At 44.6% G+C, this 72,089-nt stretch overlaps 1 protein-coding gene and 1 long non-coding RNA gene across 3 annotated transcripts; both read right to left on the reverse strand.

Moving 5' to 3' along the window:
- Window positions 1–7,158: 7,158 nt before the first annotated feature.
- LOC115171682 (heparan sulfate glucosamine 3-O-sulfotransferase 6) lies at window positions 7,159–49,927 on the reverse strand. The gene is made up of 2 exons (XM_029728724.1): window positions 48,920–49,927; window positions 7,159–8,182 (listed from the first exon to the last, which is right to left on the reverse strand). The coding sequence occupies exons 1-2, from the start codon at window positions 49,486–49,488 to the stop codon at window positions 7,564–7,566; spliced, it is 1,188 nt and encodes a 395-aa protein (XP_029584584.1). The 5' UTR covers window positions 49,489–49,927; the 3' UTR covers window positions 7,159–7,563.
- On the reverse strand, window positions 30,515–33,111 carry LOC115171683 (uncharacterized). Of its 2 annotated transcripts, XR_003871233.1 has the most exons (4): window positions 33,015–33,111; window positions 32,760–32,870; window positions 32,431–32,652; window positions 30,515–32,331 (listed from the first exon to the last, which is right to left on the reverse strand). It is a non-coding gene; the product is annotated as an uncharacterized LOC115171683 (long non-coding RNA). The 2 variants fall into 2 exon arrangements; XR_003871232.1 differs by having other exon boundaries at window positions 32,431–32,870.
- Window positions 49,928–72,089: the final 22,162 nt, after the last annotated feature.

The following is a 72,089-nucleotide window of genomic DNA, read 5'->3' on the forward strand; positions in this document are numbered from 1 at the left end:
TACTCACCACCAATTTAAAGTAAAACCATTTTGAGCCAAATTACTCTGGACAATTAAAGCCAGAGTCACTCGTTTAACAAGATACAGTGTACTACCCTAACCACAGAGTGTGTGGAAAATGTGTGGAGTCCTTGTAGTACGGACTGTCTTCATTTATGAGTAATCAAAGGAAACCTCTTTTACGCTGTAATCCTGCTTTTATCTGGTGTGTACAAATCAGCCTTTTTTCTTCAAACTGAGAACCCTCAAAATCATTTAACCCTCCTCCGTGACTGGTTCTGATTAGTCTGCCATATGCCCATATACGTCTCATCCGTCCCTTACGCAAAATATATAGGTCTCCAATAATTACAGGGCTGTAACCGTATCCACGTCAGGTGATTTTCATAAGGGTAAACAAATCCACAATGCTAGGAAGTGATGGCATGCATCAAATTGTGGCCTCAGATTCTTAAGAGCTGCATACCACTAGGGCCACAACAAATTGTCTAGTTGCGGAACGGAAGACGTTAAGGTTTATGAACCTGTAATTTAATTGATGAACTCATTCAGTCATGTACAGGTTTTATAGGTCTACATTGTTAAAACCTCCATCCTCTTCAATATAAACAAATCAGTCAGAACAACTGGATCACAGTTTCCCTCTGGGTTTATCTGTGGAATGATCTGTGTATGGAAACTAAAGTGCAATGATTGGTTATTGTACACTACAGTAATACTACAGTCATAGCATCACAGTTTGTCATTTCTGTTGGATAACTTAGTAGAGTGTTCTAAACTCCAAAATCCCCTTTTTGGCTCACGTGTGAGAAATTATGTCTTGGTACTACTGTTTTCACGATGGGGCGCAATGATGTCAGGGTTGTTTTACGATGGCATGTTCAATGTAACCAGGATGGAGTCTTTGACTGTCTACATGATCTGTCACCTTACCAGACTTATTTAAAGGTTGAATCATATCTAGCAGATACATACATCTACAGTACATAGAGCCGTCAATTCGGATGCCTACAGTGGATATCAATGAGAGTTATGTTATGCATGCACCTCAAGTTGAGACCATGCCGATAGAATGGAATAATTCAAATACATAGCCATCCCTCCGGGTCCCATTGTGCAATGTTTTGGGACAGCTTTTCCCAGAGCATCCACTCATACCATGCTGTGGTTGCAGTCGGATTGCAGTCCCATTAGAGCCACAGTAGTTCAGCCCAGTGTATAATAAACATGTAGCCTATGATTCATGTTCCGCTGATTTCATTAAGTTTACTGTTAGGCTGGTACCGAAGACATTGGTGCTAATGACTTGCCCAGATGGAGGAGGAATATGAAAAAATGGACACATGCGCAGGCACAGGCAAACACACACACACACACACACACACCACACACACTCCTACCACTGGTCTGGCACTCAGAAAAGGCAGCTATCAGCAAGACAGCTAAATAAAATGTGGTACAGATGAAGTGAGCCAGGGACATTAAATGGTACTGAGGGCACTGCTAGCCTGTGGCCAGACGTATTTAAGTGAGGTGGATAGGTGGGAATGTGTGACAGGCATAGCCTACTGGGTGGAGGTACTGTAGACTACTGGGTGGAGGTACTGTAGACTACTGGGTGGAGGTACTGTAGACTACTGGGTGGAGGTACTGTAGACTACTGTGTGGAGGTACTGTAGACTACTGTGTGGAGGTACTGTAGACTTCTGGGTGGAGGTACTGTAGACTACTGGGTGGAGGTACTGTAGACTACTGGGTGGAGGTACTGTAGACTTCTGGGTGGAGGTACTGTAGACTACTGGGTGGAGGTACTGTAGACTACTGGGTGGAGGTACTGTAGACTACTGGGTGGAGGTACTGTAGACTACTGGGTGGAGGTACTGTAGACTACTGGGTGGAGGTACTGTAGACTACTGGGTGGAGGTACTGTAGACTACTGGGTGGAGGTACTGTAGACTACTGTGTGGAGGTACTGTAGACTACTGGGTGGAGGTACTGTAGACTTCTGGGTGGGGGTACTGTAGACTACTGGGTGGGGGTACTGTAGACTACTGGGTGGGGGTACTGTAGACTACTGGGTGGAGGTACTGTAGACTACTGGGTGGAGGTACTGTAGACTACTGGGTGGAGGTACTGTAGACTACTGGGTGGAGGTACTGTAGACTACTGTGTGGAGGTACTGTAGACTACTGGGTGGAGGTACTGTAGACTTCTGGGTGGGGGTACTGTAGACTACTGGGTGGGGGTACTGTAGACTACTGGGTGGAGGTACTGTAGACTTCTGGGTGGGGGTACTGTAGACTACTGGGTGGAGGTACTGTAGACTACTGGGTGGGGGTACTGTAGACTACTGGGTGGAGGTACTGTAGACTTCTGTGTGGAGGTACTGTAGACTACTGGGTGGGGGTACTGTAGACTACTGGGTGGAGGTACTGTAGACTACTGTGTGGAGGTACTGTAGACTACTGTGTGGAGGTACTGTAGACTACTGGGGGGAGGTACTGTAGACTACTGGGTGGGGGTACTGTAGACTACTGTGTGGAGGTAATGTAGACTACTGCGTGGAGGTACTGTAGACTACTGGGTGGGGGTACTGTAGACTACTGGGTGGAGGTACTGTAGACTACTGTGTGGAGGTACTGTAGACTACTGGGTGGAGGTACTGTAGACTACTGGGTGGAGGTACTGTAGACTACTGGGTGGGGGTACTGTAGACTACTGTGTGGAGGTACTGTAGACTACTGTGTGGAGGTACTGTAGACTACTGCGTGGAGGTACTGTAGACTACTGGGTGGGGGTACTGTAGACTACTGGGTGGAGGTACTGTAGACTACTGTGTGGAGGTACTGTAGACTTCTGGGTGGAGGTACTGTAGACTACTGGGTGTGAGTACTGTAGACTACTGTGTGGAGGTACTGTAGACTACTGTGTGGAGGTACTGTAGACTACTGGGTGTGAGTACTGTAGACTACTGTGTGGAGGTACTGTAGACTACTGTGTGGAGGTACTGTAGACTACTGGGTGTGGGTACTGTAGACTACTGGGTGTGGGTACTGTAGACTACTGGGTGTGAGTACTGTAGACTACTGTGTGGAGGTACTGTAGACTACTGTGTGGAGGTACTGTAGACTACTGGGTGGAGGTACTGTAGACTACTGGGTGGAGGTACTGTAGACTACTGGGTGGGGGTACTGTAGACTACTGTGTGGAGGTACTGTAGACTACTGGGTGGAGGTACTGTAGACTACTGTGTGGAGGTACTGTAGACTACTGTGTGGAGGTACTGTAGACTACTGGGTGTGAGTACTGTAGACTACTGTGTGGAGGTACTGTAGACTACTGGGTGTGAGTACTGTAGACTACTGTGTGGAGGTACTGTAGACTACTGTGTGGAGGTACTGTAGACTACTGTGTGGAGGTACTGTAGACTACTGTGTGGAGGTACTGTAGACTACTGGGTGTGAGTACTGTAGACTACTGTGTGGAGGTACTGTAGACTACTGTGTGGAGGTACTGTAGACTACTGGGTGTGGGTACTGTAGACTACTGGGTGTGGGTACTGTAGACTACTGGGTGTGAGTACTGTAGACTACTGTGTGGAGGTACTGTAGACTACTGTGTGGAGGTACTGTAGACTACTGGGTGGAGGTACTGTAGACTACTGGGTGGAGGTACTGTAGACTACTGGGTGGGGGTACTGTAGACTACTGTGTGGAGGTACTGTAGACTACTGGGTGGAGGTACTGTAGACTACTGTGTGGAGGTACTGTAGACTACTGTGTGGAGGTACTGTAGACTACTGGGTGTGAGTACTGTAGACTACTGTGTGGAGGTACTGTAGACTACTGGGTGTGAGTACTGTAGACTACTGTGTGGAGGTACTGTAGACTACTGTGTGGAGGTACTGTAGACTACTGTGTGGAGGTACTGTAGACTACTGGGTGGAGGTACTGTAGACTACTGGGTGGAGGTACTGTAGACTACTGGGTGGGGGTACTGTAGACTACTCTGTGGAGGTACTGTAGACTACTGGGTGGAGGTACTGTAGACTACTGTGTGGAGGTACTGTAGACTACTGTGTGGAGGTACTGTAGACTACTGGGTGTGAGTACTGTAGACTACTGTGTGGAGGTACTGTAGACTACTGTGTGGAGGTACTGTAGACTACTGTGTGGAGGTACTGTAGACTACTGGGTGGAGGTACTGTAGACTTCTGGGTGGGGGTACTGTAGACTACTGGGTGGGGGTACTGTAGACTACTGGGTGGAGGTACTGTAGACTTCTGGGTGGGGGTACTGTAGACTACTGGGTGGAGGTACTGTAGACTACTGGGTGGGGGTACTGTAGACTACTGGGTGGAGGTACTGTAGACTTCTGGGTGGGGGTACTGTAGACTACTGGGTGGGGGTACTGTAGACTACTGGGTGGAGGTACTGTAGACTACTGTGTGGAGGTACTGTAGACTACTGTGTGGAGGTACTGTAGACTACTGGGTGGGGGTACTGTAGACTACTGTGTGGAGGTACTGTAGACTACTGTGTGGAGGTACTGTAGACTACTGCGTGGAGGTACTGTAGACTACTGGGTGGGGGTACTGTAGACTACTGGGTGGAGGTACTGTAGACTACTGTGTGGAGGTACTGTAGACTTCTGGGTGGAGGTACTGTAGACTACTGGGTGTGAGTACTGTAGACTACTGTGTGGAGGTACTGTAGACTACTGTGTGGAGGTACTGTAGACTACTGGGTGTGAGTACTGTAGACTACTGTGTGGAGGTACTGTAGACTACTGTGTGGAGGTACTGTAGACTACTGGGTGTGGGTACTGTAGACTACTGGGTGTGGGTACTGTAGACTACTGGGTGTGAGTACTGTAGACTACTGTGTGGAGGTACTGTAGACTACTGTGTGGAGGTACTGTAGACTACTGGGTGGAGGTACTGTAGACTACTGGGTGGAGGTACTGTAGACTACTGGGTGTGAGTACTGTAGACTACTGTGTGGAGGTACTGTAGACTACTGTGTGGAGGTACTGTAGACTACTGGGTGTGGGTACTGTAGACTACTGGGTGGAGGTACTGTAGACTGCTGGGTGTGAGTACTGTAGACTACTGGGTGGGGGTACTGTAGACTACTGGGTGGAGGTACTCTAGACTACTGGGTGGAGGTACTGTAGACTACTGGGTGGAGGTTCTGTAGACTACTGGTTGGAGGTAGGCAGGAGGCAGAAAGTAGTGCCACTGCCAAGGTAACTGAGTACTAAACATAAACTGAGCCCATTAACTGTTCATCCTGGAGCTGTTCTGCATCCATCACAGTCTACATTTCAGGGGGAAAGCTGCTCATCCTGGAGCTGTTCTGCATCCATCCCAGTCTACATTTCAGGGGGAAAGCTGCTCATCCTGGAGCTGTTCTGCATCCATCCCAGTCTACATTTCAGGGGGAAAGCTGCTCATCCTGGAGCTGTTCTGCATCCATCCCAGTCTACATTTCAGGGGGAAAGCTGTTCATCCTGGAGCTGTTCTGCATCCATCCCAGTCTACATTTCAGGGGGAAAGCTGTTCATCCTGAGCAGATGTGTTTTCTTCCTGTTGGAAGAAAGGAGTGGTGCTAATTCTACCCAGAGCGGGAAGGATTGGGTCTTTTTAAGACAGCTGACATATTTCATAATTTAAGGCCACAGCACACACAGCCCTCAGACTGTACATGTGGTCTCACTATGTGGAGGGAGAGAGAAAGAGGGAGAGCGAAGGGGGGACGAGAGGAAAGGGGCAAAGAGAGGGAGAGAGAAGATGAGAGGGAAGAGAGAGGAGAGGAAAGAGAGGAGAGGGAAAGAGGGAAGCTGAGGTCTGTGCATGTTTTCTACTGAGGAGTCAGACAGAGTTTAGCCTCTTATTCCAGGCTTCTGAGTTCGCCTAGAATAGATAGAACACAATAATACAATGCCTGGCTACGCTACACTAGGTAGAGTTGGGTCTACAGGCCTCCAAGGGTCTCCTGATGGTGGCTCTTAATGAGACCTGTTGTGGCTAGTAAAACACTGACAGGTCACAAGAGCATTACCGCACCACTGTGTGTTTCAGTAAAAAAAAACACTATGTATTCATTTCAAATGAAGCTTTACTAAACATCTCAACATATTCTCATTTCAGTATGTACAATAGTGTTGTAAACTTTAGTATGGTTTAATAGAACATTTTTACAGAATGATACGAAACAGTTTCCTATACATAATTGAAAGGAAATAAACTTTGACAAACATAATCTTTAAGAATGTCATTTACAAATGACCTGGTAACGTCAAGTGAACTGGTAACGTCAAGATAATGATACTCATTGTACATTGCGATTCATCATTGAAGGGTAAACTATATATACAAATCTGTTTCGGTTGCAAAATGGTGTTTCTGTACCCAAAGTGAGGTATCATTGTTGGATGCATCAAAGGTTTGCAAGTAAGAGAATAATTTTAAATGAGGCTTAAATAACTTTGAATTAAAAGGTAAAATAAGTATCACATCATAATTAGCTCTTTACCCAAGTGGAAGAAAAAGGATTATGTGTACAAAGTCTTTGTAATAGAGGTTCATCATCCAATGTAATACTGTCCCAATGGAAATGCTGTAAACAGGGTCTGGTATTAGATTGACTTGACAGATAATGATAGATAGTTACACATTTGGTTTTTAGATCTACAGTACCATTGAAAACACAAGTCAAAAGTCAAAAGAAAAGGATTGTCAACCCTGATAAAGAAATGTTTTGTTGCTTAGTTGGGTGGTCACAAGAATAATTAAAGCTTATTGCAATAAATACACTTTTCTTACGGTATCTTAAACATGCACACACACAAACATGCATACACACACATACACACACAAACATGCATACACACACATACACACACAAACATGCATACACACACATACACACAAACAAACACACACACACACACACACACACACACACACACACACACACACACACACACACACACACACACAAACATACACACACATGCACACATACACACACATACATACACACACATACACACACACACATACATACACACACACAAACATACATACACACACACACACACACACACACACACGCTGGTCAGAAACAGGTTGGTTATAATCCTTTGTATAATTCATTGTAACATGAGTCTCCTCACACAGTGTTATCAAGTCATCAACGTCCTTTGGTCTACTTACTGTGTGACATTTATCATTATCTCCTGGTTCATGTACTTTACACTGGGAAAACAATTAGTTCTTACATTATTCTTACATGTAGCAACATACAAGTATTGTAACTGAAACTATAAATGACAGCTTTATATCACTGTTCCATAAAATACCAAAAAATGCCAACATTTTGTATAATGCATACCATGTCACAAGTCAAAGTGGCAACCTAGAACCCCTGTTCCCTCATTAACAAATGTAATGTCAGTCTTGTGTTTCCTGTCTTGATGAAAGCAGTGACCTCTCCACATGTTTTAAAGTAATCATTTTCATCCTTTGGTTTGATTTTCCATGTAACATTGGTGGACGGCTCAGTCCCATCCAAAGTCTTGTCCAGTCATCCGGTAGAACCTGAGGTTGAATGGCCTGTAGAAGTCCCTGAGCCTCTGCAGTACCTCTGGTGAGATCTGTGGATGAGGCCTTCCTTTGGACTTCCCCAGACACCGGGGCCTGCTGCTTCCCTCTGGCTTCTTCAGACAGGGGAATCCCTTAGTCTGGTTGAAGTAAAAGTGCTTGTCGCTCACCACCCTCTTCAGACCCAGGAAGTCCTGCACCCGGCCCATCTCCCCCGCCGGGTCGGACACCAGCCGCTCGCCGCTGACGAACAGGAAGTGAGATAAGGGGAAGTGCTGGAGCCAGTTCTCCAGGTGCTTGGCGTACAGGCCGATGCGCACGGCGCTCCACGAGGTGTCGACCAATCCCGAAGAGGTATTCTTTAGGGCCAAGCTCTGGAAGGAGGGGAGGCCGGGTTGTTTGGACAGCGTCTGGGTATAGTCGGAGACTGCCCGGGTCACGGGGTTGCGGACGACTACAATGAGCTTGGTGTGGCAGTTCATGGTGCAGAGGCGACGAGGAGCCTCCTTGGTCACAAAGTAGCTGGGTGTCTTCTCCATGGTGATCTGACCTTCCAGGGTTCGAGGCATCAGGTTTCTGACAACAGACATGGAGAAGAATCACGACATGACAAACTTCACACTATGCAGTGTTATAAAGAGCTGGAACATTGTTCATAATATACTGTACAATGGATAGGATTCTTACAGCTGTGTGTTTTTACAGAAATAGAGAAGACATTACAGATATACCATTTTAGATACACATCTTTGTCTGAGCCAGATATACATCCTTCAAGTACAAAACTTTGTCCAATTTCTTTTAAATGGAAATATTTCATTTCCAAAAGTACTATTTTCCTCTACAAACTCAGGTATGAAAAATTGCATTCTTAACTGCCACAAATCCAGCACTGTATATCTAAATTAAACCTTCTCCAAAACAGTCATGATTAAAAGAGTACAGTCTATGTTTATGAACCAGTCCCCAGCCCATCCCAGTCCTGGTATAGGAGCCATGGGAAACTGGGAGGCCGCAGAGCCAATATGGATCTGATGAGCCAAAGCCACAAGAACCACTTAACAGCAATTTCCTTAAGACTTCCTTCGCCAGCCCCCTGTCCTCCCCCTTTCCTGCACCGCAGAGTGATGTGTTCCCCCTGCAGGCAGGCTCTGTGAAGAATCTAGCAATACCAGACGAAACAAATTCAGGACTACTATGAAACACAAGGCTAGCTAAGCTGCTTAGCTCAGTTACACCGCCTTTCTCACAGCTACTTTTAGTCTTAGATCATAGACAACCTCTGGTGAGAGATACTGTATACTGGAAAGAGATACAACACATAGAGTCCCAACTCTGTCCTGTAGGCAAAGATGTAACTGAGGTGTCATTAGAAACTGTTCCATGAGAAACAGTCTAGATTGAGTTCAGACAGGAGAATAAGCCTGTCACCTCTCTCAGCATCTGTTCTCCTATCTGCTCTGTGAATGTTCTGACATGGCTGCTTGCCTCAACAACAACACCAAAATCAAGTTCAGTGAAGTTTACTATAAAGCTAAAGTATAAATCTGTCGATGTTCCCTTGAGCAAGACACTTAACCCTAATTGCTCCAGGGTTGCCGTTGATAATGGCTGATCTCTGGCTCTGACTCCACTCCCCGAGGGTGTCTCAGGGGGAGTGGGATATGCAAAAAACAAACTTGTATACGACAAATGTTTGCACCCACCTAATTATTAATTACCTTACCTACTGTACTGTACTGACCAGGGAAAACTCCTAGCTCTATTGTCTATAATTCTGCTTCATCTAAATTCATCGGAATAAATTCTGTTATATGCCATGTGTGTTTGGTCTGGGGGATTTGTGGGTAATGTATGGAAACGGTCCAATCCTCTACTGACGTCTGAGGCTGCTGTTTTGTGGTGAGAATGAATTCAGGGAACAAATTGTTTTACTTAACAAAGGATGAGAAGAAATGTTAGTTTATAGCAATTACTTTTCCATCCATCCATTCATTCATCCATCCACATCATAAGCCTACAGAAGTAGGATCTTAATTTGAGCCAGTTTGCTACAGCAGGAAAATAATCCTGTAGCAACAGTATGTGAATTATTATGTGGAATATAACTAATGGACATTTTTGCTGGGGTTCATCCATTTTTCGTAAGGTCCTTTTTAAACCTTAAATACACTAGAAGTTTCCTGCAACAAGGTGACCAAATTAAGATCCTACATCTGAATAGTCTGTTATTCTTAAGGAGACCATATTGTGGCTTTACTGAAAATAAACAAATTCAACACATACTCTATGGACAGCCAGCACTTGAAAAAGTTGGTTTGTTTTTTATGAAAAGTCTTGAAGATTCGCCAAAACAATAATGGAGAATGACAGGAGTCCTTTCAAGTGCTTCTATGATTGACAACGGATGAAGCGCCCATCAAATGAAGTTCAAAGAGTTCGTCCAAACAATGTGTGATCCTAGTTTAATTTAGCCAGTTATTCCCCAGCAGGACTCTGGCAGTGGTTGCTGACTGACTTTGACGATGGTTCAGAGACTTTGACGACAGTTCGGAGACGTCGCTGGGTAAATAAAACTGTTCATTAGGCCTTGTGTCTGCTGCCAGAAATGACATGGCGCTAAATCAGAATGGTTTAGCTTAACTGAAGTTGGAATGAAAACCAAACCAAGAAAGGAGGGAAGCGAATGAAACGAACAAGTCATCTCAAACAGATTATAGTCATGATAAGCACAGATAGTGACCTCTGTACATTTCATATTTTATTTTAAATACTTTTCAAAATGCTATTATATTTAAGTAATCATCTTGGTTGGCTTTTGAGGAGAACTAACAGTGATTTAACTCCTCTCTATAATCTCTCTATAACATCTTCTGACTTTAACGTAATTGATTGACTAGGTGGACCAATACCTTCAACCCTGTTGACACTCTAGAGAGCTTCAACAATCTCTAAAGGCTCAAATCATACAGACAACAGAGTGGAGCAACAACATGACCCCCTATTAGCCCTGAGCTAAGCACTGGTTTACAGTAGTTCAAAGAGTCATCTGTAGTCAAAGTTCAGGGGTATTGTAGACTAGGTCTCCTGTAATTACAGGTGGACAGAACTAGAGCAGTGATACTGTAACACCAGTGGAGGCTGCTGAGGGGAGAACGGCTCATAATAATGTCTGGAACGGAGCAAAAACTGCAGCATTATACTCTGCTAATGTCTTTTCTGTTAAAATGTAGCAAATAAACACGTCCCATTTATGATTAACATGCTAAAATGTTATTCACCTGTCCTGTCTGTTTGTCCCCAGTCCTGCTCTGCCAGATCGATGTGTCTGTTTGTCCCCAGTCCTGCTCTGCCAGATCAATGTGTCTGTTTGTCCCCAGTCCTGCTCTGCCAGATCGATGTGTCTGTTTGTCCCCAGTCCTGCTCTGCCAGATCGATGTGTCTGTTTGTCCCCAGTCCTGCTCTGCCAGATCGATGTGTCTGTTTGTCCCCAGTCCTGCTCTGCCAGATCGATGTGTCTGTCTGTCCCCAGTCCTGCTCTGCCAGATCGATGTGTCTGTCTGTCCCCAGTCCTGCTCTGCCAGATCGATGTGTCTGTCTGTCCCCAGTCCTGCTCTGCCAGATCGATGTGTCTGTCTGTCCCCAGTCCTGCTCTGCCAGATCGATGTGTCTGTTTGTCCCCAGTCCTGCTCTGCCAGATCGATGTGTCTGTCTGTCCCCAGTCCTGCTCTGCCAGATCGATGTGTCTGTCTGTCCCCAGTCCTGCTCTGCCAGATCGATGTGTCTGTTTGTCCCCAGTCCTGCTCTGCCAGATCGATGTGTCTGTCTGTCCCCAGTCCTGCTCTGCCAGATCGATGTGTCTGTCTCTGTATATCTGTGATGACAACAGATACGGCAGGACAGCGACAACAGATATGGAGGTGATGATGTTGGTTGGGTCGCTCTTCTGTCTGTCTCCTGTCTGGCCTTGGGTGTCTCCCCTCGTAAGTGATGTTTGTCATTGCTGTAATTGGCCATAAGAACATCTCCTTCCATAGTTATAAATAGTTAATGTGATCCCCCTCTCGCCACCCTCCCCAGGTCCCTATCTATCCCCCCTCACAATCTGCCTCATCATTACACAATCAATAAGAGCCACTCTCTCCCTATTATCAATGTCTTTGTGTGCCTTAAGTGTCAAGCACAATCAATATGAATCTGTAGAATATTGGGACATGTGCTTCATAGAACATTCTTCTAAATTAAAAACAAGGAACAGCAAGCGTCCAGCTAACTATAACATAGTGTAGTTTAAGAGCTAGCTAAAACATAGCGTAGCCCGAGAGCTAGCTAAAAGTGTAGCCCAAGAGTTAGCTAAAACATCCATGTCTGACTGTTACAGCACTTGGAAAGGGAGCAACAGGGCAAGGTAGAGTTCTCTATTTGGGGCTTCCTTGGAGAGCTTTGCTGAGCTAGCCACATTAGCTAGTAGGTCCCCGCTGTTAGAGGATGTGGGTATTTTACCCTGAAGTGATATGCTTCTGATTATACGACTGATATGTAGCAACCAATCTGTAGCGGAGCGTATGAGCTACCCCCGCGGCTAGGATGTGGCTGACACATTTCCTGCCTTCACGATCATAACCCTGTAAAGTACTGGTACCACTACTACTACACAACATACTGTGCCTTCCTGTAAGAAAAACATGGGAAGTTTTGTGTCTATGGAAACGTGAATTGCTAAGACTTCAATGAATTAAGAATCATGACTGTACCAAAATGTTTATAATATCAACAGTCAAGAAACACTATTTATTTGTATAAACGTCACACCATTCTGCTTTAGAACTGTAAAGTAATCATAATGCCTCCACTTTACTCAGAGGCAGAAGAGAAGCTGATTGAAATGGACGTTGGAGGATCTGCTCACTAGGCTTATTGAGCACAGAGCTTGTTGGAAGTAGTCTCTAAGTATTCAGGGCCCATACTCACAGAATCTCAGAGTAGGAGTGCTGATCTAGGATCAGATCCCCCCCTGCTCATAAAATCTTATTCATTAAGATCTGAAAGCCAAAACTTATCCTCGATCAGCATTCCTTCTCTGAGACTCTTTTTGAATACGGACCCAGAACTCTGCCTGTGAGATCCAATTAGACTGAAAATCAGCCCCATAAAAGAGGCAGGAGAGCAAACAGCAAGCTGAAGAAAACAACAACTCCCAGCAGCCCTGCTGTGCACAGAGGGTGTCGGACAGAGACAGACAGACGGCCTGGGCGACAGGCAGGGCAGGGCTGTCTGGCTGACTGTGGAAACTTTTCCCACCATGCAGTGCTTTCCGCTTCTCGGGATAGCTTGATAGCATGTTGTTTACTGTATTCTCCTTGAATGTCGTGGCACAATATCAGGCTTAAACCTGGAACCTTTTAGGTTTAATGACTGTTATGTGATGTTATGTAAATGACATTGACATTCTAAATGCACAGTGGATGTTTTGACTCTACTCTGTATAGATACTATCCAAACATTCTTCCAGTTTAACTGCATTTCACCTACAGAATGTAAACATGTCAAAAGAGCATGAGTAGGCTTCCATTTCCCCAAAGAGAAAACACTAACTGGTCTCTGATGATGTGATTGGATATACAGATGAAACACTACAACAGGAAACGGGACACACTGTACAAGAAGAGAGCCACAGAAGCCTTTGACGTGTGTATTTGTGACAATGATTTATTTTTTTATATTTTTTTTATATTTAACCTTTATTTAACTAGGCCTAGCCATAACACCCTACTGGCGCCATGGCCGGGCCAACACTATGACACTATGAAGGGTCATGGCAGGCCGACATGCTGGCGAACTGTCACTGATGTCAGGTCTTTGTGACAGCTTCTTAAGGGACAGCTGATGACTATGACCAGTCATAGTGTTGGCCTGGCCGTGGTGCCAGTAGGGTGTCATGACTCGGGCTGTGGCGGTCATAACATTTTGTCAGCCGGTGATTGTCATGCAAATAACTGCCGGTCTCACGGTAAATGACCATTAATTAACATAAACACTTTTATCATTTTCTGGCTTCCACACATAGCCTACAAGCCACTGATGCAGACCTTTGGAAGATCTACATTTTAAAAAGTCTAATAAATTCATGTAATATAGCCTACACCATCACAATAAATCCATTAAATATTTTAGACAGGTCAAAAGAAACAGGATGTGATGAAAATATAGTCTATTTCAGAAGAACAGAATGGCATACTCTAAGTTGTCTTTATGTTAGGCCCTGATCTGGTTATGCCATATGGCTCTGGGCTACACTAGTTCATTTAGCAGACAAGACTCTGCTAAATGTTGCATGAAAGGCATGAGCTCTGCTGTACACACTTCATCAAAGCTGTAAACCCTTCATCAGTCTCTCATTCACAATTTGACAAGCACTTGATAATGCCTCGAATTTCCCGGCTGCATCCACTTTGTGTGGCCGTAATGCCCCCTACAAAATCCATGCCTTTTGCGGCCAGTGGCCATTGTGCTGAATATAATCATTGTAATTCCCTTCTCCCTGCTGCATCCCGAAGCACCTCTCACAGTAAGTAAGGTGATCGGGTCTTTCTCACAGGCTACAAGTGAAGACCGACACATCGGGGACAGAACTGCATGGGTCCTTATCCAATTCTGAGGCGCATATTGGTGATATCTGAAGAACTGTCCACATTTACTTTTCATCAGCCAACAAGATGAGTAGGCCTAACGAACAGCAAAAGAACTAGCTTATGTCAATCTACTATCCCCCATAGTGCAAAAGTTGACTTATTCTATTCGGTGCGAGAAATAAATATTCCAAACAAAGTCTGGGACAGTTGTCAGATGCGATAGATTCCAAATTAATAGAACCACTACCATCAAAAAAACGTTTTTAAGCAATGAGAACGTTTAGCTTAAAATGTTGATAAACTATTAGGCTATTTCTTCACATTATAAGCGCAGCAATGCGTACACAGCAGTAGGCAAAAAGTGTATGTTCCATTAGCAGGAAAATACCACCAAGTGACCACAAATGCAGTTATGCATGTAATACTATTATTATAAAGGTGTGTTTTTATGATGAAAATGATCTTCCCCAAACTTGAAACTCAGTTATTTCTACACCCGTTGTAAAGCAGATGAACATGCTTCATTTTAAGGCGTTATTTGGCCACTTTAGTTGTGATATAAACCTTATCAAAACATATAGGCCTATGGGCTAGGCTACATGAGGTGTGCGACTATGATTTGAAAAAGTCGCACAAAAAAAGCATGCGCTGTTTGATTTAAGCTGGTGATAATATATCATTCCATATATCAAGTGATAGGCTAATACTGTCACCCATCACACTATTCTTGATTTAATCTTGTCTTTACATATACCAAATAATATGTGTGTGAAATTTGTCATGACTCATGACCGCCGGTGTGGCGGTAATACGGTCACCGTAACAACGCTAGTCATGGCCGCCAGACGCCTACAGTGTTGGGGCAACACATGGTGCAACACACCATGGCCTAAGGAATGGCAGGGCTGCTGAGATTGAGCACCAACACTAGCCAAGCAATAAACAACATTCTGGACCAGTCTCAGTGAAGAACAGAACCTACAGAGCTGTAGCAATGGACCCAGAGTTGGTGGTACCCCCATGATTGCATGACTGAGAATGAACCATGAACCCACCCACACATCCGTACCATACCACTCTACCCTCTCTGTCCCTCTCACTCCAACCACTCTATCAAATGACTCTATCAAATGCTATGGAGCCAGAGACCAGGGGTGCCAATGTTTGATATCCCCATACCACACACATCCACATCACTGCCCCCCCCCCCCCCCCCCATTACATTATATGAGGCGGGGTGTGCCATGTCTGAGTAATCTGAATCACAGCAACATCACCTCCCCCCCACAATCACACACACATCCTCACCACTGGAGCCTTGAATCCCCTGCCCCCTCACCCCCCATGACACTCTATCAAACACTATGGAGCCAGAGACAGTCTGAAAGATACGGTTACACTACCCACACACCCGACACAGCCTCACATCCACACACACACACACACGCACACACGCACACACACACACACACACATCCACACACGCACGCACACACACACACACACACACACACACAAACACACACACACACACACACACACACACACACACTATGAAGCACCAGGATCTGGTGTGTCTCAGAGACGTAGTGTGTGTCAGACTGGAGGTGAATGCCTATGGATTCACAGTGTCTCCCACCAGGCTCCACTGCCCACATCCACCCATTCATACTCAGACAGGAAGAGGAAAAGAATGGTTATACATAATATATAGTAGAGTAGGGGGAAGTATCTACACCAGAGCTTGGGACTAAAAAGTTATATTTTGAAAAATATGATTCTGAGATAATTGGCTTTAAAGTTCAGAACCCTCATTTGATTTGAATGGTGTAAGCATTTTTTAAAATATATATCTTAATTGTTTTACAACATTAATTGGGGGTATTTAGAGCATTATATAGGTAGAGAACATTGAACAGAACATTGAACAGAACATTTTGACAAAAATGCATATTGAACCGTATAGTCCCAAGCTCTTGTAACAGGCTCCTTAAACAAGAGTAGGATACCATTATTATAGGTGTGATAGAGAGGAGATGGAAGAAATGTGTTTGTGTGTGTGCGTATGCGTAGGCTTCTCTTTTTAGAGATGAAGTGCAGCGGAGACCATTACTAATTAGTGACTAGAAAAGAAGAGCCCAATCATAATAAAGTATCATCACAGGGTCTGAGGTCAATGATGCGTCGCCGGAGAGTTTTCTGGGGAACAGCTAATGGCTTCAACATTTACACACATTAAAGTACATAGGCCAAGCAGTCAAAAACCATGTAGCCGCTGTCAGACCTGGGCTCAAGTACTATTTGAAATGTTTCAAATACTTTAAGCATTTGTTTTAGCCTGCCCACGATTGCCAGGCGGGCGGGGCTTGGACTTTTGGGACCTTTCTATTGTAGAACGCCAACGGTCAAGTCCATGACATGCTGCTGCCATTCTATATTCAACTGTACATACATATGAAAGTTATCTTTAGAAACATATACTTACAAGATTTGTACGTTACTGCATTTAGCTCTCGTATGATTGAGAACTTGAAACAGTTTGATTACGTGTGACAAAGCCATTGGCCCGTGAGCCCTCAGGGTCATTTCAGCTTATTTCCATTAAACGTTATTCATCGTTTTTAACCTAACACTATTCTTTGTGGGGATGGCAGAGAAACCATGCATGACAACCCAAGGCATCTGAAACATTTCATTTTGGCCTGTCGAAGCGAGCTATTATTTCTCCTCACAAACACGTTTCTCCTTCCTACTCCTGACTGACTGACTGACTGACTGACTTATTAATGCTGGGAGTGCAGCTAAAATGGCAAAACGTTCTGATGTCTCCTCAGTACTTTCTGGGATCGCTAAAAATGGACCACAATGCACCTCAAATGATTATAATTCCCACCATATGGGGTGTGAGTATAGGGCCTAGTAGCCTACCGTATCCCAATGGCACCACCCCACCCCCACCTCCACCTTAACTCCAACCTACCCAGGCCCAACACTATTAAAACACTATGCAACTGAACGCTACAGCCACTTCCTGTTCTGTTTGCAAATGAACGCCACAGCCACTCCTGGTCTGTTAGACAACTCAACACGGCATTCAGCCTCTACTTATCATTAATGGCCCAAGGGCAGGACAGTGAGGGAATGAGGTGTGGGGAAAATCCCCTTTACTCTGATGGAAAATCAGGCTTGCGTACTGTACTGTAATAATGGGTTACTTTTATAGTCCGTTTTATACATTGTCTGGACTGAGAGTGATGCTGTGAGATTTTGGGTTCTACCTTAAAATACAGTAATAGTATGTTTTTATAAGTTTAGCAGAGTTAAATCATCGTTGTGTAAGATTTAACCTGTTTAATCTAGGGGGCAGTATTGAGAATTTTGGAAAAAAATATGTGCCCATTTTTAACTGCCTCCTACACCAACTCAGAAGCTAGAATATGCATATTATTGTTCAGGTTTGGATAGAAAACACTCTGAATTTTCTAAAACAGTTTGAATGGTGTCTGTAAGTATAACAAAACTCATATTGCAGGCAAAAACCTGTGAAAAATAGATTTAAAAAAAAATTGAATTTTGTGACTGTACTATTTAGTGTCATTGTTTTATAGATACCATAGTGAGAAAGGATTCAGTTCGCAACTCCTAAGGCTTCCACTAGATGTCAACGATCTTTAGAAAGTTGTTTGAAGCATCTGTGATTAATACAGACCGAATTAGAATGCTTACAAGTTGACACGTCATCACTTCATTTTTTGCGCCTGCGCATAAATCTGAGAAGAGTGTCTTTGTCATAATCGTTTATTCTAGACACTTGATAGGTTGTGTGAAAATATTACTGATGTTTACTGATGTTTCACTTTAAAAATGGACCAAAAGATTAATGCTAAACAACGTTTGACATGTTTGAACAAACGTAAATAGATTATTTACTAGGTTTTCTTTAGCTTTTCGGCGTGACTTTACACTGCCCACCTCATTTTGTGGGAGCCTACTGAACGCTAACTATTTGGACATAAATTATGAACTTTGTCAAAAGAAACCACATTTGTTCTGGACCTGGGATCGCTGGCAGCGCCTTCTGATGGAGATAATCAAAGGTAAGGGGATATTTAGAATGTTATTATCGATATTAGATGATGCTAATGCTAACTGTATAGCTTAGCTTAGCTTATAGCTTAGCTTGCTGTTGTTAGCATAGTACCCAGTTTATTGCAAAATGTGATTTCTCAGTAAAGTTATTTTGAGATCTGGCCATTCGGTAGCAATTACGAGATGATAATATATTATTCTTTGAATGACAATATTATAATTTACCAATGTTTTCGAATAGTAATTCCGTGATTTGTAATGCTGGATTCACTGGGAGCATTCGAGCCGAAAAAAATTCTGAATTTCACCGCGACTGTAAATGCTGTTTTTGGATATAAATATGAACTTGATGGAACTAAAAATGCATGTATTGTATAACATAATGTCCTATGAGTGTCATCTGATGCAGATTGTCAAAGGTAAGTGCATAATTCTAGCTAGTTTTCTGTCTGTTGATGCCCTTCTTTGAAATGGCTAAACATTACACACAGCTATTGTCAATGTACTCTCCTAACATAACCTAACTTTATGCATTCTCCGTAAAGCCTCTGAAAATCGGACAGCGTGGTTAGATTTAGGAGATATATCTTTCAAATGGAGGAAAATAGTTGATTATTTGAAATGATTACTCTTGCAGTTTTGAATTCCCCGCCATGGTCACATGACAATGAATCCCAATACCGGGATAAGATCGGGATAAGATCCTCAACAGAAAAAACCCTTAATTGATTTGGAATTTGCATTTAATTAAAATGTTTTCAGATTTTATAAACAATACAAAACATACACTCGACAACATCATACAAACATCAACTACATCACATCTGCCCAGACCCACTAGAGAGAGAATAAAGGAGACGGCATCGGTCAAAATCGTGATTTATGACCCTATGCGTCTGATTTATGACCCTATGTCCGGCTGGTTCGTACATGCCCAAATAAGGGCATCCGGTCTGGACATCCTGGCGGGAAGGTGTCACGTGGTTAGGGTCATATAGTTTTATCCTGTTCTGTCACGTGTTAGAGTGTGTGTTATATCTATATTGCATCTCTTCGAAGTTGTCATGATGATTGATGTGTAGGGCCCTCATTGAACTGGGGGGGTTGTGTTTGAACATTTCAAAGAGGATGACCCCACACCCCCCTATTTTATTGCTCTTAGGGTTGTTGTCTATGAATTAGGAATGTCCGGGGGGTTATGTGTTGGAGGCAGACGTCTTATAAATACGCCCCAGACACACATGCGGCCCCAGAACACTAAACAAGATTTTAAAAATAAACATGGATTTTGGTAAAGCAGTGATGACCGTAACAACGGAAGCAGGACCTCGGTTGAAACATAGAGAAAAGACCCAGTATAAAGCAACAATATACGACGCGCCAAAAAAGCAGTTTATATGTGTGTGTAGAACCCAAATACCGCCCGCAACTGCACTGAAAGATCAAGTGATGATGTCTAATGGACAGCACTGGGGGTATCAGTTTGATTACCCGGCCCGTAGAGTGAAACTCTATACTGTAGCCGAAGGTGGAGAATATACAGACCAGACTTTAGGAGGGGACTATGGGGTTGAAGACTGGGCGGTTTTTCGCAAGGTTTTGTGTCCCGAACTGAGAGTTATCACCAAGGGGTATAGCTTGTTCACGGGCTACGAGACCCGTTGGGAAGGTACCCCAGACTCCTCAGGAAGAGTATTTCACAGGGTGAAAATACAGAGAAAGAATGGACTTCCATGTGGCTGCGTGGAGTTCTATATCAGCACCGAGGAAACCCGCAACCAAAACATTCGTGATGGTGGCCTGACTGGGGATTTCAGGTTGCGCATGCTTATTCCTTTTAAAAGTTGGGAGCTAATGGAATTGAGCATGTTAGAGTTGTTGGACGTTCTTTTTGTACAGAGCCAACAGTGGCAGAGCATTGTTCAGCTAAGGAAGTGCATAATATATACGAATCCTGAGGATTATGATTCAAAGCAATCCCAAGAAGGCTCATCCTCAGAAGGGTCAGCCCCTGAAGAAAACTAAGTACGCGGCTGCGTTAACCACGCCCTGACCCCACCCAAAGGCCTGGTTCTACAATAAAAGGAGGTCCCTTAAAGCCTCCACTTCTTCATTTCAGCATATACCATGGATATTCCTACAACATACCTGGACTCTGATACGTCATGGGGGCCAGACCCTAAGGACTGTATGCCTCGCAGCCAACCATTCTACTCCCCCCAGGCAAGACCCTCGACACCCCCTACATGTCCACAGCCTGAGGATGTGTTTGATGGGGTGGTCAGTACTATTTTTGTGGACACCATCAAGGCCTCTGTAGCCACACTTTTAAACGTGGTGATTGGAGAGTATATACGTGAAAAATGCATCGGTTGTGAGATCAATCACCCCAGCCAGCGCCGGCATCCGTGTTTATACGAGCCCCCAAAATACTACTTCTTCAACCATTTTGAGGAGCTGGTGAAAAGACTGTGGTCCTGCAGGTTTATACCTGCGCTGGTCAGAGCCCTGGAGTCTATGGGTCTTGTGCCTTCTATTCCCAGAGTTTACGGGGTAACCGAGGCTTTCCTACATGAACTGGAGGAGGTGATCTACATCCACGAGAAACTCAAAGAAATCCGACAAACCCTGGTGGACGACAACAAATACCGGAAAGCTGTGGTGGAGGACGTGATGACTTTCTGGCTCAACAAAACCCCAGAGACCGAGTGACAATACCTATTTGTTATTTAGATGTAAAGCAATGGGGAACTATATACATACGTTGTTAGAGAGAATAAATACGTTTTTTCTTTTGAGAGAACTTACAAATGTTATGCATCAAATTATTGAAAATAAAGTGAACCATGTATCATTCTACACAACCCATAATACCTGGGCTAATGTAGAGCGTGTGCTAAAAATGGAGCAAATCATGAATCATGTACGACATACGGGCGAGAGTATGCAATGGACACAACTGGTCTCACGTCTTGTGGATGATTCAGAAGAACTAGAAACAAACTTGTCTAAGATTTTACTTTATTTGTTTGAAACACCGTTTAATTGTAACATGTATCACATTTGTTGTTTATATACTTATATATCTGATGTGTGTGTTTTAAAAATTCAGTGACAAAAGCCTGTAAATCTAAACCAAATATACAGGGTGTTGCATGCTGGGATCATTGAGAAAATGGGGACAAGTATCCTGCAACGAATCCTAAATTGGCTGTATATGTAATACATGATGTTTGCGGAAAAAAAAAAAATGAAACTGAAATGTTGTCGTTATTTGAAAGTGGCTCATTAACGTTATTGTACCTCAGAGAGGCAGGAAGGATGGCGGAGCAGATGTTGAAAAAGGTGTATTACACCCCCTCTAACCCTGGGTCTTATGGGGGTAAGGAGCGTTTACAGAGAGCTTTGGCCGAGGGAACAGGTAGCCGGTTAGGCGTTGCTCAAGTGGATGATTGGTTAGCCGCGCAGGATGCTTATACTCTGCATAAACCTGTACGAAAACAATTTCCAAGAAATAGAGTTTTTGCAACTCATGCCCTGTCCCAGTTTCAGGCGGATCTATGTGACATGCAGGCCCATGCAGATAAAAATGATGGAAATCGATACATGCTAACGGTTATAGATATTTTCTCTAAAATGGCCTTTGTAAGGGTCTTAAGAAATAAGAGTGGGGCAGAGGTGACCAGGGCCTTTGAATCTATCTTGAAGGAAGGAGGAGTCCCCAAGAAAGTGCAGACTGATGGCGGAAAATAATTTTTTAATAATACTTTTCAGAAACTCATGAAGAAGCATAATATAGTACATTTTGCTACAGGCTCGGATTTGAAAGCTTCAGTTGTCGAACGCTTTAACCGCACTCTGAAGGAGCGGATGTGGAGATATTTTACAGCTCACAACACGCATAGATATATCGATATAGTTCAAGATTTAGTAAAGAGTTACAACTACAGCTACCATAAGAGTATAAGGATGAAGCCCGCAGAGGTCTCTTCTGAAAACTCTTTTCAAGTCTTTAAAAATCTGTATGGTTTTAAATTCATAGTGGGGGACATGGTACGTATATCAAAGTTGAGGGGTGTTTTCGACAAGAAATATGAGCAAGGTTATAGTGACGAAGTGTTCACCGTTACCGAATGTCTACCTCGCATACCCCCTGTCTACAAATTAAAAGATTATGACGGGGAGCTTATAGAGGGATCGTTTTACGAGAAGGAGCTACAGAAGGTACAGGTGGTTAAAGACAAAGTCTTTCACGTGGAGGAAATTCTAGATCATAAGAGAGAAAGGGGCAAAAAATGGGTCAAAAACTGGCCCCAAAAGTTTAACAGTTGGGTTTTAGAGCAAGATGTGGTGGAGGCAACGGGGGTTAACTTAAACCCTCAGGCATGATAAATACATCGTCATTCGAGTGTACACGGGAGTGCATCATGGAACATAGCGGCTTCTACCTGACCCTCCCCAGTAATGCGTCTGCACACATATATAGTAAGAACCAAAGTTCTAATTATACAACCAACTTTCCAAAGCCTATAGAGTTATCCAAGGCCTGGGAAGTAGGTCTCAGCGAGATTACATACCCCCACAGCTGGTATAATATCAAAGAGAAGGACCGGGATTTTTATTGCAAAAGGATATCGGAACCTGCGAAACTTATAAAGATTAAAAAAGGGTTCAATAGAAACGTCGACAGGATCGTCTCAGAGTTGAACGAACTCCTAACCCAGAACAATACGGAAATACTCTTGAGCTACAACCCTATTCATAAACGTGTACAAATCTCAGGGAATGCGGATAGGGGTATAAAGACCACCGGTAATTTAGCCTACATGTTGGGGATGGTTCCCAATAAATGGACGTATGTGAAAGATAAAATAACCCCATTCCCTGCGGATATACATGCAGGGTTTTACAACATATTTGTGTATACCGACGTCATATCATATCAGAGGGTAGGAGACAGTTGTGTGCCCCTCCTGAGAACAGTTCATATAGAGGGAAAGGATGGAGGGATAGTCACAGTCATCTACGACAAGCCACACTACGTACCTGTAAGCAAGAAATATATTGAGAACATTCTGGTTGAGCTTAAAACGGATCAGAACGAAAACATCGAATTTACTTATGGTAAAACGATTGTAAAACTCCACTTTAGGCCCTCCAAAGCCTCTCTACATATATAATATCTTATTAGTATTATATATTATTATTTTATATAGTTTTTTTTATAAACATAATACAAAATAAATAAATAAATGGTTATGGAACAAAACCACCATCTCGACCCTAACCGCTACGTCTCATACTATGTTGATCAAGTGGGTAATGGGTTACCCGGCTATCATGGATCCCCGACCATGTACGGTTCGGGGATAGGCGGTATATTTCGTAACCTCTTTAGGATGGTTTTACCGTTTATGAAGAGAGGCCTCAGCATAGCCAAACCGCATTTAAAATCAGCGGCTAAAAATATAGTAAGTGAGGTTGTAGCCAATGCTATGACCCGAGGGGCGTCACCAGATGCCGAGCATCAAGAAGGCTCGGGGCTTATGATGTTGTCTCGAAGACCAAAAAAGAGACCTCCAGGTATAAGGCTCAGGTCTGCCCCTAAAAAGCAGAGGTTAACCGTTAAAAGAAACTCAGTAAGTCAAAGACGTGGTAAAGTGAGGAGGTCTGGACCTAAAACGACAAAAAGAATACTCGGAAGTATTTTCTAAAAGAACCAAGAAACATGGCTCTTTTACACCGCATGTCCTCTGAAGCTATAAAGACAGAGCTCGATCTTTTCACGGCCCCCTTAACCCAACATTCAATAGACAGGTCCTGTTATGTGGAGATAGCGCCACTCTCGGCCATTACCGACAACGGTCCTATAGAATTTTTCATACCAGGCCACGGTGACAACTATCTGGACCTCAACAACACCTTGGTGCATTTACGTCTAAAAGTGACCAAAAGAGATGGTACTAATATTGCAAACGATGCCAAAGTGAGTCTCATTAATTACCCCTTGGCCACCATCTTCTCCCAAGTGGATGTGACTTTGGGTGAACGTCTAATCAGTCAAAGCAGTGCCACATACCCCTATAGGGCCATCATGGAGTGTTTACTCAACTACTCCGAAGACACTCTCAAGACACAATTCAGCGCCGGGCTGTTTAGCAAGGATACTGCAGGAGTCTCTATGGAATCGATAGACCCTTCCACCGGTGCAAACAAAGGACTGGAGGCACGCGCTCGCTACTGTGTCGAATCTCGAGAGTTTCATCTGCTAGGGCCTATACACTCTGACATTTTCTTTCAAGAACGTTTACTCTTAAATTCGGTTGATTTAAGACTCAAATTAACCAGGGCCAAGGATGAGTTTTGTCTGATGTCTGCCCAAGACGGTGACTTTAGTTTAAAAGTGTTGGGGGCAACGCTTTTTATAAAAAAAGTGTCTGTATCTCCGACAGTTCGTCTGGGTCACACACAGGCTTTGATGAAAGGAAATGCCCTTTACCCTCTCCAAAGAATTACCATGAAAACCTTTAGCATACCTGTGGGCAGTAGAATCTGCAGTCAGGAAAACCTTTTTCTAGGCCCTTTAACCCGCTATGTGGTTATAGGTTTGGTTGATCACGCCTCTAATACGGGCAGCTTACATAAAAACCCATTTAATTTTCAACACTTCAATGCAGAGTATGTAGCTCTCTGTCAGGATGGACGTCAGGTCCCTGCTAAGGCTTTCCAACCGCAATTTAATAACAACATATCTGTGCGAGAATTTTACAATCTATTCCTGGCTACCGGGAGGCATCTAAAAGATCTCTCTTTACCTATTGACAGAAATGATTTTGCAGAGGGTTACACATTGTATGCTTTCAATTTATCCCCCGATGATGACACCTCAGGAAATCTGTCTGTGGTGTCCCAAGGCAACCTCAGGCTGGAAATGCGTTTCCGTACACCTTTAGCCTGTACAGTTAACATGATTGTTTATGCGTGCTCTGATTCAATCTTGGAAGTGAATGCCCGAAGACAGGTCTTAGTGGATTATTATTAAGGACTGTTGAGCAAAGACATGAATACCCAAGAGTTGGAAGGGCTCATGACCCGCTTGATTGGAAAACAATTTTATGGAGTGTGGGCTTGTGATGAATTACCTATTGAGAAATGGCCTGAGCGGCCGGCCATGTTTATTGTCAATACCCATCCTAAACACATGCCAGGTGAACACTGTCTAGCTGTGACACTAGAAGATGAAGGAGGAAGAAAAATCTCAACTTTTTTTGATTCCTACGGCTTTCCCCCTGGTTTTTCACATTTTCCCAAATCTATTAAAGATTTTTTGACCAAAAACGGATCAAAGATCTACTACAGCATCAAACAAGTGCAAGATAACCTTTCCACTAAATGTGGTCAACACTGTGTATTCTACCTGTGCCAAAGAGCCCGTGGAGTTTCTTTTGAAGATGTGATGTCTCTTTATAATGATGATTTAAGAAGTAATGATAGCGTGGTAGATTGTTTTGTTAGAAAATATCAAAAGTGTTCAAATATGTGTCCTTTAAGACCGTGTAATCAAGGCGTATGCTCACGTCAAATGTTTCAAGAATGCCACAAATGTTAAATTGCTTAATTTTTCTAATAAACTTTATTGAATTTAATCATAGTCGTTCAAAAGTCGTTCAAAATTCATTCAAAAGTCATTCAAAATTCATTCAAAAGTCTAACCACCCCGAGAGATCGGGATTAGGAAAAGGTCCGGAGGCATTCATGGGGCTAAATGAGTCATCATCATCCCCTTCATAGGGGGGAGGGTTTGTTGGGACATCTTTAGGGGTGCTGTAGCTCGGTGAAGGGTTTTGTTTTAAAGCTTGAATCTGTTGGCGAAGCTTATGGTTAGGTACCCCCGAGAGGGGAATGTTGAGGATTGCCAGGGCCTTAAGAAACTGAGGCCACCCTGGTGGTCTTCGGTCATCAGCAACCTTGTGGGCTGCCGTGGTACTTTTAAGCAAGTCAAACATATGTGAACCCTTGACAACAACGCCCTGAAGGATAAACTCTCCTTTGTCATTCCAAGTAGCGGTCCCCTTTGAGTCTTTTAGCTTGTTCATAATGTATCTAGCATTTTTCCTGTTACGTGCCGGAACATGTGTCAACATGTCATGCATAACATTATCTTCAACAGGCATATGATCTTCAGTCGGTAAGATCGCAGGTACAGGCATTACCCGGGGATGGCTCTCTCTAAGCGCGTCATCTTTTAAAGGTTCAGGTAGGGAAAGCGTTAAATGGTTGGTATCTCTCTCACCTTGTTTTACCAAGGTCAAATACCTTTGCAAGAGGTTTGTGTATTTTTTAACCTTATCATAGGGGTTCAATTCTTTTCGGTTCAAAACATCCTTCATGGCCGTATCCAAATCATTTTCCGCTGTTTGTCTGATATTTTCAGGACCCTGCATTTGTTTTTTAAGTCTGTCCAACTCTTGTTGAGGCACCAAGTACATTTTATTTGCCATCACACTCTGTGTTCAACCCCCACGCCTGGCAGCAATAAGGCTGGTGATGAAGGGTACTGCTATAGTTAGCAACGGCAGAAGAAAACCCCCAGACTGTTGTAGGCTATGTCTTTTCTTTCGAAGACTGGCTCTTTTATTGGCAAAGAGTTTGGTCGCGTTTTTTTGTCTCTTTAATTTTTTTAATTGGGTCAGAGTGAGTGGAATGCGCCCTTTGAGAAGATTCAAAGCAATCTCACATAGGGATAATATGAGATCTGAAGAACAGTGATCCAAGATGGCCTTCCGTTCTTTGGCTGTAGCCCCAACTAGGCTTCTCAAGAGGGGCAGGTTTCTTTTTAAACGCAGAGACATAGCGGTTACTTTTTAGGAATGTACACCGCCGGCCACTCCCACGGGAACAGGCCTGTTCGGAGCCTCAGGTGTTCTGGAGTATTTGCTTTTAAATCCACGATTAAATAAGAAAATGGCTCTTTGGTAGCGTCCTCATAGCTATCCATAAAGTAGGATTTCCTTCCCGGGTACATCTGCTGAGCTAGAGTGTTAATTTGTAGTTTGTCTCTAGGGTTTTTGAACAAAACCATGTAATTGGCGTTCAAACTGATGGTACGGCTGTTTTTACCTTGGTGAAACACATTTTGCACCAAGTAAAGCACAGACAGTTTCTATGATGAGTATATTGGGTAAATGCTCGTGCAATTTCAGGATGTTCGCTACCTGCAAATAGCATATCGTCCAAAACCAGCAGATTGTTTTTATGTGGAGGTAAAAGTTCATCATCAGACAGGGATTCAGGTATTCCTTCAACAAACTTGATTTTTATTTTCTTCAACAATTTATCATACATAGGTTGATAACATGAATAACACCACACAATATTGTCAGGCTTCTGAGATAACACATGTTCAGAATTCTCTAAAATACTTTTTACAAAACAAGTTTTACCACTGTTGGAGGGGCCTGCGATTAAGGCCGAAAATGGTAGTTGCAACCGGGGGTCAAAACCTTCTACAGCAGCCATTATATTTTAAGCTTTAAGACACACTGGGGCTTGTAGCATAAGTCAGTAGCCAAAGGGCAGTGTGGTCCCGTTAGGTAAAAGCATTCTCTTGTCATAGACTACCCTGAATCTTTTAGTAAGTGGGGCATTCCTGAGATGGAAGCCCTTTTTATCCCTAACAATTTTTTTGTAGGAGCTCAAAATCTCCAAGTCACTATTCCGATCGTTTATGAACCCCTCGACCAAGCGTGGGATTGATTCCAAGTTTACACGCGGGGCATTTTCGTAGTTTTGAGTCACGCCTTTGGCTTTCAACACCACGTGATTGTCTTTAGTCCTAAAAGCATAGCTTTTGGGCCCACAGGAGGACCATTCTGTGATATGGTCGCCATCTTTGAGTTCACTTGTTAAACCACCCAGATAGTTGCTAAGCGGGGGGCTCCAGTCACCCTGTTTGCTTACATAGACCACAGAGTCTGTGTCGTGGTAAAGAACCCTCCTCTGAAGCTGCTCCGTGAGGGCGTACAATTCAAGTCGGCCATAGGCCGTGGTAAATGCTGCAAGAAACACATTTACATTACCTGGGGGTAGAACCCACTTTGTGTTACGTCTCCATTGCACCAGGGCAATGTCTTGACTCAAGAATGAAAAGTGTGAAATTTCGTATTGGTCCGAAAAAACAAATTCCAAAAATTCTTCGGGGTCTTTAATGATCGTCGTTGTTAGCATATTGCATCTCTGCGAAAGCTTCCCCCAAAGCGAGTTTAAGTACAATTTCGACACATTTCGTTTGGTCTTGTTGACCTCTATTCTGTCAGGGTCAAGAAGAATGCCTTCTCTGTCATGATAGTCTCGAATGTACTTGTCTTTGCTCTCTTGATCTGTGACCGATGAAGGATAGCCTGAAGCCATCTGCTTGCATCTCAAGAAGGTCTTGATGTACTCTTTAAAAAGAGTGTCTGATTTCTTGGAAAAGTTCCACACTTCAAAGATTTTGGCCACACGATACCCCTTCTCTAGAGCCTTTGTGAATTCAGGTGTAACCCAGACAGCTGTAAGGGCTCTTTCCTGATCTGAGTGATCACAAGGCTTTTCCTGGTTGTTGTTTTCACTGCAGGTGCGACATAGGGGAAAGAAAAGTTTTCCTTGAGGTCCCTTGTAAGGCAGCACTGGTATAAACAAACCCCTAGGAGGGTAGACCGTTGCTTTGATCAGACCAAAATAGTTTTGGGGTAAGTCAAAGTCGCGGTGAATAATTTCAGGATGCCCCATAGGATAGCATGAGGAATTCATTACATGAGGATAAAGAGATGTAAAATCTACATAACCTATTGTCTCGTCTGGTTGCGCTACATACCGCAAGGTCAAAGCATTGGTACGGCCTCCATACAGGGCCTGTTGTGGCTCCAAGGGTTCTGGTGGGTCAAAGCTGGAAAGGAAAGCTCGAAAATGAGGATCAGACTTTTTGAGTGCGGTCCACTCATGCTCCCACATAACATTCACTTTCAAACCATAAGTAGCCTGTAAAGATTCACATTTGTCTTGAAACTCTAGGTACATTTCACCAAAAGTCTTTTGGGTTAGGACACACAGGGCCTGTGGCTCAAAGCAAGATTTACACCCGTGGAAGAAACAACCGTTGTACTCAAACACGGCCTCAACACCGTCAATCTGTGTGTATCCATCTACATGATAAGGCCCAAACGCCTTCTCACCCCTATTCAAAGCATGTTGAATAAAAATGTCTTTATCCTGGGCCAAGTACTCCAACCACTGAATGGAGCCACTAGAGTATGACTTAAATTGGCGTCGGTAGTTGTCAGGCGAGGGGATAGCTATAGATGCTAGAGGTAGAAAGTGTGTACGATAGGTTTTCATGCATGCCGATGCAATAGTTGTACAACTCCAGGGGTCAATGCCTGCATCTTTGATGACCTCTGCTCTGAATCTGAGGCACCCCTCGCGAAGGATAACCACGTCGTTGTCACAGTATGACTCCATCTCTTTGTGGAAATCAAAAGTGCGGTGACATACTGTCTCGTACCATGTCATGAATCTCTCTCGCTCTTTGGGAGACATTTAATCACAACCGTACATTTCAGGTCTCAGATAAGATCCTATATAGTGTAAATTCTCCTCAGATGTAAAAAAATGGGGAAACCAACCTTTCACCGAGTTCTCAAAACCCAAGGCCTCGGGCATTTGAGACAATCTCATGGGTAAGAAGCTTAAACTGTCAATGTATCTCTGGTTGAAAGCGGGGTCTACAAAACACAAGATTTTACTACCTTGAGCTATGACACTGGGTGCAACGCCTTGCTGTATCAGAGGGTTCAAAAGAAGGTACGAATCATATGCTCTAGAATTGTGCGCTATAAACGTAAAGTTTCTGTACTGGGGTTTTCTGAAGTGTTTTAGAAAGAGGAGTGCACAATTGGGTCCCTCAGCTGACCACTTATCCCCCTTGAAAGTCATGGTAGATACAAAAATAGGCAAATGAACCCCTGATTGTTGATTAGTCTCAAAATCATAAAAAACGTATTTCTCTGAATGTTCATCTTCAGCCAAGGGCTGAATATAACACTCGTGGGGCACTTCTTGAACACTCGTGGGGCACTTCTTGAACAACTTCAGAGTCTCTATTTTCAAAGGCCCTTTACAGATTGGGCAATGAATGATTCCACACACATGAGGTTTAGGGTTGTCTATTTTAAGGTTGTAATTGCATTGACATTTTGGACATTTCCTGTTAATATCACAACTGCTTACAGATTTACAGGCCTTGGGGTGCCATGTTTCAATTTTGTGTTTTTCGTAACAGTAGGCCGAACGGCATGTCCTGTGACAATCGGCACAGGGTGTCAGGTTTAAGGGCTGCATCGGACATTTTTCATCCAGACATACGGAACAGTTATAACGGCACGAGTGGCCACCCTTTCGGGTGTAGCCAGTATGACAGGCTGGACACACATATGGTGCGCCTAAAAACGCTCCGATGTTGGTAATGGCATAGTAATGGTCGTTTTGCACATAAAAGTACAGGATCTGAGGATGAGGTTGGGGGTTGTTTTGGAATTTCAAGAGAAGCATTAGCTCTACTGTGGTACAAAACCACAATCTTGATGTTCAGAAAGTTTTCAAATTTGACTATGTCAGAGAATGCGACAGCATCCTGTATAACCAGACCGACAGCATTTTGAAGCTCTCTAGCCTTTTGCAACGCCTCTAGATCCGTACATCCTGGGTTTAGTAAATGTGCTAGGCCTATTGCAAAGCATAGCTTATTACCGTGATTGTGAACGTTTGAGGCATGCCCTTTTATTGTTTATGATTTCTGATTGCATTAGGCTATCTAGCTTCCTTCTCTGCCCCCCACCACCCAGGGGATGCCTTATTATTTGCACAACAAGCTCCAGCGACCTATCGGCTATGATGGATAAATTTGATTGAACAAGTCGTTCCAGCAGGGCTATAAATTGTTCAAGATCTGCTTCACCATTGGGTAAAATAAGAGAGACACTGTTTTGCATGCTATCTCCACAAATTTCCAACTGTAAGACATCACGAGGTTCGCCATAATCTCTTGCCCTCTCTAACAGTTCGTTCAGAGTATCCAAAATCATCACGTAAAAAACAGCATAATCGAGATTTTGATTCACCCATGTGAAATTGAAAAACTGTCTAATCTCTGTATTGCTGAATTTATTTCTGTACACAACCCTGACACTTCTATCAAGACCATCTCCCTCCTGATTTATTAGACAATTTTCCAATTCCTCAAAAACATCATATTCCGTTTCAGACTCTTCTGAAAGGGGCATTAATAGCGGGCTGCTTGGGGGGGTAGATGTAGAAGTTCTCAGGCTCTCGTTCATCTGGTTTATTAAAAAAACTAGGGCTGGCGGGATTTGAGATAATTGGTTTTCATATGTTGTTCCTGACTCGTTCATATGTTTAATTATTTCAATTAGGTCGGCGGGAATTTGGGAAAATAGATTTTCGTCTATCGGAATTATGTCTGATACCCCACCCTCGTTCATCCGTTCAATTAAAGCTAGTAGATCGGCGGGTATTTTCGCCAAAAGGCTTTCAACTGTCTCAATTATAGGCACGTCCATTTCGGTAACTGGTTTTAGCGCCGGTATTTGCGTTTTAACAACCGGGGCATTGTTCTATGCCAGAAGGATAGATCCTGACTGTATTGCCGCTCGAGTAAATCAACCATTCGTTGGTGTAGCAAGACATTTCTGGATTTTAGAGCCTTTGAAAAGGCCTTGATAAACTCCGCTTGGTCTATTTCAGGTTTGGGTGTTTCTACATAAGAATTGGAGGAATCAAGAAGATTGGCTGCGTTACAGAATAGCCAGTCGTCTACCTGTGAAATGTCATTTAAAACGTTGAAATCATCAGTTTTCCTTGTTTTATTGTGAATGTCAGGCGCTCCGAAATCCTCCGCGGGTTCTCGGTGTGTATGGTCTTCTGTGCCGTTATACGCCGGGGAGGAGTCTGTAAAAACATTATTTGTCATTGTTTTAGCATTTTCAATCATAAAAATGTATAAATTATAATAAACTCTGTATTACTAATAACATAAGGGCTTCATACCATGTTCGTGTAGGGCCGTTTCTTGAAGAAGTAACTTTTTGGGCCTGGGAGATTCTTCGCAATGCACTTGCGCCGATGTTGTGCCCTGTTTGGGGGGGAAATATGTCGCTTGGTTCCTGGGTGGTGTTAGGGTAAACCCGTTCGAACAGAAAGGCAGAATAGCATCGATGTCCTCGTTCAGAGTACACGAAGCACCCGTGATCCTTCTTTTGGGTCTGTCCGCTGTAAACACAAAAAATAGCTTTTTAATATAGGGTTCACACTTTTTGTTTTTAATGTATACATTTTCTTAGGGATTTTTTTATTTATTTATTTACTATTGAACTTACGTCTACAATAGTGTGACAGAGACTGGCTGCTTTCGCCGCTGCACGCACTCTCTGACAAATTCGGTTCCAAATCATCTAGCCCACGGAGCATCTGCGTAAAGGATTGCGAGCCTACAGACGTTAGATAATATTAACATATATACGAAATATACACATTTTTAAAATATGAGAATACGGGCATTTGACATATTACCTTAAAATCATTGTCCCTGAAAATACCTCTCCAAATCTAATATATTATTTTCACTAACTCACCTTCAGAAAGCTCCATTAGGACCGATTCCGAGATTATCTGTTGGCCTGATAACTCTTCTGTCTGCTGGCTCGGAGTCTTTTGAGGTGCTCTACGGGATGTCTTACGGTCTGGATAGTTTCACTATCCTGCCATGAGTTTCCAGAGCGGGGGGTGCCGTTTTTTTTCGGGCGTCATCCTGTATGCAAAAAAAGGGCCATATAAAGTACTCGAATGTCTAGAGACCCAAAACCACAGGCGGGTGTCTCGACATATTCGGTCTGCCGATATTGCACTTATGCTTCATAGCACAGCGTTGGGGTGTCCGTTGTAAATTTATATCCCGGGGTGGGGGACCGTTAGTATATGCGCTGATTAGAAAATAACATATGTTTCAAACAGTAGGAGTTCGTCTAGACCTGATGTCTTATGCCTGGGCTTTTTCACTTTTTTAGCCCCCACACGTTTGAAGGTGAGATAAATACGTATTTGAAAGGGCTTGGGGGTTAATAAAATGGAAAGTGCCTAGACCAATTGAAGAGAAGCCGGCAATCCTAAACAAACTTACACACACCTTTTCTGGTTTCAAAAGCACCCCCATGCAGAGTCACACCCACACACACACACACAATTACCCACCCTCACACGCACACACCCCCCTGCGCACGTGCCAGTCCTAAACAAACGTACACACACACACTTTTTCTGGTTTCAAAAGCCCCCCATGCAGAGACACACACCCCATTTTTTGTTTTGAAACACACACACACAATTACCCACCCTCACACGCACACCCCCCTGCGCACGCACACGTCTTTCCGGAATTCCTTTTTTCTCAAGCGCTGCCTGGGGATGGCTCGAAAATGCATAGCCCCTAACTTTAAAGGTGAGATACAGCTTTAAAACCATTTTATTTAATTCATTATATTTAGTACATACCTTTTTAAAAACAGCTTGTGCAATATTGTAACACGCATTAATGTTTTTTTTATGTATAAACAACGTTTGAAGAAATGACAGATTCCCGTTCGTTAAGGGGTAGCTTTAAAACCATTTTATTTAATTCATAATATTTAGTACAGACCTTTGCATAATTAATACATTTTTACTGTTCCTTTCTTACGGATAACGGGCCCGGCTATAGGGTTGTCACTGAACCCCAACCGCCGTCTGTGTCCAACTCCCCAGCGTCAAGACTCGGTAAGTTTTCACCCCAGGGATATATCCTACGTCTGGCCTGTAGACTATCGCCCGTGTGTCTTAAGGATAGAAGCGGCCATCGACGTAATTGTTCACGATTTTTGAAAAGATTGTCCAGCTTATTCATCAGGGTTATGAATATAGGGTAATCCCTCCATTTAAAGCTAAACACAGGCATAAAAAAATTCACATCCTTGCAGGCTTTCGATAATACATATGAATTTACAGACTTGGTAGCATTTGTACTAGCAAATTGTTCACATGCTAAAATTGTCACTTTGGAGTCGGGGCTATAAGCCATTGAAGAGATCCTGATGGCTTGTAAATCATAGCGACCCTCCACTCTCTCTTCCATAGCATAACCTGGCACGGCTGTACCACTCAGGGCCTGTTCAATTTGACAGAGCGCTAGCCGTATCTTAAGCCATTCTCTCATACGCAGTGCAGGAGAAAAACTCCCGGCTTTTGCATGATAAAGGGGTCTGGGGCCGCTGTCTGTGAAAATCTTCACCGTTGAATCCTCAGGTTTGAACATATAAGTCATATGGCCATCACTAGTATCCAAAAACTCTTTAAAACATTCTGGGGCCTCACCCCAAAGATCCTCGATGCTTTTATCATTGGGTTCGCGACAAGAGACGCATAGTACCCCGAGAATTGGCCTAGGAGTCATAATTTTCTGTTTAATGTTCAGTGTTTTTATTTTAAAAATCTTGTTTAGTGTTCTGGGGCCGCATGTGTGTCTGGGGCGTATTTATAAGACGTCTGCCTCCAACACATAACCCCCCGGACATTCCTAATTCATAGACAACAACCCTAAGAGCAATAAAATAGGGGGGTGTGGGGTCATCCTCTTTGAAATGTTCAAACACAACCCCCCCAGTTCAATGAGGGCCCTACACATCAATCATCATGACAACTTCAAAGAGATGCAATATAGATATAACACACACTCTAACACGTGACAGAACAGGATAAAACTATATGACCCTAACCACGTGACACCTTCCCGCCAGGATGTCCAGACCGGATGCCCTTATTTTGGCATGTACGAACCAGCCGGACATAGGGTCATAAATCAGACGCATAGGGTCATAAATCACGATTTTGACCGATGCGTCTCCTTTATTCTTTCTCACTAGCATACACCCCCATCTCTAGCACCCACATCACTTTCCGCCACATGGCCTCAAGCTGCACCATTTTGTTTCTCTCCGTAGCTCACACACTTTCAACATTTAAATAATAAATCATTACATTTTTACATTGTTTTAATGATGGCGGATTGATTGACTTCTAAGTTTTTAGTATACGTTTTTTCAAGATGAGTGATGAGAAGAGAGTCGTCCAGCCCATTGGGTATCTCACTACACCCCCATATGCATATGTCATGAGAGATGCAGACAGATGGATTAAAAGTAAGTTTACATTGTAATACTTCTGACAGACAACTTTCTAGCTCTGCTCCCAACTTTCGGATTTTATAGCATTCCCAGAAAACATGGATTACTGAGTCATTATTAGTTTTACACACAGAATTTCTTATTCGGTACTAATGCTATGACCAAGCCTCATGGATTGATGCAGTGTCACGGTTGTCGACGGTGAAGGAGGACCAAAACGCAGCAGGTATGTGCAGGCTCATCTTGACTTTTATTAACTATCAAAATGAACACCCAAAATAACAAACAGAATTACGATCGACAAAAAAACAGTCTGGTAAGGCCCAAGGCTACACACAGAACAATCTCCCACAAATGACAAACACACCCCAATATATGGGACTCTCAATCAAAGGCAAAGAGAAAACACCTGCCTTTAATTGAGAGTCCCAACTCCAATTAATCCACCATAGACATACACTCACTAGACTCCACATAGAAATACCTAAACATAAACCAAAACCCGGAAATACTAAATCAAACACCCTTTTAACAAACACACCACCCTGAACCACATAAAACAAATACCCTCTGCCACGTCCTGACCAAACTACAATACCAATTAACTTTTATACTGGCCAGGACGTGACAGTACCCCCCCCCCCTTAAAAGGTGCTAACCCCGGAAGCACCTTACAAAAACAAAAAAAACAAAAAACAAACCACAACCCCAAACAAGAAAACAAAATTTCCCCTCTACTAAAAGGGAGGGAAGGGAGGGTGGCTGCCGTCAACGACGGAACTGTGCTACACCCCCCCTCCCCAACCCACCTATATCAGGCGGTGGCTCCAGTTCTGGCCGTTCCAGGCAGTCGGGCCACTCTGGCAGTTCCGGGCAGTCTGGCCAGTCTGGCAGCTCGGGGCAGTCTGGCCGCTCGGGGCAGTCTGGCCGCTCGGGGCAGTCTTGCCGCTCGGGGCAGTCTGGCCGCTCGGGGCAGTCTGGGCAGTCTGGCCGCTCGGGACAGTCTGGGCAGTCTGGCCGCTCGGGACAGTCTGGGCAGTCTGGCCGCTCGGGACAGTCTGGGCAGTCTGGCAGCTCGGGACAGTCTGGGCAGTCTGGCAGCTCGGGACAGTCTGGGCAGTTTGGCAGCTCGGGACAGTCTGGGCAGTTTGGCAGCTCGGGACAGTCTGGGCAGTTTGGCAGTCTGGCAGCTCGGGGCAGTCTGGCAGCTCGGGGCAGTCTGGCAGCTCGGGGCAGTCTGGCAGCTCGGGGCAGTCTGGCAGCTCGGGGCAGTCTGGCAGCTCGGGACAGTCTGGGCAGTCTGGCAGCTCGGGACAGTCTGGCAGCTCGGGACAGTCTGGGCAGTCTGGCAGCTCGGGACAGTCTGGGCAGTCTGGCAGCTCGGGACAGTCTGGGCAGTCTGGGCAGTCTGGCAGCTCGGGACAGTCTGGGCAGTCAGGCAGCTCGGGACAGTCTGGGCAGTCAGGCAGCTCGGGACAGTCTGGGCAGTCAGGCAGCTCGGGACAGTCTGGGCAGTCTGGCCAGTCTGGCAGCTCGGGACAGTCTGGGCAGTCTGGCCACTCCGGCAGTTCAGGGCAGTCTGGCCACTCCGACAGTTCAGGGCAGTCTGGCCACTCCGGCAGTTCAGGGCAGTCTGGCCACTCCGGCAGTTCAGGGCAGTCTGGCCACTCCGGCAGTTCAGGGCAGTCTGGCCACTCCGGCAGTTCAGCGCAGTCTGGCCACTCCGGCAGTTCAGCGCAGTCTGGCCACTCCGGCAGTTCAGCGCAGTCTGGCCACTCCGGCGACTGTTGACTGGCGGGCAGCTCCGACGACTGTTGACTGGCGGGCAGTTCAGCGCAGTCTGACCACTCCGGCGACTGTTGACTGGCGGGCAGCTCCGACGACTGTTGACTGGCGGGCAGCTCCGACGACTGTTGACTGGCGGGCAGCTCCGACGACTGCTCCGACGACTGTTGACTGGCGGGCAGCTCCGACGACTGTTGACTGGCGGGCAGCTCCGACGACTGTTAACTGGCGGGCAGCTCCGACAACTGTTGACTGGCGGGCAGCTCCGACGACTGTTGACTGGCGGGCAGCTCCGACGACTGTTGACTGGCGGGCAGCTCCGACGACTGTTGACTGGCGGGCAGCTCCGACTACTGTTGACTGGCGGGCAGCTCCGGTGATGGTTGACTGGCGGGCAGCTCTGACGACTGTTGACTGGTGGGCTGAAGCACTATAATCCTGGTGCGTGGTGCTGGTACCGGATATGCCAGCTTGAGAACACGCACCTCGTGCGTGGAGCGGGAACAGGATATATAGGACCATGGAGGCTTACTGGCGGTCTCGAGCTTAAACCTGGCATCGCCCTTTCTGGCTGAATGCCTACTACCCCCTGGTAACTGCGGGGCGCTGGTATAGCGCGTACTGGCCTAAAAACACTTGGCCTCGCCATAACACCCATTACCCCGAAGCATAAGACCTGTCCATTAACTGGCCTCCGAGAAACAGTCCGGGGATTTGGCCTGGGGCTCCAAACTTGCCCCGCCAAACTACCCATATGCCCCCCCAAAAAAAAGTATTGTGGTTGCCTCTCGGGTTTAATCGCCAGTCGTGTTCCTCGGTAGCATTCCCGGTCTTTGCTCCATTTCCTCCATGTATCCAATCCAAATTCCCTCTGCTCCTTCCTCTGCTGCTTGGTCCTTTGGTGGTGGGAGATTCTGTCACGGTTGTCGACGGTGAAGGAGGACCAAAACGCAGCAGGTATGTGCAGGCTCATCTTGACTTTTATTAACTATCAAAATGAACACCCAAAATAACAAACAGAATTACGATCGACAAACAACAGTCTGGTAAGGCCCAAGGCTACACACAGAACAATCTCCCACAAATGACAAACACACCCCAATATATGGGACTCTCAATCAAAGGCAAAGAGAAAACACCTGCCTTTAATTGAGAGTCCCAACCCCAATTAATCCACCATAGACATACACTCACTAGACTCCACATAGAAATACCTAAACATAAACCAAAACCCGGAAATACTAAATCAAACACCCTTTTAACAAACACACCACCCTGAACCACATAAAACAAATACCCTCTGCCACGTCCTGACCAAACTACAATACCAATTAGCCTTTATACTGGCCAGGACGTGACATGCAGTGTCAATTCTGCTTATATAGTTTACAAAATCAGATCCATAATCAGAAAAAAAATATAATTGTTTTATTTTGACTGAAACCAGAAGGACTCGTCCATAAATCTAAAGTTTATGTCAGATGGATAGGCGATACATTTATCTTGTCTAATCAGTATTGTGTCATGTGTTTCAAATTCTATTATTATTATTGAAACAGATGGGAGGGGAGTGAGAAGGAAAGGATAATCGTCTTCCATATTGATATCATTGAGCATTACACTATTGTTACAGAACGTACACATGGAATTCTGAAGTGGGCTATAACAACAACAACAAGGTTAGAAGTATGCATTGACTACAGTGAAAATCCACCTGTTGTAATCATCACGTCCATATTGTTGTGAATTGTTAGATACTGCTGCACTGTTGGAGCTAGGAACACAAGCATTTCACTACATCCGCAATAACATCTGTTAAATATGTGTATGTGACCAATACAATTTGATTTGATTTGATTACTACATGACTTAATCGACGGCACTTTGTGAGCCTATGGGATTTCCAGTAGTATTGACGTTTCCCCGTGCCCTCATGCCGTTGCCCTGAAAGGATTTATACTATATTTTAATTGCAATCCGATTGGCTGAGGCCTTCGGTGTCAGGGGTAAAGGTCAGCCAATTGACAAGCTGTCAAAATATTGATGACATCACTTGCGTATTGGAGTTTTTCATCAAATTGAAATGCAGTAATGATCTTTTCATGAATCACGCTGTATCATCATTGCACACTTTCACTGACTGGCTGAGTACTGTATGCTTGATTGTAGTCATACTGTCACGTCCTGGCCAGTATAAGGGTTAATTGGTATTGTAGTTTGGTCAGGACGTGGCAGAGGGTATTTGTTTTATGTGGTTAGGGGTGGTGTTTTTCTAAAAAGGGCATTTGATTTAAGTGTTCCGGGGTTTTTGGGCACTGTTCCTTGTTTACGTATTTCTATGTTGATCTAGTTAGTTGTATGTCTATGTTTGGTTAATTGGGGTGGACTTCCAATTGAAGGCAGCTGTGTGGTGTTGCCTTTGATTGGAAGTCCTATATTAGTTGGGTGTGTTTGTCTGTTTAATTGTGGGAGATTGTTTCGTGTTTAGCGTGTGTAAGCATAACAGGACTGTCAGTATATCGTGAGTTTGTTTTTGTTATTTTGTATATTCATTTTGAGTTTATTAAATGTTCAAAATGAACTATATCAACTCTGCTGCATATTGGTCATCTTTTTCCGACAATGATTTCGCTATATCGTCAAACGACACAGTACAAATCATGATAAGAGGACATACACATTCAACAGCTTGCCTACTGTATGTTTTTAGAATTGCAATATGTAGCTAGTTTATCTTTCTGTATGAAAGTGAGGAGTGGAACAAGTGAACAGCATCTTATTCATAATCATTTCATCTTTATGAAAGCAATATGAAAAACAAGTGGAGACCCATTTTGTCCAGTCCAGATACTATGGCTGAGTTTATACAGGCAGCCAAATTCTGATCTTTTGTCCAATTATTGGTCTTTTGACTCTTTTATGGTCCAGATGTCTGTCTGGACTGTAGCTCTTCTGATGTGATGTCTGACTGGGTTTGATCCCAACCCAAATAAATCTCCTCTCTGCCTCAGAGGCATACATGAAGAAGCTACTCTCATATAATTCACTGTCTGGGTGAAACATGTCAGAAGGCACTGACTTACGGATGGACTTTGTCAACGACGTCACACATCTTGAGGCCAGCTTGCAGGTTTTGAAACATGGCACTAATTTACACTGTATGAAATTTCACTGCATATTCAGTGGTCCTATTTACAAGAGGGTTCTCTTTTGGAGGAATATGTGTGACATTCTTGCTGGGACTTGAGAAGTTAGGAGGTGTGTTGGGGAGGGGAGGGGGGTTAGCAGGAGAAAACACAAAAGTAGAAAAGCATGTTTCATACAATTTGGTTTATTGATACAGTATAACCCAATAGGACTGGATAGAATGATCTCTCTTGATCCATCTGTCTTAAATCAAGTCTTTAAGGCTGTAACGCTCGTCGTTGTTAGAAGGAGAAGTGGACCAAGGCGCAGCGTGGTAAGTGTTCATGATAATTTATTACAAGAAACACTCAAACAAGAATAACCAAAAGTAACAAAACGAAAGTGAACAGTTCCGTCAGGCACAGACAGTAAACAGAAAATAACATCCCTCAAACACAGCTGGAAAACAGGCTGCCTAAGTATGATTCCTAATCAGAGACAACGATAGCCAGCTGCCTCTGATTGGGAACCACACTGGCCCAAAAACAAAGAAACAGAAAACATAGACTTCCCCACCCGAGTCACACCCTGACCTAACCAAACATAGAGAATAATAAGGATCTCTACGGTCAGGGCGTGACAAAGGCGGTGTCACACTGGTATACACAATGATTTAGTGGCTTGTAATATTTCTTAGTCATCAATCCATTAATCAAATTGAAAAGTGAATAGGAGTATTTTCTACCATCAGCCTTCCCAAGAAGTCTGTTTTCTCCCAGTCCCTCCCTGCTTTTCCTGTAGAGGTGTTTACCTGCCATCTAAATGACAAATGTTTTCCCCCCAGAATGAGCCAACAAGGCATTTTGTCATTTCCATACAATAAAGATCCAAAACGTTCATAAGAAAGCAGAAAAACAAATGAGTTCATTATAAATTCTTCAACAACAGGAGGCCGATCTATAAAAACAGTGACAACTCATGTACTTCATTGTGCCCATGTCGCGGTGACATAAGCATAACATTCCATGCCATTGTGCCGCGGAAAGTTGAGGTTTGCCGGTTTTCCTGTTTCAACTGTGTCTGGTGTGGCTCTCACAGGGCCCATATGAAAAACATTGGCCCTAAGTCTATTTAAACCCATGAAACAACACAGAAAGTCATTAAATCCCCTTTTGATTCTGATGGGACTGTTCTGTGGCTTTTGTAGTTCAGTAATGTCCGTAGGCACACATGCAAACTACACAGACACACACGCGCATGCACTCACACACTCACAAGCATATAAGCACGCGTGGACGTACCGTTCTCACACACTCACACACACACACACACACACCCACCCACTCTCTCTCTCTCACGCACCCACCCACCCACCCACTCTCTCTATCTCTCTCTCTCTCTCACACACACACACACCCACCCACTCTCTCTCTCTCACGCACCCACCCACCCACTCTCTTTCTCTCTCTCACACACACACACACACACTAAAGCTCCGGAAAGCTGAGGAAAAGAGCTGGCAAGAATCACAGAGCGAAGTCAGTAGAAAACACTTAAAAGAGGTCTGAGCAGTTTTGTCTTATAGCAGACAATGATTTTTGGAAGACAATGCGTGGGATGGGATTGTGTGTGTGTGTATTAAGTCTCTCCAGTATGCATATTGCCCCTGTATGTCCCTGTGGTTGACAGTCATAAATGATAAGGTTTTTTTTCTGACAGTGCACGAGCAGTCCCTCTCCAACTCTATTAGAATCAGATGCAGTCATCATATTTCACTGTCCAGGACACATGGCTCCAGACATAATATCACAATGCACTGTTGTCAGTCTTTCTCTGTCCGTAATCATGTGTCTCTCTGTCAATGACAACGCATTTGGTTCCAAAACTGCATGAGGCAAAGGGTCACACAATGTAGACAAAAATTTACCGTTATAAAATGTTTATAATGTTGTTCTCGTTTTAAAGCATTTCAAAGCTATATTTTTAGTTGATTATATTAAAATACAAAAAGCGAGATTCACAGGCCATTTGGCGGGTAGCTAAAGCTCTGTTGACAGAATGCAGCTGTCGTTCTGAGAGGAGGACAGAAGTTCACACACACTGACATGTCAAAGCAATGGGCTTCAAGAGGAGGCTGTCACAGCGTGTGTGTGTGTGTGTGTGTGTGTGTGTGTGTGTGTGTGTGTGTGTGTGTGTGCACCCAGACGTGACAGTGTGTTGAGTTTCTGCTAACTGAGCACGGCGGGCACAGAGGGGTCAGGTGTGTTACCCTCACGGGGACCCTCAGTCAGTGACACCCAGGTGAGAGGGTTACAATTGTTCCACATGGATGAGTTCCCACCACCAAACCGTCACTGTCCTCTCTCTGTGATCTAATGTGAATGCAAACAGATTCACACTCTTCAAGATTCAGTGACAATAATTTCATAGCCTGGTCACAGATCTGTTTGTACTGTCTTGCCAACTCCTATGGTCGCTGGGAGTTGGCAAGACAGCACAAACAGATCTGGGTGCAGGCTTTTTGTTTCTCTATATCTGCCATGGTACTGTATATGATAACAATAACTGTTCTGCAACAGGAAAACAATGCACCATGAAGAAGAAAGGAATACCTCTCGTTTCATCCATTCTTATTTTCCTCCTCTGCTCGTCCTATCACCTCGTTTTCACCCTTCCATCTTACTTTCACTTGCCCCAAAGTTTTTCCCCGTTAGGCTATTCAGCAGCATCTTCTGACAAAACACTGAATAGCAAGCAATGATTATGATGTTATTACATCCCACATAACTGATGTAGCTGAGCACTACAGAATGGTTCTGGTAACATACATACTGTAGCTGAGCACTACAGAATGGTTCTGGTAACATACCTACCGTAGCTGAGCACTACAGAATGGTTCTGGTAACATACATACTGTAGCTGAGCACTACAGAATGGTTCTGGTCACATACCTACCGTAGCTGAGCGCTACAGAATGGTTCTGGTAACATATGTACCGTAGCTGAGCACTACAGAATGGTTCTGGTAACATACGTACCGTAGCTGAGCACTCCAGAATGGTTCTGGTAACATACGTACCGTAGCTGAACACTACAGAATGGTTCTGGTAACATACGTACCGTAGCTGAGCACTACAGAATGGTTCTGGTAACATACCTACCGTAGCTGAGCACTACAGAATGGTTCTGGTAACATACGTACCGTTGCTGAGCACTACAGAATGGTTCTGGTAACATACCTACCGTAGCTGAGCACTACAGAATGGTTCTGGTAACATACGTACTGTAGCTGAGCACTACAGAATGGTTCTGGTAACATACGTACTGTAGCTGAGCACTACAGAATGGTTCTGGTAACATACCTACCGTAGCTGAGCACTACAGAATGGCTCTGGTAACATACCTACCGTAGCTGAGCACTACAGAATGGTTCTGGTAACATACGTACTGTAGCTGAGCACTACAGAATGGTTCTGGTCACATACCTACCGTAGCTGAGCACTACAGAATGGTTCTGGTAACATACCTACCATAGCTGAGCACTACAGAATGGTTCTGGTAACATACCTACCGTAGCTCAGCTCTACAGAATGGTTCTGGTCACATACCTACCGTAGCTCAGCTCTACAGAATGGTTCTGGTCACATACCTACCGTAGCTCAGCTCTACAGAATGGTTCTGGTAACATACGTACCGTAGCTGAGCACTCCAGAATGGTTCTGGTAACATACGTACCGTAGCTGAACACTACAGAATGGTTCTGGTAACATACGTACCGTAGCTGAGCACTACAGAATGGTTCTGGTAACATACGTACCGTAGCTGAGTACTACAGAATGGTTCTGGTAACATACGTACTGTAGCTTTTGTATAAATCCATCAACTGTACGTTCAAACAATGTGTTGCTCATGACATGACTTATGTGACTGAACACTGTTTCTAGTTGCCGTGGCCACATCTGCATGTGATTGTGATGGTGTTGGGCCTGCTACAGCCCCGGCAATTAAAACACACATAGTAACACACTATCCTGCCCTGCCTCCTGGAAACCAGTGCTGCAGCAGATATTATACAGAAACACTTCATCTCCTTCATCTGCCACTCTTAATGAACAGAGGGAGGGAGGGAGGGAGAGAGGGAGAGAGGGAGAGAGGGAGAGAGGGAGAGACCAGCAGCATGCTAAAATGGTCAGTGGCAAAAGTGTTTCCATGTGTTCGTATGTTTTAAGTTTAAATGCTGCTAAAAAGGTTAAGAAAAAAGAATAAATATATTAAATTACAGATGAGAATTTCACGCTCACTCTCTCTCTCTGCTGTCTCTCACTTTCTTTTTCAAACTCAAACTATCTGTTATCAAATTCTCTCCCACTTCATCTTCCTCCATGTTGTTTCTATATGAGATAAAGGCTTATCTACAATAGCCTGATCCTATATCAGTATGTGCTGTAGCTACAATAGCCTGATCCTATATCAGTATGTGCTGTAGCTACAATAGCCTGATCCTATATCAGTATGTGCTGTAGCTACAATAGCCTGATTCCTATACTACAATAGCCTGATCCTATATCAGTATGTGCTGTAGCTACAATAGCCTGATCCTATATCAGTATGTGCTGTAGCTACAATAGCCCGATCCTATATCAGTATGTGCTGTAGCTACAATAGCCTGATCCTATATCAGTATGTGCTGTAGCTACAATAGCCTGATCCTATATCAGTATGTGCTGTAGCTACAATAGCCTGATCCTATATCAGTATGTGCTGTAGCTACAATAGCCTGATCCTATATCAGTATGTGCTGTAGCTACAATAGCCCGATCCTATATCAGTATGTGCTGTAGCTACAATAGCCTGATCCTATCAGTATGTGCTGTAGCTACAATAGCCTGATCCTATCAGCATGTACTGTAGCTATATAGTAAAGTAAAGTTCCAGATATATTTTTAAAAACGTAGTCGTAGTACTTTAAAGCATTTTTACTTAAAACCTGTTGAGGATCTTATCCCGATCTTATCCCGGTATTGGGATTCATTGTCATGTGACCATGGCGGGGAATTCAAAACTGCAAGAGTAATCATTTCAAAAAATCAAATAATCAACTATTTTCCTCCATTTGAAAGATATATCTCCTAAATCTAACCACGCTGTCCGATTTTCAGAGGCATTACGGAGAATGCATAAAGTTAGGTTATGTGAGGAGAGTACATTGACAATAGCTGCGTGTAATGTTTAGCCAATTCAAAGAAGGGCATCAACAGACAGAAAACTAGCTAGAATTATGCACTTACCTTTGACAATCTGCATCAGATGACACTCATAGGACATTATGTTATACAATACATGCATTTTTAGTTCCATCAAGTTCATATTTATATCCAAAAACAGCATTTACAGTCGCGGTGAAATTCAGAATTTTTTTCGGCTCGAATGCACCCAGTGAATCCAGCATTACAAATCACGGAATTACTATTCGAAAACATTGGTAAATTATAATATTGTCATTCAAAGAATAATATATTATCATCTCGTAATTGCTACCGAATGGCCAGATCTCAAAATAACTTTACTGGGAAATCACATTTTGCATAAACTGGGTACTATGCTAACAACAATAAGCTATATGCTAAGCTAAGCTATACCGTTAGCATTAGCATCATCTAATATCGATAATAACATTCTAAATATCCCCTTACCTTTGATTATCACCATCAGAAGGCGCTGCCACAGATCCCAGGTCCAGAACAAATGTGGTTTCTTTTGACAAAGTTCATAATTTATGTCCAAATAGTTAGCGTTCAGTAGGCTCCCACAAAATGAGGTGGGCAGTGTAAAGTCACGTCAAAAAGCTAAAGAAAACCTAGTAAATAATCTATTTACGTTTGTTTAAACATGTCAAACGTTGTTCATCATTAATCTTTTGGTCCATTTTTAACGTGAAACATCAGTAAACATCAGTAATATTTTCACACAACCTATCAAGTGTCTAGAATAAACGATAATGACAAAGGCACTCTTCTCAGATTCATGCGCAGGCGCAAAAAATGAAGTGATGACGTGTCAACTTGTAAGCTTTCTTATTCGGTCTGTATTCATCACAGATGCTTCCAACAACTTTCTAAAGATCGTTGACATCTAGTGGAAGCAGTAGGAGTTGCGAACTGAATCCTTTCTCACTGTGGTATCTTTAAAACAATGACACTAAATAGTACAGTCACAAAATTCTCATTTTTTTAAATCTATTTTTCACAGGTTTTTGCCTGCAATATGAGTTTTGTTATACTTACAGACACCATTCAAACTGTTTTAGAAAATTCAGAGTGTTTTCTATCCGAATGTGTTAATAATATGCATATCCTAGCTTCTGAGTTGGTGTAGGAGGCAGTTAAAAATTGCCACATATTTTTTTCAAAATTCTCAATACTGCCCCCGTGGCCCGTAGAGGTTAAGTACTTCTACAACACTGCGTACTTGCTACATTTCGAGCGCATGACACTCTCCCAACAGTTGTCCCCCTTGAAGCAGGGCAGTGTGAACAGAATTGTGTTGTTGAGCCAACACTTCTACAGTATAATTCTTACAGTAAGCATTTCACTGTAAGGTCTACACCTGTTGGATTCCAAGCATGTGACAGATAAAAATGGATTTGATTTAAATGGTAATAGCAGAGCAATGTTTTGAAACAGCTGAAATGTGTACACATTTTCCTAATATTTGAAACTTGTTTTATTGAGTTTTTACCTGAAATTGCCGTAACAGCCTGAAATAGTTTTCCTGGGGCCCAGAGTTTTTCCTGATCTGGTAGTAGGCTAGCCTAGCCAACTCCAGGCCCTAGTTGTAGTAATAAATCAGCTGTAAAAAAATATTTATATGGGTTATGATGGGACCAGATCACTTTTCTAATCAGGTCATATGGTTTATAAAAGAAAACTTCTGGACAAACTCCTGACCCTGGGGAGGATGAAAACATCAAAACCCTATTCATGAAATGTCTCAGAGTAGGAGTGCTGATCTATGATCAGTTTAGCTTTTAGATCATAATGAATAACATTACATGGACAGAGGGAACCTGGTCCTAGATCAGTGCTTCTAGGCACTGTCAAACAGTCTCTCTCCTCAGCCATGACATTCTCCAGCAGGATCCTCCAGTCCAGACATCTGAAGGTAATCACAACCTCCAGCCTTCTCTAGCTCCATAGGCCTGCAGTAAGGCAGGTAAAGGGCCATCAACATCCATATCCCTGCAATAGGGTTGCTAGGGCCATAATTACACCCCAATTACAGCTATGGTCAGCTGCGTCATCTATTACCAGCAGATCCTATCACCTCCAAAGTAGCTACAGTGCCTGGGTGGAGATTTTACTGTATATACCAAGACATTATATGTTTCAGCCTGTATCACACTATGGCTGTATTCACTCTTGGCCAAATCCAAAATCAAACTACTGCAAAGAAATATATATCTTCTATTGAGACCATTTCCTGCTGTATATGAAGTATAGACTATGAGTTAGGCCTGCTTATTGATTCAACCCTCTTTACCTACAAAGATAAGACTAACATTTAATATTTTAGTCATTTAGCAGATGCTCTTATCCATAGCGACTTACAATACTGTAGCTAGGTGGGACAACCACATATCTCAGTCATAGTAAGTACATTTTTCCTCAATAAATCAGCAAGGTCAGCGCTAGTAAGGAGGAAAAAGTCAGGTTAAAGACTATGATCATTCAAGAGGACATGGGCTTTTAATGGGAGTGCACCATTCCATTCCAATAGAATAGACATGGATTGTATGTTAATATGGGATGTCATGTTGAACTGAAGAAACACTGTCATGATGATTAACAACACCCCAGGGACTTATAGCCTCTTCATCTACATCAAGTCAGGCAGGGTTGTATTGACACACACACACACACACACACACACACACACACACACACACACACACACACACACACACACACACACACACACACACACACACACACACACACACACACACACACACACACACACACACTACTGGATATCTGACTGTCAATGTGCAAATATCTATGTATGTTATTGACAAGAACCTTCAGCAGAGTTCTTCACAGGTGAATATCTTCCCCAGGGGAGAACACTGCTCCTCATCTACCTGTCATCCTATCTCCATTCATCATCCTACAGTGGCTGAGGTGTCATCTTTCTCCAAGACTCAACATGTTGTGAACAATACAAATACAACTAAATCATATGTTAGGTGTTTGTATTGCAACAGATTTGATATGTATGAAAAGCAGCCCCAGCCCCCAATTCACAGATTCGATTCAAGATATCGCAATATCAGAGTAGGCTAGAAGCCGCGCATGGTTTTACTGGCGCTGATGAACACTCCATGGACATCGTACAGTAGCAGAATATGTGCCTTACCTGTACCACTCAAGTCCTTTCTCGTAGAACCTGTCGAAAAAGTGAGGTTCTGCCCCGACAGCTCTCACGTCCGGATGAATCCGTAGGAACTCCAGCAGAGCGCGCGTTCCGCCTTTCTTCACACCGATTATGATGGCTTGTGGGAACTTCTTACTCTCAAATGTGTTGGACATGGGGATGCCGTTAACAGCTAGATTTTCCTTAGTGCTCTCCGGTATCTCTTGTGGGAGCAGTCCGCCTTCAACCCACTGTAGCGTGGCGACCTGTTCGTCTGCACGGCGGAGCGCGGCGCCCGTTGAAGTGTCTGTCCTGTTCCAGGGAGTCGGTGCGCCCGGGTGGTGAGGATAGAGTCGCGCTGGCGGTCGCAGGTTGTCGTGCGTACGGTCCGATACATCATAGTCTCTGTTTACAGTGTGATGGTCGAACATCTGTCTCGGCGCCGAGTCACATAATCCGGTAAGACAGTAGAAGAAATAGGTGAAAATCACGACCATGGTAAAACACACGGATACTTTGGACAGCGCCTTTCCAAAGTTGAGCCTTGTTCTACAGCCCACACTACATCCCATGAGTCGCTGTCCTGTTCGGTGAGCAAGGAACAAAATGTTGTCAGCATACTGCTTTTCCTTACGTTGAGTTGCCTAACTGTTCTCTATATAACTATTTCCTGAATGCTGAAAAGTGTAGCAGTTTCATAATCATAACACCCCAAAATTGGAGCATTGTCATCGAACTTATCAAGATGATCCTCATACCGTTGTCACGCATCATTACACAAGACAGAAAACGGGTCTTTAACCTCTTTAAACAAGCATTTGTCATTCTGCATGGCTCAATACTTCAATTTCCATTGAGTAATGATTCCACTGCCTTGCTGTGCGCTCAAGTCAGCTCTGGTGATCTCTCATGCACGGTTTCCGCTCTCCTTCAAAGATTGCTGACACACCCAACCATCTCTACCCTTCCCTTCTCCAGCAATGGACAACATGCCCCATGAGACGTTTAGCAGCATTCAATGGTGTAATCTATGGTCAGCTACTGGTTCTTTATTCTACTGTACTTGTTATACACCTCTCTTCATCCTTCCAGACCTGGGTGTGTAACAAGAATACATTTGAAGCAATTTACAGCCCACAGAAAATAATACCATCACAATTTAACACGGTGTATCAACTTTTAAAATCAAAAGGGCAATGTATTTTTTATGGTGCATGCTGACTCAGGAAAAGGACAAAAAACGAATAACAACATTTACATTTACATTTACATTTACATTTAAGTCATTTAGCAGACGCTCTTATCCAGAGCGACTTACAAATTGGTGCATTCACCTATAATATCCAGTAGAACAACCACTTTACAATAGTGCATCTAAATCTTTTAAAGGGGGGGGGGTTAGAAGGATTACTTTATCCTATCCCAGGTATTCCTTAAAGAGGTGGGGTTTCAGGTGTCTCCGGAACAACCTTTCCCCCTTTGAACCTCATGATAGATGAAACGTTCCTCTTATGAATGAGAAAGGCCCTCAGGACATCCATCCAAACCCTTGTACTTTATCTGCACCTTGAGACTCCTTGTCATAAGAACAAGTGGTGCGGCAGTCCTTTCATATCTACTGACACAGGTCTCACAACAAAGACTTGAAAAGCAGAGCCCTGCCCCAAACTCATTCCCAAGCATACCTGTCGTAGATACAGTGCTATGGTTTGGTGTAACCTAGCAGGACAGAAGGCATTGCTGAGAGAGAGATCATCACATCACACTGTAGGTCTATAATGTATATTTTATCAGGGCTGACAAAGGTGTATGTGTGTGTGTGCACATGCATTTGTGTGTGTGTGTCAGGTCCTTTGAACCTGACCAATACCAGCGTCTCCAGTTTGAATCAACTGGAGGAGAGATCATCTGTCTGGGAACCACATGCACACAGAACCCCCCTGGGGAAGCTTTGGTACAACCCGAGAGAACTGACAGAGAGAATGAGTGAGAGAAGGAGAGAGGGGGAGACAAGGGGGTAGAGAGGGAGAGGTGGCAAAGAGAATGGAGGGTGAGAGAGTAGTAAGAGAGAATGGAGATAAGAGAGAGGGAAAGAGAGAGAGATAGAGGGAGTGGTGGCAAGGTAATAAAGGGAGAGGGAGCATAGCACTAGAGAGGAGGAGAAAAGGTGTGAGGTGTATAAAGGCATCAGCATGCTTCAGTTCAGCTTCAGCTAGGTGAAGTCAGCTAGCCGAAGTCAGCTAAGTGAAGTCAGCTAGCCCAAGTCAGCTAGCCCAAGTCAGCTAGCCCAAGTCAGCTAGGTAAAGTCAGCTAGGTAAAGTCAGCTAGGTAAAGTGAGATAGGTGAAGTCAACTAGCCCAAGTCAGTAAGGTGAAGTCAGCTAGGTAAAGTGAGATAGGTGAAGTCAGCTAGCCCAAGTCAGCTAGGTGAAGTCAGCTAGGTAAAGTCAGCTAGGTAAAGTGAGATAGGTGAAGTCAACTAGCCCAAGTCAGTAAGGTGAAGTCAGCTAGGTAAAGTGAGATAGGTGAAGTCAGCTAGCCCAAGTCAGCTAGCCAAAGTCAGCTAGGTGAAGTCAGCTATCCAAAGTCAGCTAGCGCAAGTCAGCTACAGTGTAGGTGAAGTCAGCTAGGCGATGTCAGCTAGCCAGAGTCAGCTAGGTGAAGTCAGCTAGGTGAAGTCAGCTGGCCGAAGTCAGCTAGGTGAAGTCAGCTAGGTGAAGTCAGCTAGGCGAAGTCAGCTGGCCGAAGTCAGCTGGCTGAAGTCAGCTAGGTGAAGTCAGCTGGCCGAAGTCAACTGGCCGAAGTCAGCTAGGTGAAGTCAGCTAGGTGAAGTCAGCTAGCCAGAGTCAGCTAGGTGAAGTCAGCTAGGTGAAGTCAGCTAGGTGAAGTCAGCTGGCCGAAGTCAGCTAGGTGAAGTCAGCTAGGTGAAGTCAGCTAGGCGAAGCGAATGAGTGCTCCCATACTCCCTTAAAAGACATTCAAGAAAAAAGCAGCAATAGTACTGTTTGTCAATTTATAGATGCTGTAGCCAGTAGACACTTCCTCAAAATAGTCAGAATTAATCTATGATAACTCAAGAAATCTGTCATTGATTTTGACGTTTTTGGAGAGGAGATCTTAGTCGGGCATTACATCTAATGAAAATGTTTGGTGCAGTATTTCTAAATGAAAAAATGTGCATGAAAACAAGTTGTCTCTCATTGAATGACAACAAAGACTTTACTGAAGAATCCCTGCTGTTGACCAATCACTGACGAAGGGGCGTAGACTTTGGCTACCGTTTTCAGCTTGCCTCAAGGTTGTGTGCCCGAACAACCGAAGTCCAAAACGAACAAAAACGTCACAACATGTTGGCATAATATAATCAAATAAAATAAAATTGTATTTGTCAGACGCCGAATACACAGCTGTAGACCTTACAGTGAAATGCTTAGTTACAAGCCCTTAACCAACAATGCAGTTTTAAGAAAAAAAGTGTTACAAATGTATTTACTGAAATAAACTGAAGTAAAAAAATAAATAAAATAAAAATAAATAAAAATAGAATAATATATGCACAAACTCTTCCTAATTGTTTCGGCTGGGAGGCATGCGGACGCTTTAAGAGAGAGATGAAGGCGGAGAACGTCGACAGATAGTTTTGAAACAGTCAATATGAATCATGAACAAACATTTGGCACATATCTCTCAGCTTGTCTTTCCTATTTGTTACACGTTACTAACATTCCCCTATTCATTTTCAATAAAGAATAGTTTTGCTGCAAGCTCCATGCATAGTCTATTCAGAGTCCAATTAACAGTAAAACAAAGTCAAAGTTGACGTGACATACATGACTCAAACGTCCGCCTGTCGAAAAAGACGTGTTTGAAACGGTGCTTAAACAATGGTCTCTATGGATACTGGCATATGCAGAGCAAATATAGAATAATGATAGGTTTTTAAGCATAAACAGCCATTGTAAATCCATGTAAGGAGAGGGCAGACTGGCACTGTGGAATTCACAGCTATGAAAATGACTTCCTGACTGCGTTCAAAATGACACCCTATTCCCTATGTAGTGCACTACATTCGACCAGGGCCGTAGGGCATATATAGGGTGCCATTTCAGATGCAACCTTCTGTGATTTAGGAATAGGAAAGACGGACATAGAGTCACAATGAGGTCAACATGCAGCCTTTCTTTCATCAGACGTTTTTTGGCTTTTCTCCCGTACTAATTGCTCTATTTGGTATGCTGACAGTTCTGGATCCAGAAATGTAAACGTAAAAAGTGTAGAAACAAACAGTCTTTTCTGTTGGTGATGTTGAAAACACATGTATGAAGAGAGAATGTGTGTGTCTGGGGGTGGGGAGGAACGGTGTATACGTGTGTGTGTGCGTGCTGGTGTTCATGTGTGTGTGTCTATATGTCTACGTGTGTGTGCTACTGATACATTTCCATAGCTAGCGGCCGGCAGATGGTGTGTACATGTGTCAGCCATTACGGCAAATTACAAGTCCTCCCCACCGAAAAGGAGAACGTTCCGCTCTCATTTTGTCATTTCCAGGACTGGAGAAGAGGAGCTCTGGGCTATAGTTGTGAGAGCCACAAGATTCCCAGCAGAGATGGTTGAAAACCATTATGACAGATCCCTCATCCACCACCCATGAGAGGGTAGTTAGCGTCTACATGGATATCTGGAGTCCTTTACAAAACCTTACCCGATGCCTATATTGCGGCTGCCTCCCAAATGACAACCTGTTCCCAATAGAGTGCACTACTTCTGACTGGGTCAAAGGTAGTGACCATATAGAGAATAGTGTGCAATTTGGGACAGACACATTTTGTCTGAATGTTACCATGTCCTCTTCATCAAGATATTTAGGAGTAATGGATTCCACATTGAGGACTGTTTAGCCTCCTTTTCTCATCATCACTGTACTGGATCAGTTTCACATGACATTTTTTTATATAACTAGGCAAGTCAGTTAAGAACAAATTATTATTTACAATGACGGCCTACCCCAGCCAAACCCAGACGATGCCGGGCCAATTGTGCACCGCCCTATGGGACTCCCAATCACGGCCACATGTGATACAGCCTGGATTCGAACCAGGTACTGTATTGACACCTCTTACACTGAGATGCAGAGCCTAAGACCGCTGCGCCACTCGGGAGCACGTGTTCCTTTGATTTGATTCTCATCTGATATCAGTTCATATAGGGATCCACTTTAGTTTAGTGACATTAACATTTCACAGTAATTTGTTTATGTCGATTCCATTATATTGTGTCCCAAATGGCACCCCATGTGCAGTATTTTATGACCAAGGCCCATAGGGCTTTGGTAAAAAAGTAGTGCACTATATACGGAAAAGGGTGCCATTTTGGACACAACCATAGTCGGTATATAGAACTTCTATTGTGATGTGTATAGCTTCTGTTGTAGTGATCTAAAGATCCTTCACTCCAATCACCAGAGATCTAGTGTAGTACAAGGCAGTGTCTGAAGTTTGTCTTGTGTGAAAAGAGAATAGAAATCTCCCTTACCCCCAGGGGCGCTAAGTCCATCTCTCCATTCCCACACACTCACACAGACATACACACACACGCACACGCACACACGCACGCACGCACACACACACACACACACACACACACACACACACACACACACACACACACACACACACACACACCTCTGATTGTAAAAGGCTATTCCCCTGGGTCTACAGTCAGACAGGATCACAGAATTCAAAGAGATACAACAAAGTCGATGGTGACACAGTTCTATACAGTGAAAGCACCACCCCTCTCTTCTTCCCTCCTCCCTTTTTTTCATCCCCTCTTTTATCTGAATGCCACAGGTGAATGATAGATGGATGGAGAGATGGAGGGTTGGGTGAGGTGACTGATCTCTCCATTTAACCCATCCTCCAGGGTCCCTACACCAGTGTATATCCTACCCCCAGGCCTCCCCTCCCCTCTTCCATCCCCCCAGCCTAAAGCACTACCCACACCCATACAGGTGCATCCATGCAGCTGGCCTCCAGGTTGGCTTTCATAGCATAGCAGACCCTAAGGCTTGTAGGGACACCACTAATAAGGTGGTCTTTTGGAATAGAAAGTTATTGCAACTTACTCTAAAAACCTCAAAGGCTGTTTGGATCAACAGACTGTTGCACACATGATGCTGCTGGGCTTAGATATGGTGTATGATGTGTGATTGGAAACATTGGTTTACACACCTGTTGTTGATTTATGGTTGAAGTCTGGTTAAAATATGCATATATTTTGCGAATTCGACAGAAAACAATCTCTATATATTGATCAGTATGTTTAATTTTTTTTTTTAAATTGGTGTAATGTATTTTTGCCTGGTGGGAGGTTTGTTCATTATGAAAGATCAATATAACAATGTGTTCCTATTTAATACATGTATAGTTACAGTATCCACTGTGATAGGACTGTGAACAATATCTATGCAGGTCTTTGTCACACATCCAGAAGCCAGCTGAGGAGAAACCGTTTGTTTTCTGTTTTTATCACATTGGCTATAAAGAGCTTTTCAAAGTCTTTGAAAGGGACAAGTCCACACAGGAGTCTTTCATCTAGTTTTATTTACCTTCACAGGAGTCTCTATTGTACCGAGGGAGGGATTCAGGTATAGAGCACTCTGACAGTAAGGCTGGGAATTACTCTGTATGACAGTTATGTCATCACATCAGCCACACAGCGCTTGGGAAACGCCTGCTTTACTAATCCAAACACTGTGGTGAAAGGGCTTCAGAATGTCAACGTGTGTGTGTGTACATGTGTATAGAGTGTGTGTACATGTGTAGTGTGTGTGAGAGAGAGAGTGAGTGAGTGAGAGAGAAAGAGTGTGAGAGAGAGAGAGAAATTAGTGAGAAGGAGAAAGAGGTAGAAAGAGGGAGAGAGAGCTCTGATTAGTTCAGTATAGAGTTTCCTGCCTTGGAGCTCGCTGGAGGGATTAACCAAGACTTGTGGCTGCAAAGCTGACAGCCCCGTAAAGGTGTGTGTGTGAGTGCATGTCCGCGCGTGCCTGTGGAGTGTGAGTGCATGTCCGCGCGTGCCTGTGGAGTGTGAGTGCATGTCCGCGCGTGCCTGTGGAGTGTGAGTGCATGTCCGCGCGTGCCTGTGGAGTGTGAGTGCATGTCCGCGCGTGCCTGTGGAGTGTGAGTGCATGTCCGCGCGTGCCTGTGGAGTGTGAGTGCATATGTGCACACGCAAGAGGAAATGTGTGTGGGAGGGGAAAGATGCCCTTTAATCTTTGTCTGTATTCCATATTCACATGCACAACTGTCTCTGCAGTATCATACACACACACACACACACACACACACACACACTGAGGTGTTGTCTAAATGCTTTTGGGAGAGTCCCTGTGGCTTTCTTTCATTCAAGCCTCGTAGTCTTAACCTCTACTGCCATGACGTCAACATGAAACCACAACCCCTTGTTTTATGTGTTACTGTCACCATGCATTTCCACCCAGCTCTCTCTTCCATTGTTTTATGTGTTACTGTCACCATGCATTTCCACCCAGCTCTCTCTTCCATTGTTTTATGTGTTACTGTCACCATGCATTTCCACCCAGCTCTCTCTTCCATTGTTTTATGTGTTACTGTCACCATGCATTTCCACCCAGCTCTCTCTTCCATTGTTTTATGTGTTACTGTCACCATGCATTTCCACCCAGCTCTCTCTTCCATTGTTTTATGTGTTACTGTCACCATGCATTTCCACCCAGCTCTCTCTTCCATTGTTTTATGTGTTACTGTCACCATGCATTTCCACCCAGCTCTCTCTTCCATTGAACGATTCACTTACCGGAAAGGGAAGACTGGATCCTGGGCTGGGTGGCTTGACCACACCAGAATCTCTCTCCAGCTGGATTTTCTCCTTAACACTTACAGCCTTTCCACAACACTATATCAATCCACAATACCACGGGGCTGTGGAAACAGAAATATAGAGAGCATGAGAGAGAGGAGAACAAAAAAAGCAGCCGTTAGTTGGGTTTCCGGAGTCAGTAATTATTGATTTTGTCAAGGATGCGCCTTTTGAAATTCCCCTGTCTCGAAAGGAATGTGGCACGCCACCCTGACATCACCTGAGATCTCACAGAGGCACAATAGGTGAGACACTGTCCTCTTGATTGATTGATTGATTGACTGATTTTATTTGTCAGTTATTCATATATATATATATATATATAAATAACTGACAAATAAAATCAGTCAATCAATCAATCAATCAAGAGGACAGTGTCTCACCTATTGTGCCTCTGTGAGATCTCAGGTGATGTCAGGGTGGCGTGCCACATTCCTTTCGAGATATATATACGTAGTACATAGCTGTCCTCTTAGACCATGGTGTCCTCTTAGACCATGGTGTCCTCTTAAATAATGGTGTCCTCTTAAACCATGATGCACATCATGTCCACTGCCTCACTGTCGAGTCACGTCCAGTAGAACACATATCACATGGCTTGTGAGAACACGCACACCCCAGACAGAGCATTGGCTGGTGATGATATCTTCAATCGGAGGGGACAGGAGTGTACCTAGATATGTGCATGTCTGATGTCTTCGTTCAGTGAGTGAGGGGGACAGCCATGGTGGATGGCCTATGCTCCTGAGGGGACACTGAGGATTAGGTTAAGAATGTCTTTCCTCTGTAACAAGACACAGTTATGAGAGTGGAACTTCAAGGGGGGTGAGGGGGTTTCCTTCAAAAGTCACTCTCTTAGGGAAGTATGGATACCTCTACCTCAGTCTTGGTATTTTCGGTCTTAGGGAACTCTGGGTACCTCTACCTCAGTCTTGTGTAGAGGAGAGGGTTGGAGTTGGGCGTCTGTGTTCCCAGTGGGTGGAGAGGGTTTGCTCTCTCTCTCTCTCTCTCTGGATTATGGGGGTTAAAGGGTGTCTGACGGGGGGCTGTCATCTTCAGTTCCTCAGTTCTGTGGGAATCTGCTCTGATGCTGTGACCTCATCATTAAACGAACCCCTTTTCCCCTTTCCCCTCTTCCCCTCTCCACTCTCTCTCCTCTCCCCTCTCTCCTCTCTCCTCTCCCCTCTTCCCTCTCTCCTCTCTTCCTTCTCCCCTCTCCTCACTCCCCGCTCCCCGCTCCCCATCCCCTCCCCATCTAGAGGTAATTTGGCTTTGGTCTGTGTTCTGGGGTCTGGGGACACACACCAGACAGGGACTTTTATGCCACAATAAAAGTATATTAATGCTGTGGGACATTTCCCCACATACTTAGGTAATTGCTTAATTTGCAAAGAGTTATGTTGTTTGCATCAACCTCATTCGCATAATCCGTTTCTACAGTTGATAGGTTGCTTGTCACAGATTGCTGTAACATATTGATTTACAACTGAGTCAAGTTTAAAACCCCCCAGTCTGAAAGCAAAGTAAAGATGCAGTAACAAAATGATTTACAACTGAGTCAAGTTTAAAACCCCCCAGCCTGAAAGCAAAGTAAAGATGCTGTAACAAAATGATTTACAACTGAGTCAAGTTTAAAACCCCCCAGCCTGAAAGCAAAGTAAAGATGCTGTAACAAAATGATTTACAACTGAGTCAAGTTTAAAACCCCCCAGCCTGAAAGCAAAGTAAAGATGCTGTAACAAAATGATTTACAACTGAGTCAAGTTTAAAACCCCCCAGCCTGAAAGCAAAGTAAAGATGCTGTAACAAAATGATTTACAACTGAGTCAAGTTTAAAACCCTCCAGCCTGAAAGCAAAGTAAAGATGCTTTAACAGTTCCAACATCCAGTACATTTGAAAGAGCTGCTGCACTGTGGCTGAACTAAAATGTGTGTGTTTGTTCTGTATGGGGGTGGAGAGAGGAGCAGAAGACCAGTTTCTCATTGACGTAACAGTTGGATTAATAAAAAGTTGTATTGTTGAATTGAAGTAACGTTTATTCATAGAGCAGTGGTTCCCCAACTTCATTAAACCACAAGCATAAAGCATAGAATATGAGGATTTTTGTCACGGATATGTAGGGCAGGAGGAAGGAGCAGAGTCAAATGCAGGATATGATAGTTCGGTAGGCCGAAGTTTAATGACACCCAACACGCTAGGTGTATCAAAAACACAGGGATCGCAGAAAACCCCAAAAGGGAAACAGGTAATCCAGATGAAGAGGCGAAAATACGCACGGGGCGCAGCCCGGCTCGAATCAATACTCCAAATAATAAAACGCTGAAGCAAAACTACAATGTACAACCACACTGCCCGCTGACAATCAAAATAATCCCGCACAACACACAACCCCACAGGAACAAACTAAATACCCCCCCCCCCCCCCCCCCCACTAATGATAGAAACGAAAACAGGTGCGGACCTAGACAGACAAAACACAACGAACACAGAAACATAGATCGGTGGCAGCTAGTAGACCGGCGACGACGACCGTCGAGCGCCGCCCGGCCGAGGAGGGCACCATTTTCAGTACTCCTCCCCTGACGCGCGGCTCCCGCAGCGCGCCGACGCCGGCCTCGGGGTCGACCCGGAGGGCGAGGCGCCGGCCGGTCCGGACGGAGACGATGGAACTCCTGGAGCATGGTGGGATCCAAAATGTCCACCACCGGAACCCAGCACCTCTCCTCCGGGCCGTACCCCTCCCAGTCCACGAGGTACTGCAGGCCCCCTACCCGACGTCGGGAGTCCAGGATGGCCCGGACTGTGTACGCCGGGGCCCCCCCGATGTCCAGGGGGGGCGGAGGGACCTCCCGCACCTCAGCGTCCTGCAGTGGACCAGCTACCACCGGCCTGAGGAGAGACACATGAAATGAGGGGTTAATACGGTAATATGAAGGGAGTTGTAACCTATAACACACCTCGTTTATTCTCCTCAGGACTTTGAACGGCCCCACAAATCGCGGACCCAGCTTCCGGCAGGGCAGGTGGAGGTGCAGGTTCCGGGTCGAGAGCCAGACTCTATCCCCCGGATTATACACGGGGGCCTCACTGCGGCGGCGGTCAGCGCTCTCCTTCTGTCGCCTGATAGCCCGCTTCAGGCACTCCTGGACAGCACTCCAGGTCTCCTGAGAGCGCTGTACCCATTCCTCCACCGCAGGAGCCTCCGTCTGGCTCTGCTGCCAGGGCACCAGGACCGGCTGATAACCTAATACAATTTGAAAAGGTGACAGGTTAGTCGAGGAGTGGCGCTGAGAGTTCTGGGCCATTTCGGCCCATGGCACGAACCTCGCCCACTCCCCTGGCCGGTCCTGGCAGTATGACCGCAGAAACCTGCCCACATCCTGGTTGATGTGTTCTACCTGCCCATTACTTTCGGGGTGGAAACCCGAGGTCAGGCTGACCGAGACCCCCAGCCTCTCCATAAACGACTTCCACACTCTGGAAGTGAACTGGGGACCCCGATCAGATACGATGTCCTCGGGCACCCCGTAGTGCCGGAAGACATGGGTGAATAGGGCCTCCGCGGTCTGTAGGGCCGTAGGAAGACCGGGCAATGGGAGCAGACGGCAGGACTTCGAGAACCGATCCACAACAACCAGGATCGTCGTGTTCCCCTGAGATGGCGGGAGATCCGTTAGGAAGGTCGCTGTGGAATGGGGAGGGGCTGTAGTTTCCCTCGAGGAAGAGACATAGTGTCTTACATCCTTAGCCAAGGTGGGCCACCAATACTTCCCTTTCAGGCCTCGCACTGTCCGTTCCACCCCAGGATGACCCGAGGAGGGTAAAGTGTGGGCCCATCGGATCAGGCGATCGCGAACACCAAGCGGAACGAACTTCAGACCCGCGGGACATTGAGGCGGAGTGGGTTCTGACTGAACCGCCCGCTCGATGTCCGCATCCACCTCCCATACTACCGGCGCCACTAGACAGGACGCAGGGAGTATGGGAGCGGGATCGATGGTCCTCTCCTCGGTGTTATAGAGACGCGACAGTGCGTCGGCCTTCCGGTTCCGAGAACCCGGAATGTATGAAAGGGTAAACTGGAACCTAGTAAAGAACATAGCCCACCTGGCTTGACGAGGATTCAGTCTCCTCGCTGCCCGGATGTACTCCAGGTTACGGTGGTCGGTCCAGATGAGAAAAGGGTGACGTGCCCCCTCAAGCGAATGTCTCCACACTGTCAAAGCCTTGACCACGGCTAACAACTCCCTGTCCCCCACATCGTAGTTGCGCTCCGCCGGACTTAGCTTCCTAGAAAAGAAAGCGCAGGGGCGGAGCTTCAGAGGAGCACCCGAACGCTGCGACAGAACTGCTCCTACCCCAGCCTCGGACGCGTCCACCTCCACTACGAATGGCAAAGAGGGATCCGGATGCGCCAGCACCGGAGCGTCAGTAAACAGAACCTTCAGATGACGGAAGGCCCTGTCCGCCTCCGCCGACCACCGCAGCCGCACCGGACCCCCCTTCAGCAGTGAGGTAATGGGAGCTGCCACCTGACCAAAACCCCGGATAAACCTCCGGTAATAATTGGCGAACCCCAAAAACCGTTGCACCTCCTTCACCGTGGTAGGGGTAGGCCAAATACGCACAGCCGTAACGCGGTCACATTCCATCACCACCCCTGTGGTGGAAATGCGATATCCTAGGAAAGAGACGGCTTGTTTGGAGAACTCACATTTCTCAGCCTTGACGTATAGGTTATGCTCCAGCAGCCGCCCAAGCACTCTGCGCACCAAAGCCACATGCTCGGCGCGGGTGGCGGAGTAGATCAAGATGTCATCGATGTACACCACCACACCCTGTCCGAGCATGTCTCAGAGAACCTCGTCCACAAAGGATTGGAAGACAGTGGGAGCATTTTTTAACCCATACAGCATGACGAGGTACTCATAATGGCCAGATGTGGTACTAAATGCGGTTTTCCACTCGTCTCCCCCTCGGATACGCACCAGATTATACGCGTTCCTGAGATCTAGTTTGGTGAAGAAGCGCGCCCCGTGGAATGACTCCACTGCCGTAGCAATGAGAGGTAGTGGGTAACTGAACCCCACTGTGATGGAATTTAGACCTCTATAGTCAAATGCACGGGCGCAGGCCTCCCTCCTTCTTCTTCACAAAAAAGAAACTCGAGGAGACGGGTGATTTAGATGGCCGAATGTATCCCTGTCTCAAGGACTCAGTGACGTATGTCTCCATAGCCACCGTCTCCTCCTGAGACAGAGGATACACATGACTCTTAGGAAGGACCGCGTCAGCTTGGAGGTTTATCGCACAATCCCCCTGTCGATGGGGTGGTAATTGAGTCGCCTTCGTTTTACTGAAGGTGATAGCCAAATCGGCATATTCAGAAGGAATGTGCACGGTAGAGACTTGGTCTGGACTCTCCACCGTAGTTGCACCGATGGAAACTCCTACACACCTAACTGAGCACTCCCTCGACCGCCCCTTAAGAGCCCTCTGTCTCCACGAAATCTGAGGGTTGTGAGTGGCTAGCCAGGGGATTCCCAGTACCACCGGAAACGCCGGGGAGTCGGAGGTATAGGCTGATACGTTCCACATGACCCCCCCCCCACGTCATCATAACCAGTGGCACAGTAACCTCCCCCACTTGGCCGGACCCTAGCGGTCGACTATCTAGGGCGTGCACAGGGAAGGGGTGGTCCAGCTGAACCAGGGGAATCCCTAACCTATTAGCGACCCCACGGTCCATTAAACTCCCAGCTGCACCTGAATCGACTAGTGCCTTATACTGGGAGTGAGGGGAAAAATCGGGAAAACAAAAGGAAGTGTACATGTGGTCGACAGGGGGCTCTGGGTGTGTCTGGTGCTGACTCACCTGGGCGTCTACGATGTGGGGGACAGGGAGTTGTTAGCCGTGGTCAAGGCTTTGACAGTGTGGAGACATTGGCTTGAGGGGGCACGTCCTCTGCGTCCACAGTGGGTGCAGGAGAGGCCCCCCCCCTCCGGTCTTCCTCGGAGCAGCTCCTCCTATCTCCATGGGCAGTGGAGCAGGAGGGCTGGGAGGTGGAATGAACAGACCCCGACTAGAACGTCCCCGGGTAGCCAGCAGGTGGTCCAGCGTGATGGACAAATCCACCAGCTGGTCGAGGGTGATGGCGTGGTCCCTACAAGCCAGCTCCCGGCGGACATCCTCATTGAGACTGCAGCGATAGTGATCCATCAGGGCCCGTTCATTCCACCCCGATCCCGCGACGAGAGTCCAGAACTCCAGGGCGAAGTCCTGAGCGCTCCTCGTCCCCTGTCTCAAATGGAACAGCCGCTCACCCGCCGCCTTACCCTCCGGGGGATGATCGAATACCGCCCGGAAGCGACGGGTGAATTCTGGGTAGTCGCCCCGAGCCGAGTCTGGGCCCTCCCAGACCGCGTTGGCCCATTCCAGGGCTCTGCTCGTAAGACAGGAGACGAGGACGCTCACTTTCTCCTCGTCGGAGGGAGAGGGGTGGACGGTCGCCAGGTACAGTTCGATCTGGTGTAAGAACCCCTTACACCCAGCGGCCGTCCCATCAAATTCCCTCGGTGGCGTAATCCGAATCCAGATCGAGCCAACTTCAGGGGGTGTCGGTAGGGGCGCCGGCTGAGCAACTGGAGCTGGTCTGGTGGGGGAGGTACCTCTCTCCCAGCTCTCCAGTCGGGCCAGTACTTGGTCCATCGCCGAGCCCAGGCGGTGGAGGAGGCTGGCGTGCTGCGACACCTGCTCCGCTACTGAAGGCGCTTCAGCTCCTGCTGACTCCATAATAGTTTCTTGGTGCGGGATTCTGTCACGGATATGTAGGGCAGGAGGAAGGAGCAGAGTCAAATGCAGGATATGATAGTTCGGTAGGCCGAAGTTTAATGACACCCAACACGCTAGGTGTATCAAAAACACAGGGATCGCAGAAAACCCCAAAAGGGAAACAGGTAATCCAGATGAAGAGGCGAAAATACGCACGGGGCGCAGCCCGGCTCGAATCAATACTCCAAATAATAAAACGCTGGAGCAAAACTACAATGTACAACCACACTGCCCGCTGACAATCAAAATAATCCCGCACAACACACAACCCCACAGGAACACACAACACACAACCCCCCCCCCCCCCCCCACTAATGACAGAAACGAAAACAGGTGCGGACCTAGACAGACAAAACACAACGAACACAGAAACATAGATCGGTGGCAGCTAGTAGACCGGCGACGACGACGGCCGGGCGACGACAACGGCCGAGCGCCGCCCTGCCGAGGAGGGGCACCATTTTCTGTGGATACTGTGACAACTTTACAGCATTTCATTTCACCCTCCATACTTAGAGCGGACTAATCTAACCCCCTCTCATGTCTTTGATGAATACGGACCACACAACACACATTGCTAACCAAGTCTTAATACCTGTGTCGGTCTGGTCCACAGTACACTCACGGTACACTCTGTACATGGCTACAAAGACATTGAACCCAGTGGAAAGAAGCTGATGAAGAGACAGAATAAATAAATGTCAGATTAATGATTTGGAGGATTAGGAGGTATTTGCTTCCTTGGCACGCCATTCAAAGAACAACATGTGAAGGCAGATGTGTGAATATTAAATCTGAACTGGCCAATTTTAGATGCTAAATCAAAGTTTTTTCAATGGTGAAATATGAACCATGTTTGAATTTATTATTTTAGTTATTTCAAAAAGGGATAGTCCGGATCTGGTGAAGTTGATTGTCTTGGCGTTGTTCATATACAGTATAAAGTAATGTCAACGAATCCCTCAACATCTCTTTAATGTCAGGATATTATACGCTCTTAGAAAAAAGGGTTCCAAAAGGGTTCTTCGGCTGCCCTCATAGGAGAACCCTTTTTGGTTCCAGGAAGAACCCTTTTGGGTTCAATGTAGAACCTTCTGTGAAAAAGGTTCTACATGGAACCCAAAAAGGTTCTCCCTGAAACCAAAAAGGATTCTACCTGGAACTAAAATGGTTCTTCAAAGGGTTCTCCCATGGGGACAGCCGAATAACCATTTTAGGTTCTAGATAGTACCTATTTCTAAGAGTTTAGGAGTTTGCTTAGGACTTACCTGTGCTGAGAACTTATGGTGTGTCAGAGACAGGTGTGTGTGTGTGTGTGTGTGTGTGTGTGTGTGTGTGTGTGTGTGTGTGTGTGTGTGTGTGTGTGTGTGTGTGTGTGTGTGTGTGTGTGTGTGTGTGTGTGTGTGTGTGAAGCAGGTTAGGGAGGTGTGTTCACACAGGAGGAGCTGAAGGGCAGAAAGCTGTAGAAATACAGAATTCTCCTTAATCAGGTGATGAGGGTGATCCAGATGTTAATAGAAATGCACACACATGTTCACACACACACGCACACAGACACACACACACACACACACACACACACACACACACACACACACACACACACACACACACACACACACACACACACACACACACACACACACACACACACACCATGTCTCCTCCACGGTGTAAATTTGGAACAATCCCCCCTCTCCTCCTTTCTTCCTCCAACACTGGTGTTTATCCACACTAAAGAAAGACAGCCCTTCTCCATATCTCCCATCTATTTCATCACAGTATCTCCTGTTCTCATCCAAACACACACATCCCCTCTCTCGTCTCTGGTTAGGAGTCCTGATTGCTAACCTCTATGGTATAAATTCAGGGTGTCTTGGGAGATCCAGATCCCCTTTCTTCTCCTGAATTTAAGAGGACACCATGGTCTAAGAGGACACCATTATTTAAGAGGACACCATGGTCTAAGAGGACATCATGGTCTAAGAGGACACCATGTTCTAAGAGGACCCCATAATTTAAGAGGACACCATGGTCTAAGAGGACAGCATGGTCTAAGTGGACACCATGGTCTAAGAGGAGACCATAATTTAAGTGGACACCATGGTCTAAGAGGACACCATGATCTAAGAGGACACCATGGTCTAAGAGGACACCATAATTTAAGTGGACACCATGGTCTAAGAAGACGCCATGGCAATTACCCATAATTCAAATCATCCCCCAGCATATGAGGGGGGGTTATGGAGCCATGCGAATGTGTGTGTTTGGATTTTATGTTATAATCTGAACACAGCCTCAATACCATAAACACATTATGACCTGAACACAGCCTCAATACCATAAATACATTATAACCTGAACACAGCCTCAATAGCATAAACACATTATAACCTGAACACAGCCTCAATAGCATAAATACATTATAACCTGAACACAGCCTCAATAGCATAAACACATTATAACCTGAACACAGCCTCAATAGCATAAATACATTATAACCTGAACACAGCCTCAATAGCATAAACACATTATAACCTGAACACAGCCTCAATAGCATAAACACATTATAACCTGAACACAGCCTCAATAGCATAAATACATTATAACCTGAACACAGCCTCAATACCATAAACACATTATAACCTGAACACAGCCCCAATAACATAAACACATTATGACCTGAACACAGCCTCAATACCATAAACACATTATAACCTGAACACAGCCTCAATACCATAAACACATTATAACCTGAACACAGCCTCAATACCATAAACACATTATAACCTGAACACAGCCTCTCTTCATATAGTGTTGCTATGCGTTTCCTTTCTTATTCTGTTGCTTTGGTCTACTGTACCATCATGGTTGATGATAAAAGCAGACATAGGTAAACAATCAGAGATATCATAACCTTCAAGGCCTCTCTCTCTCTCTCTCTCTCTCTCTCTCTCTCTCTCTCTCTCTCTCTCTCTCTCTCTCTCTCTCTCTCTCTCAGTCCACCCTCCATCCCTCTACAAAAAGGAAACTTGTCCCTGATCCGAGAGACACCCAGTACAATACCAGCAGCTCACATCCCTGGTTGGTTGGTGTATTATGTAATATTCACTTTGAGGCTCTCAGAGCCAGCCGGTTCTGTCTGGTGGTTCCATCTCCGAAGACAACGATGAGAGCCCAGATAGGAGGTTGTTTTTCCAAACACCTGCTATTCATCCAACATCCAACTGACCCTTAGAGCAGGGAAGTTACAGGAATGTCAACTCTACGTCTGGTACAGTAGATGGTGTGATAAAGTCTGCTATAAAGGAGGTTAGGCCATTTGAAGACCTATATCATTTCTCAGATGTTTCACATTGTTTATGTTCTCAGTAGAGACCCACATAGAGACCCTCTTGCTCGGCAGTTCACGTAGAGTACCTCACATTTTACTGTACAACATACTGCACCCTCTCACTATAAATGAACTGACCAAAATGAACTAAGTAAGAGAGGCTAGTAGAGGAAAGACTGAGTTAGTTTTAAATCATATTGTTACAATGTCGGTTTCTCACAAGTTCTAACACACCAAAGGCCTTTACTGTACAATGTTGCAATGTTTATAGTCTGTATGTTGTGACAGACATGCTGCCAATAGATACCATTCATCTTATGCAGTCTGTAAACTACACATCAGGTTACGTTACACTTCACCTCTATCTGAGAGGCAGAGACCAAATAACCTCATTATTTCCCAGGTTCTCCTCTACACTAGAATCGCCGTCTATAACACGTGTTCACCTGATAGAGTGGAATTAGAACAATGCCCAGCCTGGAGCAGTGCCACGAGTCCCGGATGTTCTGAACGTTCCCTTTGATCCTCAGTAGAAAATCACATTCCCATTCCATTTATAAAAACACTGTTTATGCTTTCATTTATCACGTAGGGACTGGGAGAGAGACAGATGTTTGGCAAGGCTGTGGAAAGGCCCATATGTATGCCCCTCGGAACCTGGGTTAAAATACTATTTGAAACCTTTCAAATACTTTGAGCAATTGCTTTAGCCAGTATGGAATGCCAGGTGGTGGGGTTTGGACTTCTGGGACTATTCTATTGGTTCCATTGCAACAGGCAAGCTCAATTAAGAGCTTGATCAAGTATTTGAAAAGTTAGCAAAGAGGATTTGAACCCAGGTCTGGCATGCCCCTTAGAAACACATGGATGGCAGCCCCCGTATGTAGGAGCAGGTAGCTGTCCTATAGCACCATGTGTAAGATGGTGAGGTGGTGGTAACACACGTCTTGTAGATATTATTCCATGATGAAAGGATGGTTGTGTATTAGTATTAAGGACAGGAAACAAAAGCTTTATTCTCTGTATACACAGTGCAGTACGTGCAGGGGCCTTCAACATCTGACCAGGGCCTCTGTGGTGTGCAAAGCAAACCACCAAACCAGTGTAATTGGTGATGGATGCCTTGAGTATGTGTTCACCTTGGTGAGGCTGTATAAAGGCCTATATACTGTATGTAACATACTACTGCCACTGGTCGCTGTAATAGGCCTATATATGTACAGTACAACTGCCACTGGTCACAGGAAATGGTCCTTTACCGTGTGGTTCCAAATAAAAACAGGTGCCTCTATGAAAAACATCTACCGACAAGTGGCTGTGGTATCATCAGATCAAGATGTGCTATGAATGAGTCAGTGGATATGTGTGTGTGTGATCTGAGGAGTGTTTAGACTTGGGGGAGGTAGTAGTGCTTTAATCTGATTAAGGCTTTCGTGTCCTTTATTATCAGAATGGGGCCCCAAAGGTCAGGGGAGGAAAAGCCCCAAAGGTCAGGGGACGAAAAGCCCCAAAGGTCAGGAGAGGAAAAGCCACAAAGGTCAGGGGAGGACAAGCCCCAAAGGTCAGGGGAGGAAAAGCCCCAAAGCTCAGGGGAGGAAAAGCCCCAAAGCTCAGGGGAGGAAAACAAGAGTCTCACTCTGTCCCACCATATTCTATCTGAAGGTTACTACTTCCTTCTTGCTGTGAGGCTTCCTCTGAGGCTTCCTCTGGACATACAGCTGTGACGTTCCTCGCAGCTCGTACCCCTGCTTCTAATGGGCACTCACTATGCCATCTGCATCCTCTGGTACGCCCATTACAGCTCTGTTTTCAAACAATATAGTCTCCAGATTACTACCTCAGAATACTACAGAGACAGTACACAGCACAGGTTCCCAACAGGTTTACAGAGACAGCACAGGTTTCCAAGCAGCCATCTCTATATGGGGGCATGACATGAGGAAAGTAATACCCTACCACATTAATTAGAGACTGGGGGTGAGGGCTGCTTCCTAAATTATACCCTTTCCCCTATTTAGTGCACTACTTTTGACCAAAGCCCTATCTTTTTTTTAAAGCCCTAGGGGCCCTGGATGGTCGAAAGTGATGTACTATATAGGGAATAGGATGCCATTTGGGACTCAGGCAAGGTCAATGTTGCCGGTCATCAGGCTTGTAGCAGAGGAAGAGGAACATGTGTCATTAATTAACCAGTAAGGGGATTAGACACGGTTTCAGGTTCGTCCCATTATGATATCAAGACTCGGTTCCTCAATGTCTAGAAATGGCTGAACTTGGCTTGGAGATACAAGTACACAAATATACTACCCTCCAGTGGTGGAAAAAGTAGCCAATTATCATACTTGAGTAAAAGTAAAGATACCTTAATAGAAAATGACTGAAGCAAAAGTGAAAGTCAACCAATATAATAGTACTTGAGTAAAAGTCTAAACATTTTTGGATTTAAATATACTCAGAAGTAAATGTAATTGCTAAAATGTACTTTAGTATCAAAAGTAAAAGTATAAATCATTTAAAATTCCTTATATAAAGCAAACCAGATGGCACCATTTTCTAGTTTTTTTATTAATGCAAGGATAGCAAGGAGGCACACTCCAACACTCAGACATAATTTACAAATGAAGCATGTGTATTTAGTGAGTCCGCCAGATCAGAGGCAGTAGGGATGACCAGGGATGCTTTCTTGATAAGTGTGTGAATTAAACCATTTTCCTGTCCTGCTAAGCATTCAAAATGTAACGAGTACTTTTGGGTGTCAGGAAAAAATTGATGGAGTAAAAAGTAAAGTATTTTCATTAAGAATGTAGTGAAGTAAAAGTAAAAGTTGTCAAAAAATATAAATAGTAAAGTAAAATACAGATACACCAAAAAATAATTAAGTAGTACTTTAAAGTATTTTTACTTAAGTACTTTACACCACGGGTAGTATCTCTGGTGTTAAATGGTGTTAAAGTTTATGGTGTAGGTATATATATAAACAAGTAGGCTATCTGCAATTTGCAACAAATGAATGTGAACCCCCAGAGGACATGTCTGAAACTCAATATGCTATCACTTGACCATTTGTGATTTGACCACAACTCTCTCTTGACTAAAAATCCTAGTAATGTTGACTAACAAACAATACCAGTCATATTGAGCAATTAGTTGACAACCTGCATCAAAAGCACTAGGACAATGCATGTTTGCGTTCCCTGTCCCCTAAGCCCATACTTTACACTGCCACCTTTGAACTCTCCCTCTCTGATCCTCTGTCCTTTGAAATGAGCTGCTCCACACCTGCTCCACAGAGATATAAAGAACTAGAGAGCTTGAACGTGTCCCCAATCCTTCCTTTGTTTGGGATTCCTCTGGAGCAGTGGCTGTAGGTCTTTAACACACATCTGCTCAGCAGTGTTGTTTAGGGTTTGGTACTGTACTGTACTAATCTACCATGCTGGTGTTGGTACTGTACTGTACTAATCTACCATGCTGGTGTTGGTACTGCACTGTACTAATCTACCATGCTGGTGTTGGTACTGTACTGTACTGTACTGTACTGTACTGTACTGTACTGTACTGTACTACTCAACCATGCTGGTGTTGGTACTGTACTGTACTGTACTAATCTACCATGCTGGTGTTGATACTATACTGTATTATACTGTACTAATCCACCATGCTGGTTTTGGTACTGTACTGTACTAATCTACCATGCTGGTTTTGGTACTGTACTGTACTGTACTAATCTACCATGCTGGTGTTGGTACTATACTGTACTAATCTACCATGCTGGTGTTGGTACTGTACTATACTGTACTAATCTACCATGCTGGTGTTGGTACCATACTGTACTGTACTAATCTACCATGCTGGTGTTGGTACTGTACTATACTGTACTAATCTACCATGCTGGGGTTGGTACATTACTGTACTAATCTACCATGCTGGTGTTGGTACTGTACTATACTGTACTAATCTACCATGCTGGTGTTGGTACTGTACTGTACTACTCTACCATCCTAGTGTTGGTACTGTACTATACTGTACTAATCTACCATGCTGGTGTTGATACTATACTGTATTATACTGTACTACTCTACCATGCTGGTGTTGGTACTGTACTGTACTAATCTACCATGCTGGTGTTGATACTGTACTGTACTAATCTACCATGCTGGTTTTGGTACTGTACTGTACTGTACTAATCTACCATGCTGGTTTTGGTACTGTACTGTACTGTACTAATCTACCATGCTGGTGTTGGTACTATACTGTATTATACTGTACTAATCTACCATGCTGGTGTTGGTACTGTACTGTACTACTCTACCATGCTGGTGTTGGTACTGTACTGTACTAATCTACCATGCTGGTGTTGGTACTGTACTGTACTACTCTACCATGCTGGTGTTGGTACTGTACTGTACTGTACTAATCTGCCATGCTGGTGTTGGTACTGTACTGTACTGTACTAATCTACCATGCTGGTGTTGGTACTGTACTGTACTACTCTACCATGCTGGTGTTGGTACTGTACTGTACTGTACTACTCTACCATCCTAGTGTTGGTACTATACTGTATTATACTGTACTACTCTACCATGCTGGTGTTGGTACTGTACTGTACTGTACTACTCTACCATCCTAGTGTTGGTACTGTACTATACTGTACTAATCTACCATGCTGGGGTTGGTACTGTACTGTACTGTACTACTCTACCATCCTAGTGTTGGTACTATACTGTACTGTAATACTCTACCATGCTGGTGTTGGTACTGTACTGTACTAATCTACCATGCTGGTGTTGGTACTGTACTGTACTGTACTGTATTAATCTACCATGCTGGTGTTGGTACTGTACTGTACTGTACTAATCTACCATGCTGGTGTTGGTACTGTACTGTACTAATCTACCATGCTGGTGTTGGTACTGTACTGTACTGTACTAATCTACCATGCTGGTGTTGGTACTGTACTGTACTGTACTACTCAACCATGCTGGTGTTGGTACTGTACTGTACTGTACTGTACTAATGTACCATGCTGGTGTTGGTACTATACTGTATTATACTGTACTACTCTACCATGCTGGTTTTGGTACTGTACTGTACTAATCTACCATGCTGGT

Source organism: Salmo trutta, chromosome 32, assembly GCF_901001165.1.
Source record: "Salmo trutta chromosome 32, fSalTru1.1, whole genome shotgun sequence".
Lineage (NCBI taxonomy): Eukaryota > Metazoa > Chordata > Actinopteri > Salmoniformes > Salmonidae > Salmo > Salmo trutta.

Bases quoted from the DNA above. Each gene is read 5' to 3' on its own strand.
- LOC115171682 (XM_029728724.1), bottom strand. From the start codon at position 49,488: ATGGGATGTAGTGTGGGCTGTAGAACAAGGCTCAACTTTGGAAAGGCG. The intron at 8,183-48,919 runs GTAAGGCACATA...GTCTGTTGTCAG, and splicing joins AAAGGACTTGAGTGGTACAG to AAACCTGATGCCTCGAACCC.